Source organism: Podarcis bocagei (genome assembly GCF_964188305.1).
Source record: "Podarcis bocagei genome assembly, chromosome: 8".
NCBI lineage: Eukaryota > Metazoa > Chordata > Lepidosauria > Squamata > Lacertidae > Podarcis > Podarcis bocagei.
The window spans coordinates 24,102,604-24,157,618 of record NC_138133.1 but is presented as its reverse complement, the minus strand read 5'-3'; the positions used below and the strand labels follow the sequence as shown (position 1 = coordinate 24,157,618).

At 43.2% G+C, this 55,015-nt stretch overlaps 1 protein-coding gene across 1 annotated transcript; it reads left to right on the top strand.

The window, feature by feature from the left end:
• The first annotated feature begins 32,012 nt into the window (after window positions 1-32,012).
• Window positions 32,013-54,806, top strand: VPS4B (vacuolar protein sorting 4 homolog B). The gene is made up of 11 exons (XM_081206504.1): window positions 32,013-32,283; window positions 34,905-35,016; window positions 35,498-35,648; window positions 37,064-37,131; window positions 38,221-38,340; window positions 39,177-39,333; window positions 41,538-41,686; window positions 41,911-41,992; window positions 43,845-44,064; window positions 49,572-49,709; window positions 52,737-54,806. The coding sequence occupies exons 1-11, from the start codon at window positions 32,260-32,262 to the stop codon at window positions 52,836-52,838; spliced, it is 1,323 nt and encodes a 440-aa protein (XP_081062630.1). The 5' UTR covers window positions 32,013-32,259; the 3' UTR covers window positions 52,839-54,806.
• The last annotated feature ends 209 nt before the right edge of the window (window positions 54,807-55,015 follow it).

The following is a 55,015-nucleotide window of genomic DNA, read 5'->3' as shown; positions in this document are numbered from 1 at the left end:
ATTGGATTGTGGCCTTAGCGTCTATTTTCTTTTTTTAATGCTTTTTTATTAATTTTTCCACAAACAACAAATAAAACAATCTTTTACAATCAACATTTTGTGTCATCTTATTTACCGTATTTTTCGCCCCATAGGACGCACCTAGTTTTGGGGGGGGAAATAAAGGGGGGTAATTTATTTTTCCCCAGGCGCGGGGCTGGGGGGGGGATGCCCGAGCTTCCCCCGACCCCAGCCCCCAGAACAGGCTGCTATCCACAAGCCTAGGGAGTCCGGCGGGAAGTCACACCGGTCTCCTCAGGCTTGCGGATATCTGTCCCCCGAGCTTGTGGGGCTGGCTTCTCCCCACCGCCAGCCTCCAAACCAGGTCGGGGAATAGCAGGATGGCGGCGCTCCGCCTCCCCGCTGTCCCCCGAGCTTGTGGGGCTGCCCAATATCTGCACGAAGCCCGGGGTGCGCTGTGCAGCACGCCCCAGACTTCAGGATGCAGGCTGCTATCCGCAAGCCTTGGGAACCTGACGGGAACTCCCGCGGAGCTCCCAAGGCTTGCATTCACCTCATAGGACGCACACACATTTCCCCTTCATTTTTGGAGGGGGAAAAGTGCGTCCTATAGGGCGAAAAATACGGTACATTGCGTATCTTCACGCCGCGACTTCCTTCCCTGCGTCAGTTTTCTTAAAACATATCTTCTCTTGTAGATTCTTATTGACCTTCTATACACATCACAGGATTTATGTTAACCCTGCTGTAGTTTTTAAACTTCTGCAGTTATTTCTTATATATACCACAAATTTACCCCACTCTTCTTCGAACTTTGTACCTTTTTGGTCTCGAATTCTATATGTCATTTTAGCTAATTCTGTGTACTCAGAAAATTTGGCCTGCCATTCTATTATTGTTGGGGTCTCCTGTAATTTCCATATTTGGGCCACGAGTATTCTGGCTGCTGAAGTAGCATATTGAAATACCGTATTTTTCGCTCTATAACACGCACCCAACCATAACACGCACGTAGTTTTTAGAGGAGGAAAATCCGTAGGCATGCCACCCATAGGCATTCCCTCTATAACACGCACAGACATTTCCCCTTACTTTCTAGGAGGAAAAAAGTGAGTGTTATGGTGCAAAAAATACGGTAATTTATGGTCTTCCTTTTTTACTTCCTTCCCTATTATCCCTAATAAAAAGATTTCCGTTTTTTTCGGAAATGTGTACTTGAAAAGTTTTTTCAATTCATTATATATTAGGTCCCAAAACTTTTTCATCTTTTCGCAATCCCACCACATGTGGTAGAGATCCCCATCTTTTAATTTACATTTCCAACAGGTTTTATTGTTCAATTTATACATTTTGGCCAGTTTGACCGGGGTAATATACCACCGGTACATCATTTTTCCCAAATTCTCTCTTAAGGTTGAGCATGCTGTAAATTTCATCCCTTCGTTCCATAGTTTTGTCCATTTATCGTATTCAATATTATAGCCAAAATCAACAGCCCACTTTATCATAACTTCTTTAACCATCTCATCCTTGGTATCCTTAGTGTCTATTTTCATAGGTGGTGCATTACTCATGTGGTGACTCTACCATATCACCATCTAGGACAAGGTGATTTGAAAGCATTCCCTTGTGGAAATTATGACTCACATGGAAACTTACCATGATAGAAAGAGGGCTGGGCTAGGAATGGAGAAGGAATTTTGTACAGTTCCAGGAGCGTCAACTCCTTGGGGCCCAACCCAGCTCCTCCCAATGCCATGATATCATGTCACACATGACATCACACACACGACGTTTCCCCCAGTCTCGCTCACAAGTTGGGACCTCTGTTCAGTGCTCATTTGAAGCTAGACCAAAATTGGAGTTTCCAAAACAAGAACCGAAATGCAGCTATCCTTCAGAATCTGCACTTCTCAAAATTTTGCAGTGTCGCTCTGCAGCCAATTGATGTGTACAGAAATGAATATGATGAGGTAAAGTGTCCATCAAAATGCAAATATTAGTGGAAAATCACATACAAAAAGGTATTGTATTATGGAAAATTGCTTGTGTTATTAGGCTAATTGCATATAAACATTTATATTAGGAAAAAATTACACTCAAATGCAGATGAATCTTCATAATAACATGGGCTGCTGTTGTTGTTTTTACAAACTGATGTAGAAATCTGGAGGACTCAACAGAAGATTGGAAAAATGAGAAGCTGAGAGAAACCAAAGTTGACAGATTCACCCATCTCTATGTCGGTCTGGAAGCATTTGCTCTGATGTGGTAAATTTTGACATAGTGCCTGCTTTTTGCAGGGGAATATTCTTAAGTGACTTCTCCTGCGAACACCACTGAGTTACAGGCCTCACCGGTGGAACAACTTGTACTTCTGAATCAGCCATACAGTTTTCCAACGAGACAAAGAAGTGTGTCGGAAGCCAACAGAGAGTGATCAACAGCAGGAGGAAAAGAGCTGGAGAAAACTACATTCAGAAAAGCCCAGTTTGTTCCAATGGTACACCAAATTTGCCCAGCCTTAACCTTCCCATGGGAAGCAAGCCGTGTGAGGAGGGCTAGGACTTGTGCCGTGGGAACAGTGACGCTCTGCAGTAGACCTAGAAGCGCAATTTTAATATTGATTCACAATGAAGCAACATCTGACGATCACTACCCGCTCTTAGGCGCTGGGAAATCTCAGGTGGGGTGGAGTCAAGGAAAAACTGAAACATGAGTTGAGGAAACTGCTGCTGTACAAGCTCATACCACATTCTTTCTTCCCTACAGAGGAGAAATGTTAAGTCAGCATCTAACCAATTGCCCATGGCATAGCGGTATCCTTGAAGTACAGTTAGCTTGCAACCCGCCCACATATGATTGAAATGTCTAGGTGAGACATTACCCTTATTAAACTTTCTGTCTGGAGCTTTCTTAAGAAATCCAGGTTGTTCATGTTTAAGCACTGCTGATGACTCCAAAGACGTTGTGGGTTGTTAACGTGCATTGTTAAAAAGATTAATGAAATAAGGAAATGTGCATATTTATACAAATACCTGGGTGAACAAAGCACGGGTAGTAGGACAGGGAGCTATCTGTCCTCAACTTTTTAAAGTCAGCTTAAGAGTTTTCCACATGCTAGGAAGCAACAAGTCATCCTCCACTTGTGTGTAATATGTGGTCAGTTTGACTGTAATATGTGGCAAGATAAATGTGGCATATATCTGTTGCATCACATCTCAATATGCCATTAGGTCATATTGCGGCAAGGGCGGGGAACCTGTGGCATTCCTGATGTTATTAAGCTCCGATTTCCATCATCTCCAATCAGCATGGACAATGGTCAGGGATATTGGGAGTTGTAGTCCTTGATAATATCAAGCTTAACTGTCAACGGGTTGCACCCTGAGAAAACCTCTCAGTTTTTGTCCATGTGGTTTGATTTCAAACTACATAGGCCAGGCATTTCCAAAGTCCGTTTTGGGGGCCTAATCCGGCCCCTGTGGCAGTTTATTTATTGGGGTCAAATCCTTAAAAAAGCTCATCAACTTTGGGGTAAAATTGTAAACAAAAGTCGGCCCTCACACATGTTCACTTCATCAAATCTGGCCCTCTTTGTAAAAAGTTTGGGCACCCCTAACATAGGCAAAGGAAAATCCTTCACTTGACAACATGGTGTTATTGATAGATGGGCAACTGTGTCCACTGGTCAGATAGGCCCAAGGCAGTTGGGTGAGGTAAATAACTCACCCAGTAGCCAGATCCAGTTAGGTTGATGGCTGAGTGGGGAGTAGCTAGTCTGACACTCCGACCACTAAACCACACTGAGGGTGACAGAAGGATTCCAATCCATTTTCTGGGAAATGTTTGGATTTAAAATTATTTGACAATCAAAACAAATGGGGGGGGCAGGGATTTATAGCTGGAAAATCCTATAACCTTAATATCACAGCAGCCACAAAGGGACAGAGACAGAATTTCCTTAACACTCCAAAGTAAACACCGTCTACTTAATACCATTTCCTGTAACAGTTGCAGAGACAGAGATAGAGAACCAATGACTTGTAGCTTTCATATCAAACACAGATGTGAGGCGGGCCTCTGCCATTTGCAAGTCAGAAAGCTGAGCACAGCCTACAAGGTACACACTGTGGATTGCCTGGTGCTATGGCAACCTGTCTCTTTTTGCAACCCCAGGAAGGCAGTAACCAAAGCAAAAGGTTTATTAAGTCCCTCATACGGCTGGTGGGCTGGACTTGCCTTGATGGGTCACAAATTGTACAACACCCTCCACCCAACACTCCCAGGACTCTTGGCTGTAGATCTGCCTCAGCACTCTTCCTTTATTCTTACCAAGGCAATGTTAAAAGCCCTGGACCATATACAGGAACCCTGTGGCTTTACCCGCCCCCCTTCCCATGACAACATCAAACAAATTTTTTAAAAGGTTTACACTGGCTTGGAAAGAGGTTACACCACAGCCTTCTCCTGTGCGGTCCAGGGCTTCTCATGTGATCTTGCCAGCACAGGCCATGAGGAAATATGAACACCTTGCATTTAAATGCATTCATTACACTCATATAGTGACACTATTGGGCCCTTACTACTCGACACAAGTCTTAGACCTCAAAAGACTGTGGAGAAGGCAGCACTCTTTGAAAGCAGAGCAAGGTTACCATAACTTCCGTCATAGAAGTTCAGTATGCTGATGACAATGTAGTGTGTGCGCACTCAGAGGATGACCTCCAAACCATCCTAAGTATCTTTGCAGAAGCTTACAGAAAGCTTGGTTTATCACTCAACGTCCAAAAAACCAAAGTGCTGTACCAAAAAGCACAAAACAACCACTCTGCAGCACCACCAATCCAACTCAATGGTGAAATGTTGGAAAGTGTCGATCACTTCGCCTACCTGGGCAGTTATTTTTCCACAAGGGCTCTGTGAATGCAGCTTTCTCCCAATTGAAGTGCAGAGTGTTTGAGGACTGGAACATTTACAGGGAAACCAAAACGCTTGTTTACAAAGCTATTGTACTATCAACCTTACTGTATGCTTGTGAACGTGGACCACTTATAAATGCCATCTCCAACTCAAAAAATTCCATCAATGGTGTCTCCGGAGGGGGGATTACATATAACGTGGGAAGACAGGCAAACTAATGCCAGTGTACTGGAAGAAGCAATGATCACCAGCGTCAAAGAATTGATTCTTCAACATCAACTTTGTTGGACTGGTTATGTTGTTCAGATGCCTGATTATCATCTTCCAAAGCAACTACTCTATTCTGAACTTAAAAATGGAAAGCATAATGCTGGTGGTCAACAAAAGAGGTTTAAAGACTCTCTCAAGGCAAATCTTTAAAAAGTAGTATAAACACCGACAACTGGGAAACACTGCAAGTGCTCCAACTGGAGAACAGCTTTTGCCACAGATATCATGGACTTTGAAGACGGTCGAACTCAGGATGAAAGGGAGAAACATGCTAAAAGGAAGGCACATTTGGCAAACCCTCACCACAATCAACTCTGATCTGGAAACCTATGTCCTCACTGTGGAAGGACATGTTGATCCAGAATTGTCCTCCACAGTCACTTACGGACCTACTGTTAAGACTATGTTCATGGAAGACAATCTTACTCAGCTATGAGTGATGCCAAAGAAGAGAAGAAAAAGTTCTCCCCTTGCTTTTGGAGGCCTTTAAATACTAGTTACTGGGAATTGCAGGTGTGGGGAGTTCTGTTTTACTCATGTCAGGATGCTGTCAGTGGCTCCCGGATGGTTGCCCAGGAAAGTATAAAGACAAGGAAAAGTTTCCTACAGTCCGTTTTTATTTCAAACTACAGAAAGAGGCTATAGAACCCAGCCTCTTGGATAATGGCATTGTCTCGAGTGACTCTCCACCCCCCCCATCTCTCCCACTTCCTCATTCTTCATCCTCATCACCTCCTCTACGGGTGCTGCTAAGTGCCCTCTGCCTTCAAGCTCTTTGCTCTCCTACTTTTAAGGCTTGCCGGGTTCTGGGAGATGGTAGGTCTGGAGTGCTTTCTAATGACAATGTGTCAGTCAGCTGCTGCTCCAGCTTTGCCTTCTCCTCTCCCATAATTCCCCATCTCTTCCCCTCATCTACCTCTGAGCTATGACCTCCTGCAAACTCCTGTTGTAAATCTATATTGTCTTCCTCTTCCTCCTCCCTGGAAGGGACAGGATGGGGAGGCAGTCTCCGCCATTCCTCCTCTGCCCAGTCCCTGACATCTTGGGCCTATTTGTGGGCTTCTCATAGGCATCTGGTGGCCACTGTGATGACAATGGTGCTAGACTACGTGGTTCTTTGGTCTGATCCAACATGGCTGTTCTTATGTTCTGGCAGTGCTCCTGAACATCCTGCTTTTCATCCATGAACAAAGCTCAGAGCAGCATACATGAGGTTCTCTAGTGGTCTCCCATCCAGAAAAAGGCTAGATCCAGATACGTTTTAGCAAAGCTGCTACATCAAGCCCATGCCTTGGCATCAGAGTCCTAAATGTTCATAGTTCTATCAACTGTAACTGAGCTGAACAGTTTCTGGAGCTCCTTGAAAACAAGGAGAATAGGATAATTTTGCCTTCAGAAAACCCACAAACTGCTGGTGAAGCACATAGGGACACAGGCACAGTTTTGGCTGCCACTTGTTGGGTGCTGTGACAGGGTGGGGTAGAACATGTACAAGCACTCTTGGTGACTCACTCCATCTCTTAACCCAACTATATCAAGGTGGAAGATCTAGCATACCTTTTGTGAAGGTTTTCAGACAGACTCTTGGGTTGAGAAATAAGTTTGTGATGTAAAGAGGACCCAAATCCGGGGGTGGGTGGATGTCTACGTCTGCATCACAACCTTTACCAACACGGTGGCTTTTAGATGCTGTTAGATGATGACTCCCATCAAGCTTATGGGAGATGCATTCCAGCGCCACACTGGCAAAAGGCTGCTCTGCTGCCAGATTTTAGCTATACAAAGCAACAGCCCAGCTATGCAGTTCCTGTGGAAGGTTAGTTTTGAGTTCTTTATGGGCTGGGGATTCATTTTTAAAAGTAAAGGAGAATAAAAGTTGAAGAGGAAAACAGTTATTCTTCCCCCTCTCTTGTGACTGAAGTTCAAATTCAGAGACACAGAATCATAGAATCTTAGAACTGGAAGGGACCCTGAGAATCGTCGAGTCCAGTTCCCCTGCAATGCAGGAATCTCAGCTAAGGCATCCATGACAGATAGCCATCCAACCTCTGCTTAAAAACTTCCAAGGAAGGAGAGTCCACAAACTCCCGAGGGAGACCATTCCACTGTCGAATAGCTCTTACTGTCAGAAAGGTTCTTCCTGTTGTTTATTTGGAATCTCCTTTCTTGTAACTTGAAGCCATTGCTTCGAATCCTACCCTCCAGAGCAGGAGAAAACAAGCTTGTTCCCTCTTCCATGCGGCAGCCCTTGAGAAATCTGAAGATGGCTATCACATCTGTTTTCCAGGCTAAGATACCCAGCTCCTTCAACCACCACCACCCATACACTCACACAACCAGAAATCCATGGGTCCCACTCAGCCTCAGACTCCCACCAGCTACCTCTCCCCATGATAGCAGCTCTTTGGGAAAGAGGGAAGATAAGAGGGAAGGGAACTCTAGGCATATGGGAGATGCCCTGTTGGTGCACGCCCAGGAATCCTCCTCTCCTCTGCCCTCTACCTCAAGGGGGTGGCGAGGACCACAGCTCAGCAACAGAGTGGCTGCTTTGCATTCAAAACATCTCCAGGTAGGGCTGGAAGAAAGCCCTCTCCGAAATCCTGGAGTTTCTCTACCAGTCAATGTAGACCAGACTGACCTAGATGGACCAATTGTCAGCTTCCTATGCACACCCTCTCAAGCTTTATATTACATCTATTTGGTTGAACAATGTGAGATCATCACATGGGCTATTTATTTACAGCGTCCTATTTATAGAGTCACATCGGAAGGCAGTAAACCCAGCCAGGCTGAAAGCGAATGTTGGTTCTAGCATTCTCTTAGCTGGAGCAAGCATTAGTCATTTGATTAACTGCATAATGAAAGCTGAGTGGGTGATCCACACCCATGTGGAAAATTCTGCCTGGAAAAGAGTCTCTTCTAGCAACCTCCGATCATGAAACACACGCCGTGCACAAAAGGTGCATTCAACCTACAATACAGTTGTCTGGGTAAGGAAGCTTATCGTTCTTGTGTGACAACAGAAGGCCTGACTTTTTTTAAAAAAAAAAAATTGTTTAGAAATCTCTCTGTCATCAGGAAACAAATGAACGATACAGTTCTGGGTCTTTATCTTGTTACAGCAGGAAGAGTCACAAATGTTCTTGCAACCAGGCAAGGAAGCTGCAGTAACCTAATAAAACTTTTTTATCTGCCTGGGACTGAACGAATTGAGCTCAGACTGAAAATGAGACTCACATCTTACATGTGTGAGTTTCTCCTACACTTGTTCAACTTCTACAATTTCCCCCCCACACACACACACACCTTCTTCCTTCTCTTCTTGCTTCAGTTCCAAAGAATTCGAGGCACTTCCTAGATAGAGGCAATTAAAAAAAACAACTGTCTACACATTGAACACTCACCTCTCTGTGCAGAAAGTCCACTCACGGAAATGGCGGAAAGGAAAGAAAAAAGGTTGAAAGAGGCAGAGTAAAAAGAACTGGTGTTGCTGGTGACACCGCAGAGCAGCAAGAATGTTTCAGCTCACCTGAACTCCGACGCCACTCCCTCTTTTGTGATTGTGCTTTCTCTCTCTCTTAATCATCCCTCTTGGCAATTTATACATGATAGAAAAAATGGATTCAGGCTGAGCTTGCCAACTACAAAGCTTCACAGGGCTATAACATGCTTCGGCAGGAAGCGGCCACCTTATGAAGATTCCTCTCTGAGGTGAATTTCACACAGGAGGTCTGGCACTGAGGGAGACACTCATGTGTGCCATCCCAAACCACACAAATTAAGAGCTGCCTAGAAGAATTATTCCACATTTTTATCCGGGTCCATTTTGGGAATAATTTTACAATCATATAAGCTGTCAGTGACATGCATTTTGAGAGTTTGTCGTCTCTGGTTAAAAGATTCCTTAAATGTAATTTGAGTCAACGGTAGTCAATCAGCAGGACTTTGCTTAAACCTAAATGATTCTGGGTAGTGTTTCGCGATGGAGGGGGGTTCAATTCTGCTTGCAAAAAAGCACCCTCATTAGCATTTCTTCCAACGAACATGTAAACCAAAACCCAATTATCTTTCGAAGTTTTCAGTTCTCTTAATTTTGAACGCCGTTCTCCTTCCAATGTGTATACACACATGTACTGGTGAAAATAGCAAGACATTCATTATACTAGGGATAAAATTGCTTACAAAATTGTTTACATTAGTCAAAGTTGCATAAGAAAATGTGCATACAGTGGTACCTCAGGTTAAGCACTTAATTCGTTCCGGAGGTCTGTTCTCAACCTGAAACTGTTCTTAACCTGAAGCACCACTTTAGCTAATGGGGCCTCCTGCTGCCGCTGCGCCGCCAGAGCACGATTTCTGTTCTCACCCTGAAGCAAAGTTCTTAACCTGAAGCACTATTTCTGGGTTAGCGGAGTCTGTAACCTGAAGCGTAGGTAACCTGAAGCAGTGGTGTAGCGTGGGGGGTGCAGGGGGGGCCAGCCGCACCGGGCGCAACATCTGGGGGTTAGGGTTAGGGGGCGCAAATCCACGGGTTAGGGGGCACAAATTACTTGCCTTGCTCCGGGTGCTGACAACCCACGCTACGCCACTGACCTGAAGCGTATGTAACCTGAGGTACCAATGTACTGAGAAACTTTCACATTAAGATGCTGGTGGACTTGCATGAGGGTTTTTTTTAAGGAGAAAAGAAGATGGCAGGTTGGTGCAGAAATTTGGGGAACTGAATTTAAGACTGGATAAATGAGAAACTCAGAGAAACTAGAATCGACAGAGTCATAGCATTTCTGTGTAGCGTTTTATGGAACATCGACTTAGGGGTAGGAGATTCTCTGAGGCTTGGTTCTCCTTGGTCTGATTCGTTTTAACAACTATGGTACTGGTACTTGTGTTGTCTCTTACATAGCCAATAGCAGCTTCAAGAAAGTAGATCATCATCCAGCAAACAGCATGAGCTAAGGAATAAAATGTCCTCCCTCCGTTCTGTGGCCTGAACCCACCTTCATGGCTGCTCTCAGCAAAAGACACCAGAAAATATGATCATGAATCTCCTGTGTTGTGTCTAGTATGGTGGAGAAATTCCATTTAGTTCACATTTCAAAGCAAACCTATCTAATTCTCACTGCCCAAACCAGAAACACAATTATCCTTTGGAATTCATACCTGGTGCAGATTTTGTGATATGGTTCTCCAGCCCCCAAATGTGTTTTAAAATGTGTATATTAAGGGGGACAGTGCGTATTAAAACACACATATACTGTATTCTTGTGAAAATTATGTACACAAACGCATTATATTATGGAAAAAGTAATGTGTATGTTGGGCAAAACTGCACGCAAAATTGTATGTGTTAGGAGAAATGCAACACTGAAATATTGCAGCATTTGAGGAGCTTCAGTAATAGTTGCAAGTTAGACATAAGAGTTAAGATATATTAAGAAAAAGTGTGTATTGGCAATAAATAATATGAAATTGAAACAAGGAATAGATGGGAGGTCGGGTCTATAGTGTTAAGACCAACTTATGTTTTAATGTTTGTTAATAATTTTTTGTGTTTATTGTTATTCCTGTGAGTAATTCTGTATCTGTGTTTTCTCTTCTTTTTTTCTCTTGCTGTATCAATAAAAAAAATATATTGCAGAAGTTTGGTGAGAACTTTAAAATAAGAGGAATAAACTGATGCAGAAATGGACTTCTGACTGGAAAACTGAGAAACCGAAACTGACAGGTTTGCCTATATTTTAAAAAAATTGGGGGGGGGAGAGAATAGAAAAAAAGGGTTACAAACAAAACACGGCCACAGAACATGATGTGCCAAATCTTTAAAAAGCAAAGCAAATGATGGCGTTTCTGGGACTGAATATCCAAAGGTGCTAGACACAAAAATGTGTCACATTCCAATGTAACAAATTGTTCAGCTGGAGAGCTGGCACTGCATAAAACCTGTAGCCCTATAATCAGCATGTTCAGCTATAATCTTCAACTAAAGCTCTGTCACGCCCTATACAGAGCTGAAGTGGTTTGTTCAAACATGTTGTGAAATCATTCTCTTCTTCCAAAACTTGCTTTAGCAAAATCCCCAGAGTGTTCTGGATATTATACGGTATTCATTCAACGGGGCTGTCCTAAAATAGCACAGCATTTATTTACACCATACCTATATAGCTGTGTCTTCACTCCAACGTACACGCTATTTCCAAACATACAAGGCATTCTGAATTCAACCTAAGCCACCTGCAACTAATCCTTGGACAGCTGCTGGACCAGGGACAAGACTGGTGCTGATTTATTATCAAGTACAACAGCTCAAGCCTGGATCCGTCACGACTGCTCTTTGCTTCTTAGACTTAGCATCATATGCAAAAACATACAATCCTAACCCCATTTTTGTGGAGTAGATCTCGTTGAATTGAATAGGACTTACTTCTGCATAAATAGGTTTAGGGATGTGCTGTTAGGGCAGGCAGCTGGATATTAATGGACACGTGATTATGCCTCCAGAGATTTCTGGATCTTCTTATTGGCATTCAGAATTAGATCTATTCGCAGAACAAGACTCTACATGAGACCGAAATAAGAAGCTACAAGGTATTGCAATAAAGCACGCGTACATATTTTCCCTTGACTCGCAAATCAGTACAGTGGTACCTCGGGTTAAGTACTTAATTCATTCCGGAGGTCCATTCTTAACCTGAAGCACCACTTTAGCTAATGGGGCCTCCTGCTGCCGCCGCGCCGCCGGAGCACGATTTCTGTTCTCATCCTGAAGCAAAGTTCTTAACCCGAGGTACTATTTCTGGGTTAGCGGAGTCTGTAACCTGAAACATATGTAACCTGAAGCGTATGTAACCCGAGGTACCGCCGTACTAATATCAAAATCTTTGGCAATGTAAATAGTCTCTTACAAAATGATAAAATGTGTAACTTCTGTGACAGCAGCAGTGATAAATTCTAGCCATACATTTTTGGTTGTTATGAGGGGAGTAGAAGTAACTACAACAAATGCTTCTAATTTGAATCTTGAATATATCTGAGAAGTCATTGAATTTTTCCACAGCGCTTGCTCCTTTGCTACTGAATCATTTGCCTGACTTGCGACAGATAGCAAAGACTGGCTGCAATCTTATACAGAGCTGATTCTAAAGTGCTTAGGTGTAATTTTGCACAAGGTTAGGTAATATGTCACCTTGTTAGAAAAGTCCTGCTTGGGTGACTGTAGAATGAGATCCTGGCTACACAACAGGGACAGGGAACCTGTGGCCCTCCAGATATTGCTAGACTGCAACTTCCATCATTCTTGACAATAAGTCATGTTCGGTTTATGAGGGGAGTTCGGTGGGAGTTGGAGTTGTTATATTGAGGGCCTTCTCGGTAGTGGTACCCACCCTGTGGAATGCCCTCCAATCAGATGTCAAGGAGATAAGTAACCTTTAGAAGACATCTGAAGACAGCCCTATATATGGAAGTTTTTAATGTTTAATGTTTTATTATGTTTTTATATATGCTGGAAGCCACCCAGAATGGCTGGGGCAACCCAGTCAGTCGGGTGGGGTAATGATAAAGTTGTTATTGTTGTTGTTGTTGTTGTTGTTGTTGTTATTGGAGTCTAATACCACTTTTCCCATTCCTGGTATGTGGAATTGAATGCACTGTGCCCATTGACATCATTGGACATGGGCAAGCCATAGATCTTGGCTTGTAAGGTGACCTAGAAATTAGTTGTGCCTTCCTTCCTTTACAAAACTCATTGACTCTGATTGACTCCCGTCCTGGCTTCCAGGTGGATTTTGACTGGGAGCTGTGTATAAACTGATCAAACACCTAGTCCTATGCATTCTGCAACCGGGTGAAGGATACTGTATCTGAATACCAGATGAGGAGAGCATTGTTGCACTCACATCCTGCTTCCGGGCTTCCCATTGGCATCTGATTGGTCACTCTGAAAACAGGGTGCTTGGCCTCTGGTGTGTTCTTATGACCCGTATAATCAGAGCCGTCATTATGGAAAATGGAAAACTGTCTCTTTTAGTCAGTCCAAAGGACCATTTCCATTTTTTCTTGCTTAGGTCAGACTGTCTCACAGATTAACACTTTGCAAATGGTCAGCTAAAATTACACCTTCCAGTAGCCTTTGATTTTGTTGATTATATGGTGCTGGTGGTACGAATGCACGGCTTGAAAAGTATTAAAAGTATTGCTTTAGTATGATTTATGTGGTTTTAAATATGGTAAGCAGCTGCCTGTGAAATATGAGCCATTTACAATAGTAATAATCTTCCCGGCTTGTATGGCTACCTTTGTGAGTATTGGCAGTACGATGGTTGCGGGGCGAAGGAGAAAATTACTAGGATTAAAAAGATACTTATGCATCAGAATGTCAACCGGAGTGATCCTCCAAGCACCTCTCCACTCTGTGATAATGACACCCATTTGTCTAGTGGCACAAACATGCAGCTTGCTTATTATTAAACTGATCTTATTTACATGATGACATGTCCATTTTTGCACTGTAAACAGCACACCAGCTTATTACACAGCAAAAAAATAAATAAACTACTGCAGGCTTCACAGCCTACAGTAAATATATGTATTTAAGCCACTAGTAATGGTTACTTTTAATGCAGGAAAATCGCTCGATGTTGTTGGGTGATTTAGGGATATAAATAATAACGATCAGGTAAACTTGGTTCTCCAGGAGCAACGAGGTATGAATTGCAACTTCAGCACAACATCTCCAACCCTTGTGTTTCAGTGGTGTCCAAAGCATGCTCTGCCAATTACTCAGGCATATCTTCTGGGCAGGATGGGTGCATTGGCAGAGTTGTCGTCTGGTAGCATAGGAGCTTGTAGCTCATTTGCATATCCTCCCAAAAGCCTCTGCTGAAGACAGCAGAGATCACTGTTTAAGATGACTGGGGCCTGGGTTTCTTGCCGCTTTGGACTATCAGCACCAGAGAGACAAAACTGCTGAGGTCTGATGACCTAGCAGTTGGTCTGCATACCCTCCAAATAGCCTCTACTGAAGAAGCTAACATAGGCTGGCCACTTACACGAAACCAACCAGGAGGAAATGCATACCAAAAAAAAGTAAGGACACCAATTTGTGTAAAATCTGCACATAAAATTTGTGCAAATAGATGTGAATTTACGATTTAAATTTATGATTTAAGTAGAAACGCAATGCAATGTGACCTATATACCCTCACAGTCCGCTGTCCACGTGCTGATTGTTATTTTTGAGTAGAGCAGTAGAAGTATTCATAGGTGACCTTATAAGGTTGTCCCATGTTAAAACTCATTATGGTGTCACTTCCTGTTTTTTATTAAAAGAAGAACTGGGTCACCTGATGATTTTTTTAAAAGATTTTTATTTATACTCTTCAAATTTATATAGTTCATTAGTTTCACAATCAATTTGACACTTCAAAATTTGATTTCCTTCCCCCTCTTTCAGCGGTTCCTTAAATTTATTTCTTAATCTCTTCTGCATATCCAAATTCATTTAACTTGCTCATTTAATTATCCCCTGTAAATATATACTCTTACAAAACTGCAAGTTATTACACTAATCCTGCTAATGTTTCATATTGTTGTTTCTTCAAATATTTCGTAAAAGGTTCCCATTCATCTTTAAAGTCACAGTTATTCTTGTCAAGCAGTTTGTGTGTCAGTTTTGCCAATTCCGCATAATCCATCAGTTTTTCTTGCCACAGTTCTTTCATTGGGGTTTCTTCATTCTTCCATCCTTGTGCTATTAAGACTCTTGCTGCCGTTGTCGCATACATAAAAGTGTTTTTAAATTTCTTTGGCAGGTCTTTCCCCATAATCCCTAACAGGAAAGCTTCGGGTTTTTTCCACAAATGTAAAATGAAACATTGTCTTTAGCTCATTATATATCATTTCCCAAAACGCTTTGATTTTACTGCAATCCCACCACATATGGTAAAAAGTCCCTCCTTTTTCCTTGCATTTCCAACATAAGTTTGAGCCTGTTTGGAACATTTTCCCTAATTGTACTGGTGTTATGTACCATCTGTACATCATTTTCATGTAATTTTCTTTCAGTAAAGAACAGTCTGTAAATTTTAAGTCAATTTTCCATAACCTTTCCCAGTCTTTCAACATAATATTGTGTCCTACATCTTGTGCCCATTTAATCATAACTGCTTTCACCTCTTCAACTTTAGTCCCCATTCTAACAGGATATTGTATGCACCTTTCAACAGTTTTACTTTCCCTTCTATTACTTCTTTTTGATACATAAATAAATTTCTATACAATTTAGGTAGTTCTGTCCCTATAATTCCTAAGTGACTGGGTCACTTGCATACCCCTAACAAAGTTTTTCACTGTTCACCTGCTCCTCAGTCAGTCAGTTTCCCATAAAGAAAGTAGTGGGTGAGAGAGCAAAGGGGGCAGGACCTGGCCGTGAGGCCACTGGCATGGCTGCGAGGGGCACCAAGCGGTTACAGGCACTGAAAAGCGGCCATTACAGTCGCTTGGCTCCAGCTTGCTTTGTTTGAGCACTGCATCTGTGTCCCTGCCCCAGATTTTGAGTAGGAGGTGGGGGACTGGTGTAAAATATGTCCCTATTTTTATCTGATAGATGTAGGAGGGCATGCAGATGTTTATCATCAACTGCTGCCTGGTCCTTTCAGCTGAAGACCCCAATAACTGAACCTGGAGCCTTCTGCATTCTAACTCTGCTGTCAGGGATTGGCCAGATGGAGAGGAGAGGTGGGAAGCACCAGCTGGGGACCCCCAAGGGAACCGCCAGGGACGAAGGGGATTGGTGGTTAGGTATAATGAGGAGTCAGAGGGAGAAGAGGGAGCAGACTGGGAGGAGAAGGCATCAGAAGCTGAAAAGGCAACAGGGTTTAGTGAGCAGAAAGACGCTGAGGCAGAGAGCAGTGCTGATTCAGAGCTGGAGAGGAGGGGAGCCAGGAGACGGAGATGAGGTCGGCTGCTGAAGAATCTAGGGCAGGGGTCAGCAAACTTTTTCAACAGGGGTCTGGTCCACTGTCCCTCAGACCCTGTGGAGGGTCAGACTCTATTGGGGAGGGGGGAATAAACGAACTCCTATTCCCCACAAGTAACTCAGAGATGCATTTTAAATAAAAGCACACATTCTACTCACGTAAAAACACCAGGCAGGCCCCACAAATAACACAGAGATGCATTTTAAATAAAAGGACACATTCTACTCATGTAAAAACACACTGATTCCTGGACCATCCATGGGCCAGATTTAGAAGGCGATTGGGCCAGATCCAGACCCCGGGCCTTAGTTTGCCCACCCATGATCTAGGGAGTCTCCCCCTCCTGGGAGTCTCCCAGAACACATAGAGAAATAAAAAGAGCAGAGGAGAATTGGGTTGTGCACAGACACAGTCTCCAACTGCTTGGAAAAAATACCCTGGGGAGCAGAAGACTTAGGCAGCTGTGAGAAGGCAGAGACCTTCAGTCCTTGCAGCTGCCTCATTGAGGCAAGACCTACAGGGAAGACTTGCTGGGACAACCAGGCCTGAGCTGTTTTTGTTTCTTTGAAGTTAACTTCATTGACACCTGTGTTTTTTATTGCTGAATTATGCCTGACTCTGGCTCCTGACATCGACATTCCACCACTGAGCTTCAATCTCTTCCCTAAACAGAGCCTGTCCTTATCTGTGTCAGAGTTCAGCCACTATGGGGAAAGGATGAGGGCATAGGTGCCATCTCACACCAAAGATTGCGGATGCTTCAACTTTGCCCATTGACTTTGTGGGGGCCCAGCCCCACAAATATATTATTGTGGGAACCGAAACACCCTGGAGTTGGCTCCAGTGGATGGGGGCATGTATGTCAAGGGCAGGAACCCATTTCCAACCCAAGGGCCATATTCCACTATGGACAACCTTCTGAGGGCCACGTGTATATGGTGACTGGGACCAAAAGCAAACATGGACAGAGAAACGTTACATTTGTACAGCAAGCTAGTTTCTGCACACACACACACACACACACACACACACACACACACACACAATCTATCCTCCATCCAGACAAGGACCTTTAATAACGTAAAGGTCAAAACCGACATTTTGATGCATTCAAAACAGAATGGCAGTACATTTTCAGGTTTTAAATGAATTGCTAAAAATGAATAACAGATAACTCATTTATACTTGCCATCAGAATGTAGGTGAGGCTAAGTTCATGCCACAACTTGCTTCTTCCCTTAGAAGTTGGCAACGCGGTTGCAAGCAATGAATACAACATTCTGCCTTTCAAAGTTTTCGCTGAAGGGACACGCCCTGCATTCCCACATGCATGTCTGTTTAATCATGCCCTGCGCAGCTTTCCAGATTTGAATGAACTAATAAGCCCAGTCCACAAATGGACACGAGCCACGGAAATGGCCACACCTTCAGTGTCAAGAGAGCCAAATACATCACAGCTTCCCAAGGGTGCCCTCACAAAACCATCCTCATCCGTGATTTGTTCACTTTGGGCAGAGCAGCCAGATGATATCGTTTCCAAATTGTTAACTTCCAGTGTTTCATTTCATGGCACCATCGAATGAAAAACATCCTCTTTGCAGAGCCAGCCCTTCATCCTGAGCCCAACTGGAATAACAGCTCCCCCTTGAATACCTTCCCTCGGAATTGCCCTATGCCAGGTTTTCCCCTGGAAAGGGAGGGATGGGTCTTTGCTCAGTAACTGCTTTGCATACGGAAAGTCCCAGGCAGTAGTGGAGGAACCCTCTCCATCACCCAGGGGGGTACACACAACATCCCGATCGAACTACACACGCGTGACAGCCCATACGGACACTGTGTGAGCGGCAGCCGTACGAAAGCCTATCATAGATTCCTGTATATTTTATAAAAACTAAACCATCCAATATTCCATTAATGCATCCATCAAACCTTATTTACACTGTTGAATATATCTTAATGCTGCGAATGTTTGTACTCAATTTCCCCCCATATATTCAATAAACGTTTTCCAATCTTCTCTAAACATATATTCTTCTTGTTCTCTAATTCTGTATGTTAAATCTGCAAGCTGCACATATTCAGTCAGCTTAAGTTGCATTCTTCTTTAGTTGGGACCTCGCTCGTTTTCCATTTTTGGGCTAACGAAACATGGGCCACAGTAGTGGCATACATAAATAACCTTTTTCGACACCTAGGAATTTCAGTCTGAATTTTCCCCAATAGAAAGGACTCTGGTTTTTTGGAAAAGTACTTTTAAACATTTTTTTTTCAATTCATCATATATTATTTCCCAATAGTCTTTTACCCTTTTACAAGTCCACCACATGTGAAAGAACATTCCCTCCACCTCTTTGCATCTCCAGCTCGTGTCTGATTCAATCTTTTACATCTTTGCAAGCCTACTCAGAGTTATATTCAAGTAGTTCTCCTTCAAAGAATAGCATGCTGTAAACTTCAAATCACTTTTCCAGAGTTTTCCCCCAGAGGTTAAAATCTATATTGTGTCCGTGGTGGGGTGCTTTCTACCAGCTTGGGTTAGTATGCCAGCTGAGATCCTAATCAGAGGATTGAACCTTGCGCTAGCGTTATTCACACACTACTGACTCCCAGGCTCTATGCACAGAGAAAATTGCCTCCCCTCTTCTTATGCTAGGAAACACCTCTGCTGGGGGGAAAAACCATCCCACAAGCATCACCACTGCACTGGATTTCACCAAGAACAAATCACCAGTGCTCTGTCATCACACGGAAAACCTACCCTGTAAAAGATGGCCCTTTTAAAATATGATGCTCCTCAGGTAAACAGGGAGCCTGAAACATTATGTTTTCTTTAAAAGGGAGGGAAAGAGAGATAATAAAGGAAGCCGGTGTTACACAATGAAACAATGAATGACAAAGATCCTAAATCTGCAGATGAGCAGAGGAATTATGACACTGAATGAAGTCTTTTAACAAATGCCGGTGAGTCAACAAAGTGCACTCACACTGCCTTCATCAGCCGTAGTTGTGATACTTTGCAAAGGTGCATGGTTCATTCAGTGATATTAAAATAGTTGTCAAACCTGTTTCTCTAGGGAACCGAGATTTGTAGTTTTACAAGAGCGTTGAAAGCCCCAACGCTTTCACATAATTGCAGCCCCGTAACTCCAGGGGGTGAGGGAGACAAGTTACTTAAATCAGCTTAGGTTTGGAGTGCAGATGCAGCCAAAGGTGCTTTTCATAAGTGATGCTAAGAACTCTTATTAGCCTGGAACGTATAATCTCCTATGAATATTATTGTGCAACTTAGACAAAAAAAGAAAGCCCTATTAGAACCGAAAATGCAGACTAGCCCATGCTGATTTTATTTTTTGCTTTTAGCTTGTATTGCAAACTGCATAAAGAGAAGAAGCATTTTAAGTGTCACTTTTGAAATCAGCACAATAATGCAATCCCCAAAGCCTCTGTGTGAATAATTGTAGGACTTTAAACGTGCAACGTGATGTGAAAGGATTTTTGGGACTGTTGGAATTTGGTATACAATGGTACCTTGGGTTATGAACTTAATTCGTTCCGGAAGTCCGTTCTTAACCTGAAACCGTTCTTAACCTGAGGTGCGCTTTCGCTAATGGGGCCTCCTGCTGCCACCACGGCGCCACCGCGTGATTTCCATTCTCATCCTGGGCAACCTGTTTTCAAGTTCTCAACCTGAGGTACTACTTCCGGGTTAGCGTAGTTTGCAACCCAAAGCATTTGTAACCCGAAGCATTTGTAACCAAGGTACCACGGTATCTGGTCTGGTAAGACTGCAGGTTGAAAAAAATTAAGAAACTTAAGGAATCAGTAAGGGGCAAATTGGTTGTTTGCTTTCTATCTGTCACCCTCTACTGATCCAAGTAATTTACTGCAGGTGTTATTGCTTCATTCCTAACAGGGACTAACAGTGCAATCAGAAGCAAGTCTTATTAAGTTAAATGGGACTTAGTCCTAGATAAGCAAATAGGACAGCACACTTACCTGACAGAAAAGCTGCACTAACTCAACAGAACTTACTTCTGAATAAACACTGTATATTTATTACCATTCATTTAAAATGGAAAAAACATAAGAAGCCATTTTTTTTAAAAAAAAAATCAACCCCTCCCATGCCATCTTGCCCAGACTTCTGTTTCCAACAGACACTGCCTAGAATTCTGGGTGCTGTCGTTTGTTAACAGTTGCAGGGAATTGTAACTCTTTGAGGGATAAACTACAGTGCTCAGAATATTTTGAGGGAAAGAAAGCACTTCAAATGTGCTTTAATAGTGTGCCTTCTTCTTCTTCTTTGGCAATCACTCGTAGCCGAGTAAGATTGTCTTCCATAAACACGGTTTCAACCGTGGGTCCGTAAGTGACTGCAGAGTTCTGGATCCACACAACCTTCCACACATCCTTCCACAGTGGGGGACATAGGTTTCCGGATGAGAGTTGATGACGGTGAGGGTTTGCCAAGCATGCCTTCCTCTTAGCACGTTTCTCCCTTTCATCCTGAGTTCGAGCATCTTCAAAACCCATGACACCTTTGGTAAAGGCTGTTCTCCAATTGGAGCGCTCACAGGCCAGCGTTTCCCAGTTGTCGGTGTTTATACTACATTTCTTTAGATTTGCCTTGAGAGAGTCTTTAAAACTCTTTTGTTGACCACCAGCATTACGCTTTCCATTTTTAAGTTTGGAATAGAGTAGCTGCTTTGGAAGACGATAATCCGGCATCTGCACAACATGACCAGTCCAATGAAGTTGATGTGGGAGAATCATCGCTTTGACACTGGTTGTTGGTACTAGGACACTAGTGTGAACATAGCCAGAGTCATCTAAGCCAGGGGGCACTCCTCATCTTGTGGCAATAAATTCTACAGGCTACCTGTGCAATGTTCACATTTTCAAGGTAATAAAAAAAATGGTGGCAAAACAGAAATACAATACTGACAATATGGCTTTATAACATTTTCAGTTGCAGAGATATTTGTCTTTACGTAGCCATAAGCTAGATGGCTTAGGGCAGGCATAGGCAAACTCCGCCCTCCAGATGTTTTGGGACTAAAACTCCCATCATCCCTAGCTAACAGGACCAGTGGTCAGGGATGGTGGGAATTGTAGTCCCAGAACATCTGGAGGGATGAGTTTGCCTATGCCTGGTTTAGGGACTAACAGTTACAACTCGCAAGTTTTATTACAGGCTTCTCAAAGGACACGTTGTTTCAGGGTGGATTTTAAAGGAAAACCCTTTTTTTCTACATGGTAACAGCCAGTGGAGTCGCATGGGTTTCCAGCAAGTGTTGCACCCCCTAACACGACGCTGTGCACCCCCCCCACCTCCTTGGAGAAGGTTCCTTCTTTCACACTGAAGATGTAGCTTCCTTCTTCTCCCCAAGGAGGTTTTCTGGAGGACGGGGTCTCCCAAGCCCTGCCCCTGAGCAAATGGGCAACTGGAACAGTAGCGCAGGTAGCCATATTCAAGGAAGAGGGACCAACTCAAAGATTTTTGCCCCACATACTCCACCTCAAACCTAGAACCAGAAATGCTTCACATCCAATAAGTGTGAGAAAGGACGTGGGTGGCGCTGTGGGTTAAACCACAGAGCCTAGGACTTGCCGATCAGAAGGTTGGTGGTTTGAATCCCCGCGATGGGGTGAGCTCCCGTTGCTCAGTCCCTGCTCCTGCCAACCTAGCAGTTCGAAAGCACGTCAAAGTGCAAGCAGATAAATAGGTACCGCTCCGGCGGGAAGGTAAACATACCGTGTGCTGCTCTGGTTCGCCAGAAGCGGCTTAGTCATGCTGGCCACATGACCCGGAAGCTGTACACCGGCTCCCTCGGCCAATAAAGCGAGATGAGCGTCGCAACCCCAGAGTCAGCCACGACTGGACCTACTGGTCAGGGGTCCCTTTACCTTTACATTTTTAATAAGTGTAAGAGAGGGGTGGTGGTGTAGAGAGCAATTCACTTTGCTTGATTTTTGCTCATACATTTAACAAGCAGTTCAGAGAGGCAGTACATTATTCGATTTCACTTTTGAGCTGCTCCCATGCCTACTCGCCAAATGAGGGAGTTTAGAAAGCAATTGCGGGAGCAGGGCAATGTGGGGAATCTGTACAGGCATCTCCTGAAAAGGAAAATACCAGGAAAATTGTGGCACATGCAGAGTCAGTGCACACACAGCATTGAGGGTTCACAGCGAATGTTTTTTTTTTCTTCCCCTTCTGTATTTGAAGATGATTGAAAACACAAGCCAAAAACACAGGAATTGTTATTCTCCTTCTGGGCACAAGATGGCATCATTACTTCACTGGAAAGCCAAAGAAGGTCATATGAACTCCCTATGCAAAGTGATTAGCGCCTGTCCCAGGCCAATGCCAGCAGAGGTACTCTCTTCCCCATACTGTATTTCACATGCAAACCTCAAGGCCACAGGCAGCTTGAGGGATCGCTTAGCTTGCACACCCCACCTCTTCCATCTTCCCTTGCACGAGGACATTCATAATCTTGGTGACCCTTCACTAAAAACTAATCCTCTCAATAAGATTACATATTTATATTCAAAGTTTTCCTCGGGCTAGTTTTTAGTTTAACTTACTAAAAAGATATACAGTGGTACCTCAGGGTGCATACACTTCAGGTTACATACGCTTCAGGTTACAGACTCCGCTAACCCAGAAATAGTACCTCGGGTTAAGTGCTTTGCTTCAGGATGAGAACAGAAATCGTGCAGCGGTGGCTGCAGGAGGCCCCATTAGCTAAAGTGGTGCTTCAGGTTAAGAACAGTTTTAGGTTAAGAATGGGTTAAGTACTCAATTCGTTCCGGAGGAAGCAAAGTTCTTAACTCGAGGTGCTATTTCTGGGTTAGCGGAGTCTGTAACCTGAAGCGTATGTAACCTGAAGCGTATGCAACCTGAGGTACCACTGTACCGCATATGCAGGATTTCTTCGACTGTCAAATATATGAATTCCATTAGGAAGTTGAACTAAGCTTTGGGCAGGAGTATTCAATATGGGGCCCTCCAGACTACAATTCCCAAAATTCCTGGCCAGAGTTGTAGTCAAACAACATCTAGAAGGCACCACAGCATCTATGCCTCTCCAAAGGTATTGCTGCCACCATCTTTATGACCAGGTGCTGGGATAGGCAACAGAGGTTTACCAGCTCTTTTAGAGACCCTGGCCATACTGTGTGAGAGATAGCTCAGTTGGTAGAGCATGAGGCATTTTAACCTCAGGGTTGTGGGTTCGAGCCGCACGTTGGGCAAAAGATTGCAGGGGGTTGGGCTAGATGGCTCTCATGGTCCTTTCCATTGATTTTTTTCCCTTTAAAAAAATGTTTAGGGGTACTCTCATTTTCCTACTCATATTGAAATAACTGCCCCTCAATGAGGCCAAACTTAGATTCACAAAATGTCTACCCCCTGCGTCCCCCCAAGAAAAAAAAGCCCTGGTTCTTTCCAACTATACCAGTCTAGGATTCTATTAACATACAAATGCAATTTTAAACCAACAAATAATGGACCAGAACCTTATTTCCCCAATCTTTGATAGGTGGGTAGGGCCCATCTCTGTCTCCCTCCTTCCTGGCTTCCAACACCGCTGCAGTAATCCAGCAGCTCTGAGAGCCCAGTTTGTCATTATTATTATTATTATTATTATTATTATTATTATTATTATTATTTGAATTTATATAGCACCCTATACCTGGAGGCCTCAGGGCAGTTCACATTAAAAAAAAAAACCTATATCATGATGTAGTTCAAAGTACCACTGTTGAATTGCAGTGTGGTGGCATCCACACTGAGGCCTTTTTTTCTAACTCCCTGGATTTACAGCACCAAATCCTAGGATAATTTTTCAGTTTCCACTTCAGTAGAATTTTTCATCACTCAAATATTTAGTCCGTTGTCTCTGGAAAAAACTATTCATAGACAATGGCTCTCAACTGAGATGTTCCAAGGCACGAAACTAACATTAGTTGAATCATTATAGTACCTTACGTAACACACCTGTGAAAAACTTCCTTGAGTCTTTTAATCACAGGGCATGAGACTGCCACTCGTGCATTTTACAACTGACTTCAAAGCACTGGAGTAGAGAAATATTTAGGGATTTAGTGACAGGCACGTTCTGCAGAAGGCGGCGATGACCAACTCAGATAAACACTGTTGTTGTCAAGCGCTCGGAATGGAAGACAAGACGGTGCAACAGGTCGATGTTGTTTACATCCAAAATGAGGCAGCATTCACACGAAATGAAGTGTCTCGAGGAAATAGTTATTTAACTCATGTTGCTCGTCATAGATAAGAATCACAGGTGATGTTAACAAAGGAAGAAGTATGTCTACAGGTAAACCTTGTTTTAGGCACGACTGATATATGCACAATCTTGAACATGTGCTTAGGCCGAACCTGAAAATGACCTGGAAACATCATAAAAGATGTCGCTAAAAGGGCAGAATGGAGGTGGGGCAGAGCGGGGGGGGGCAGAAAGAGGTGTTTTAATTGCACACTATTTCACGCAAGTGTGCTATGACCCAGAATTCAACCCCCGCGCAAATTGAGGGTTGTGTGTACTTTTTTTTTTAAATGCCTCTGTACATATTTCATAAGCACCAAATGAGCAATACACCAATACTGCAACACATGTGCTATGGGGCTTTTACATCAACACCATAGCATCAGCCATTGCCTTCCTTCTGCCTTGGATATGGAATTAGTGTATGGAGCATAGGCATATATTGGTACGATTCCCTTCAGCCCCACTGCAGAGCATTTTTGGAACCATCCTAAACCTATGTCGTTGTTGTTGTTTAGTCGTTTAGTCATGTCCGACTCTTCGTGACCCCATGGACCAGAGCACGCCAGGCACTTCTGTCTTCCACTGCCTCCCGCAGTTTGGTCAAATTCATGCTGGTAGCTTCGCGAACACTGTCCAACCATCTCGTCCTCTATCGTCCCCTTCTCCTTGTGCCCTCCATCTTTCCCAGGGAGTCTTCTCTTCTCATGAGGTGGCCAAAGTATTGGAGCCTCAGCTTCAGGATCTGTCCTTCCAGTGAGCACTCAGGGCTGATTTCCTTCAGAATGGAGAGGTTTGATCTTCTTGCAGTCCATGGGACTCTCAAGAGTCTCCTCCAGCACCCTAAACCTGTAGCCTAACCCCCAAAAAATATCCGTTAGGTGCTCTTCCACTGTGCCCAGTTACATGGCGGTGCTGTTGCTAAACACCAGGCCAACATGTGATGAGGTGATGAGGATACATGATTTAATCCTGGATGAGAGTTCCAATCTGGCATGCTGCCCTTATCAGGTATAACTTGTGGAAATAATGTGTGTGATCCTGCAGCTGCTGGTAAGAACATCTTGCCAAAGATTATACAGATTTTCTAAGCCTGAGTAAGAAGGGAAGCAACTGAGGTGACCATGACACATTCCTTATGATGATTAAGGAAAGTGATTATACAGTACTGCAATAAAAAACAGTTGAACTGCTTACCACATCTGACATATACTTACTGGGTTTTTTACAAGTCTATAATTGGGCTGCCTGGCCTGAGTCATTTCCTCTACATACGGAAAGGCAGTAACCAATTCTCTTGCATTTCATGGGACCCAGCTCTAGCAATGTAAAATTCTGTTATTGTTTTCCCCTAAAACAGAGCTGATTGAATTCAAGTTCCTGTATTTGCCACTCCAAGCAGCAAATACGGTATACTATGAACGAATAAGGCCTCTGGATAAGGGACTTTGTCACTTAATGAGCTTTTAGAATACCTGTAAATTATATTCGTCATCATTGGCAGCAGCATCCCTGGCGGCCCACAATACAGCAGACGTTAATTGACTTCTGAGGTCACTGCAACATTTTGAGCATGATAACTATTAAATCGCTGGGCATTAAATAGGAGGCTACTTCAGAAACGGGATGCGGGTGGCACTGTGGGTTAAACCACAGAGCCTAGGACTTGCCGATCAGAAGGTTGGCGGTTCGAATTCTCGTGGCAGGGTGAGCTCCCGTTGCTCGATCCCTGCTCCTGCCAACCTAGCAGTTCGAAAGCACGTCAAAGTGCAAGTAGATAAATAGGTACCACTCCGGCGGGAAGGTAAACGGTGTTTCCGTGCACTGCTCTGGTTCGCCAGAAGCGGCTTAGTCATGCTGACCACATGACCCAGAGGCTGTACACCGGCTCCCTCGGCCACTAAAGCGAGATGAGCGCCACAACCCCAGAGTCGGTCACAACTGGACCTAATGGTCAGGGGTCCCTTTACCTTTACTTCAGAAATACATGCGGAACTCATAACATAATGTTACAGCGTAGGGGGCTCCCTCCTCAGGATGGTGGTGAACGCATTCTATTCTCACCCCCCAACATGCACACACACGAGAGAGAGAGAGAGAGAGAGAGAGAGAGAGAGAGAGAGACAGAGAGAGAGACAGAGACAGACAGAAAGATAGACACTGTCAGGAGGTGCCATCAACAGCTCACAGGTTATATGCCTAGTGAAATGAGAGACGCAGAGATAGTTTTTTCAGTCCTTTTATTTTAATCCACACAGAAACACGGGAAAACTTGGAATGTACAACCTCATGTTTGAGCCACGTTGCTCAGATTGCCATTCCACCCCCCGGCACTTACTTTGTGGTACTCAGACTCCTCCAGTTGCCAATGGTGGCTATTAAGGGAATCTCTCTGTCTCTGTTTGGCTTTCTGCTCTGAGACTAGAAGGGCACGTCCGGTGTGGGGGGAGGGAGAGGACTACAGCATATTCTCCAGAGACAGTGTATCACTTGGCTGCTGCACTGTTTCTAACGCATCTGACTCCTGTCTCTGTTACTGCTATCTTACTCCTTTTTAAATATATTGTCAATATTTGGACTTCGGCACAGCTGCTAACCTTTGAACTCAATTGTTACTTGGGAGGAGCTTGGAGACACAGCCCCACTATTTCCGATGAAGAAGCCTAGAGCACCCTCAAGGCTGGAACCTAACCATTTGGGGCAGGTGCAGGGGAAGAGACAAGTGCAGCATTTTTGACTGGGTCTGTGGACAGAGCTTAGTGGTGTTTAGCAAGGCTAGGAGCAACCGTAGCACTTCCTGATAGGTCTGTGGGTGTAACCCAAAACAAACAGTGACTGCATTCCCACTTTTGTTTATTGTGGGCTCAGGCGCTTCCAGTGTTGGGTTTTTTATCTGTGTTCACAAGATGTTATCCAAAATGCATGTACTGTGCATTCTGTACTTTGTTGTGAAATGCTACTTTTTGGGGAGCTGTGGTCTAAACTACTGAGCCTCTTGGACTTGCTGATCAGAAGGTCGCCGGTTCAAATTCCCGTGACAGGGTGAGCTCCAGTTGCTCTATCCCAGCTCCTGCCAAGCTAGCCGTTCGAAAGCATGCCAGCGCAAATAGATAAATAGGTACCACTGCGGTGGGAAGATAAACAGTGTTTCCATGCGTTCTGGTTTCCGTCACGGTGTTCTGTTGAGCCAGAAGTGGTTTAGTCATTCATGCTAGCCACATGACCCAGAAAGCTGTCTGTGCTGTCTGGCTCCCTCGGCCTGAAAGCAAGATGAGCACCGCAACCCCATAGTCACCTTTAATTGGGCTTAACCGTCCAGGGGTCCTTTACCTTTTACTGTTTGATGCATTGATTCTCAAAGCAGCTTCACATTGATTGGCTGGAGACAAAATAGGAACAGCTTAAGGATTCCCATGCATGGGTAAAAACACTCTTACCCTGTCAACACCCTGGTGTATACAAAAGCAGAAATGAATCTGACACAAATTGATGTGAACAGCTGAGGTGGGGAGAAGCACCTTGAAACTGGAAACTGGAAAATGCAATAGCTTCACTGCGCTCTTATGGTGGTTATCTGAGCACACCCGCGGTTTCAAAGAAAGAGCTGATAGCCCCCCACCTTTGAAACTCCCTCCCAGGGAGATACATACGGTCTTGTTACCGCTGGCTGAAAGAAATGACGACCAAAAAACAACTCTGGAGACATTTTTATTCTAGTTTGTATTTGGTTGAATTTGTGCAGTACTTAGGAAACAACAATCAGGTAAGGTTGTTGTTCCAGGTAAGGATATATAGGACTGCAGCCTTAATTGTGAAGATGGCAATTGGCTGTGCAAATGTATGTGCAGTTCTCAAAGGGTAGTTCTCAAAGGGTGTGTAGCGCCACCAGTGCTGGATTTATGTATAGGCTAAGTAGGCTGAAGCTTAGGGCCTCTAAATCTAGGGAGCCTCATCAGCCCGCCCACTCCCCAGCAGGCAGTCTCCCCTCTCCCAAAATTGCAAACCCAAGGCTTCATGCAAGGGCAGGGCAACTCGAGCCTCTAAGTCTAGGGAGCCTCACCAGCCTGCCCTCTCCCCAGTGCCAGTATCCCCTCTCCCAAAATTGTAAACCCAAGACTTCATGCAAGGGCAGGGCAATTCAGGCCTCTAGATCTAGGGGGCCTCACCAGCCTGCCCTCTCCCCAGTGCCACAGTCTCCCCTCTCCCAAAATTGTAAACCCAAGACTTCATGCAAGGGCAGGGCGACTCAAGCCCAGCAACTATGAGACTCAGGGCTAGCCAGTGGGGCCCAATTTGAAGCAGTGGGGGGGGGCAACTTGTAGAGCTCCAGTTCACAGCCAAAGTCTGCAAAATCTTATAGATATAAATAAAATCCATCTACTGTAGATTGCCCTGGTGCGGAGGCCCCCTTAGGAGCAGCCCACGGGGCCCAATTTGGCCAAATTGCTCCAATTGCCTTAAGGTCAGCCCTGATGAGACTGTGCAGGGATTGGACTGACAAGCCCTACACCTTCTAGGTCCCTGGTGTCACCATTCAGAGTACAGACTCAAGGACTTGTTATGGAAATAAAGGGAGGGGAAGAAGAAGAGTTTGGATTTGATATCCCGCCTTTCACTCCCCTTCAGGAGTCTCAAAGCGGCTAACATTCTCCTTTCCCTTCCTCCCCCACAACAAACACTCTGTGAGGTGAGTGGGGCTGAGAGACTTCACAGAAGTGTGACTGGCCCAAGGTCACCCAGCAGCTGCATGTGGAGGAGCGGAGACACGAACCCGGTTTCCCAGATTACGTGACTACCGCTCTTAACCACTACACCACACTGGAAATCAGTTTTGTCACCTCTTCTCCCCCAAACCCTGAGACAATGAGCCCAGCCACCTTTTATTCACAGTCGCATAAGCACTACACTACAGTATGGCCATAAACCTGTACGTTCAACCGCTGAAATATACACCCAATATGTAGCAATGGAGATTTATGTTACTGTTTTATGAATGAACACTGTGTTTTATGAATGGCCTCTGTATTTTGTGAATTACCTAAGAGCCACCAATAGGGAGCTCTAGAATCTGACAGCTAACCAATTGGGTACTACCCAACAGCGACCCCTATTGCTGAAAGCAGGTAACCAGCAGGGAATGCTTCAGCTCAGCCTTTGCACTGTTGACTGAACACCCCCTGCTGTGCAGATAATAGAGAAAGCTCGTAAATTATATCCCTTCTGGCATCCTGGCCAACTCTATTATGGTGGTGTAAACCCTGGTGCACCAGAAGCTCAGAATAGCAGCAAATAAAATCCGCTCATACGTCAGCGACTGATAAGACTTGTCAACCAGTTCTTCCAAAGTCTTCCTAAATTATAAGGCTCCAAAATACAGGCCAAAAGAGAGCAGGTCTGGGAAGAGAGAGGCATATACAATGGGCACCATCAGTGAAAAGGCCCTGCTCCGTATAGCTCCTGTCCTGTCATTTGATAGGGTGTCCACTTGCCCTCCTTCTTAACATTGAATGCTTTCTATTGGAGTCTCCAGGTCCAGTACAAAGGCCATAAGAAGGGAGAGCAGGGTGTGGCAGGAGAGGCTGGCAAGTGCTGCAGGAAGATTCAAGGGCAATCAAAGATACATTTAAGCATTGCAGGATAGCCTTAGTCTAGTGTTTATATATATATATATATATATATATATATATATATATATATATGCTTTCGTAGATTCAACCGCAGGTTTTCGTAGATTCAACCGCATATATATGCAGGTTTTGGTGTCTTCGGGTATCTTCCCGTGTAAGAGTTGGGGTGTCTAGGCGACGTTTCGACGAGGTCTCACTCGTCATCTTCAGGCTGGTGCTTTCGGCTTCTTGTTACTAGAACAGAGCAGGATCTCAGTGTTTGAGTTCCTATAAATACTGTTGAGGGGGTGTGGTGTATAGCCTCCAACGTTCTGGGCAGAGAGGAAGTTCCCAGGTTATTGTGCCTTTTCTTCTTTTGTTCATTAATTACTTGAGGGATATCTTGAGTGATTTATTGAGTGAAGCCAAGCCAGAGCACAACTAAGTGCAGTACAGCCATCTTCTCAGAAAAACTCTTTACAAGCTCAAGAGGTCAAGACACGAAAGCTTTAGCAACTAATCCACACCTAATGACCCTCCTAAGTGGTACTCAGAATATCACTCAAGAAATCACTCAAGATATCCCTCAAGTAATTAATGAACAAAAGAAGAAAAGGCACAATAACCTGGGAACTTCCTCTCTGCCCAGAACATTGGAGGCTATACACCACACCCCCTCAACAGTATTTATAGGAACTCAAACACTGAGATCCTGCTCTGTTCTAGTAACAAGAAGCCGAAAGCACCAGCCTGAAGATGACGAGTGAGACCTCGTCGAAACGTCGCCTAGACACCCCAACTCTTACACGGGAAGATACCCGAAGACACCAAAACCTGCATTCCTGTACCCGTGAAAATCTACGAAAGCATATATATATATATATATATATATATATATATATACCCAGAAGCAGTATCTACGCCTCTTCAAGAATACCAGCTATTCTTCTACAGTTCTCAATATCTCTTTGTGAACTGAGATTTTCAACCAACAAATATGAAAGACTGGAAATGTTTCTTTGTGTTGATGAGTTTGTCTTAAATTAGACCTATTGTATATATGGGATTACCCAGCAAAAGCTCACACCTCTCATTGAGTTTGTATATTTACTTAATGTACACATATTAAGAGGCTCATTCTTATTAAGCTACATTGCTTAAGGCTTCCTGGATGCCCTGTGATCATATTTTAAAGTGGTTGCGTTCTACGTCATAAACCAAGCACTGCTAGCTGATGTTTATTTTTTCCCCCAATGTATTTCTTTATCAATTAAAAAAAATAATCCAAATTTTAATTCTGAAAGCGTGGCCCCAAAAATTTTTTTTTGAGAACCACTGGCTTAGCATTACAGATAGGTAGCCGTGTTGGTCTGCCATAGTCAAAATAAAAAAATTCCTTCCAGTAGCACCTTAAAGACCAACTAAGTTAGTTTTTGGTATGAGCTTTCGTGTGCATGCACACTTCTTCAGATACACTGAAACAGAAGTTGCCAGACCCTTCTATATAGTGAGAAGGTGGGGAGGGGTATTACTCAGAAGGGTGGTGGGAATGGGAGATTGGCAGATAGCTGAGTGGCTTAGCATTATCAGACCTAGATGCGTGTTAAAATTAAAATTAACGTGCTCATTGGGTTGGATCCCAAACAAAGTACAGTATCTGCCTTGTCATCACCAGGGTGGGGGGGACGAAAAAAAACTCTCCACTGTTGCGGACCAGCAACAGTTAAAACTATCGGCAACACAAGCCTAACCACGCCCACTCGAAGCAGGGAAGGCCCGCTGAAGTTCAAGTGTAACAGGCGTGGTGACGCTTGCCAGCACTACGACACCGCGCCGCGCATGCGTAGCAACGACTCCACCTGCCTCAACTTCCTCCTTTCGGCTTGGCGCCGTTCCTCGTCCTATTGGCCGTCGCGGGCGCACAGCCGTGACGTCGACAGGGCGTTGCGGAAGCGGAAGAGCCTTTCGCTTCCTTTCTCCCACCGGCTGTGGGATTCGCTTGCGGAAGTAGCGTGAGGGGTTTTTTTAATCGTCGTTTGGCGGCGGCGGGCTGTGTTTTCCCCTCAGGCTTCCTTGCGTAGCCGGTATACAGGCGAGAGGGGGGAGAAAAGCGCGAGTTGTCAACGTAACTTTGTCCTCTCTATCTCCGGCTCCCCAGGAAAAAACCGTCCCCGTCAGCCCCCGCCCATCATGGCGGCCACATCCAACCTGCAGGTGAGCACCTGGCGCGGGGGTTGTTGGGCGCGTGACGGGGAGCTGCGCCGGAATTCCGAAGTGTGTAGGGAATGCGAGGCAGGGAGGGCGAGGGAAGGAGTCCTTCCGTGAGGCGGCTCACCTTGACTCGGGCTACATGGGCGGTTACCTCTTAACTGACAGAAGTCCCTGTCGCTCGAAAGGTTCTCGTAATGTCGAGGTTCCCACGAGAAAGAGAGACTCCGTGTTTCCCTCCCTCTTAAGCAGCACGACGTGGGAACGAGCAGCAGGGGGAGGCGCCTCGCCTCACCTGACCTGCCAGCGCCCCGGAAGCGTCTCTCTGTCTCTCGGAGCTGTCAGGATGGTGGCAGGCTGCTGAGCTGCTACTGCTTCGGCTTTGGCTTCACACAGCGAGTCGTGGAATTGAAAGGGACCCTGAGGATCATCTAGGCCAGAGCTTTCCAAAACTAATCGCGATCATTATTATTTTTAAAAAGACCTGCATCATTTTGCAACACAGCAGTTCGGTTTGGCTAGCAAACCTGAGGTGAAACTAACTCCCTTTCTGGGAAGCACTTGAGCGACGTGCCTGCATGCTGCAGCCGGCACACTTAACATATTACAGCACACAGTTTGGAAAGCTCTGATCTAGTCCAACCCCCTGCAGTGCAAGAATGTGCAGCTGTCCTCATACAAGGATCAAACCAGCAGTACAGTCATACATGTGCAGACGCTCAAAATGACGTCATGCACAGAAGCGCCGAAACGTGACCCACGCCGATGTGCGGACACGGGTTACGTTTGCTTCTAGATGCAAACGGGGCTCTGGAATGGATCCTGTTTACATCTAGAGGTACCACTGTATTGGCATTGTCGGCGCCACACTGTAACCCTGCTGAGCTATCCAGACAACACCTTGGAAGAAGCACTGGGGTGCCTCTGGGCATGTGCAGAATGCATTTCTGTTGCTGCGGAGGCAGCGCTGCGTTCTTAATCTATTTTGATAGTTTCTCTACTTAGACAATCCTGGAATTGTAGTGTTGGAAGGGGCTGCGAGGGTCATCTTGCCCAGCTCCTTGCAATGCAGGAATTTGTCACCCAACGTGGGGCTCAAACCCACAACCCTGAGATAAAGAGTCTCATGCTCTACCGAGCTCAAGATGGCATGCGTTCTTCTCCCTCTCTCTTTTATTCTCACAAGAACCCTGTGAGGTAGGTTAGAAGAATCACTGCTTAACCATGGTTTTAAGGCCTTGGTTATACAATCAAAACTAGCTGGACAAATAATTTTTATCTGACTGGCAGAGCAATGCAATCCCATTTGTGTCCATCTCCATGTGTGTTGCATTGAACAGACATGACTATCTGCTGGCCCTGCCACCCTTGCTATGAAATGGTGTTGGTGTGACTCCCCTGGCACAGAGCTCCCCCTGCTACTTACTGACCGTGTGGGTAGAAGTGATGTCGGTGAAGAGCTTTGAGCATCACTTCTCAAACACCTGACAACTAGTTGAATGGTTGGCATTTGAGAAATACTGTGCACAGAGCTTAGGAAGCTTTTTGAACTATGTCCTCCACCTCAGTGGGTCAACTGTGGTAAGTGGCAATCACCTGATGCCAGATGGTTGGCCCCATGCACTACAGATAAGAAGAAGAAGAAGAAGAAGAGTTTGGATTTGATATCCCGCCTTTCACTCCCTTTAAGGAGTCTCAAAGCGGCTAACATTCTCCTTTCCCTTCCTCCCCCACAACAAACACTCTGTGAGGTGAGTGGGGCTGAGAGACTTCAAAGAAGTGTGACTGGCCCAAGATAAATCTCTGCAGATGAATATCTACAGATAAATATCTGGACTACTTGACTAAAAAGGTTCCCAAATCCCTGATGTAACCTCTGCCACCTGCCCCCTTACATAGTTTGCACATAATTTGTAGGTTTCATTTATATTGTGCAATATCTCATACACTGCAGGAACAAGAGAGTAAATAAATTTCCATTTTGTCTTATTTGCACGGATGTTTTGTTGACATTTTCTTGCATACAACTTGAAAGAGCAGATACGTGATGGATTGACTTTCAGGCTCTTAAATTTTTGTTTACTAATGTAGTTTCTCAGTTTCATTTGTTGGAAAGTAAGATAGAAATAAGATAAATGTTTTTGGATGTAAGTAAATGGTTAAATGCTTAAGCACTTATTCAGGGTTTCTTACAATCCCCATAATGGATGAATGCAATATTAATATTCGGTAGAGAAATAAATAAATGGGTAACAAAGTTTCTATTTTAATCTATTGTTTTAATTGGGAACAATTATAACAAATCACAGTCCTTGGCTTAGAGTTGATATAAAGTTGGAATCATTGTTTTTCTCGAAACAAACCATAATTTGAAGACTTATTCTTGGCCTACCTATCAGGGAAAAGTGAAACGGAAGTGAGGTTCACAATGCAGTATTAACCATGGCTTACCGTAGCATTCTAATCCAGCCAGTATAAAGCCTCTTGACTATTTGAAAATGAAGGTGTCATTTCAGCATATAATGCAGTCCTATTGTTTACTTGCATTCCCAGTTTACAAACACTTAGGGTTAACTTATTTAATTGTTCTAACCTTAATCATGTTTCTTTCCTTTCCTTTTAAACAGAAAGCAATAGACCTTGCTAGCAAGGCAGCACAAGAAGATAAAGCAGGAAACTATGAGGAAGCCCTCCGCTTGTATCAACATGCTGTACAGTATTTTCTTCACGTTGTCAAATGTAAGAATTACTGCGCTAAGTATAAGTAGCTGAGATTTTCATGTTTTTAAACATTCCTTCACATTCTTGGAAATTACGCCAGTAGGTTCCGAATTACATGCCATGATCTTGCTAATGACATTTTGATCATAAATTAAATCAGTTAATTGGGACTCAGAAAAGGAAATGGAGATCTTTTGGAAGACTGACCAGTCAGTCTTATATAAATGGAAGGCTAATGGCCAGTAATGATGCATTTGGAAACTGAACCTCTGCACTAAGAAAACTGAGTACAAAACTAGTCATACTAATTGCCTCAGAAGATAATGCATTCTGTGTACTAAAATAAAAAGGAGCCCCTGGAGAGGGTAATTGTGACTGTAACATTTTTTGTTATTTATAGGGAGGGAGGGGATGTCTAATTATGGTTTGTTGTTTTGCTTCAAGACAGGTACACTGTAACTTCGATTATAACGCAAAACAAAATACTTTTCATTCTCAGATGAAGCACAGGGTGACAAAGCAAAACAAAGCATCAGAGCAAAGTGTACTGAGTATCTAGACCGAGCAGAAAAGCTGAAAGAGTATTTGAAAAAGAAAGAAAAAGCTCCCCTCAAACCAGTCAAAGAATCTGGTCCAACTGATGAAAAAGGGTATGTCAGTTTCATGTACTACAACATTCTCCAAGTTTGCTTGTTTAGTATTTAATGCTTTCAGTGGTGGTGGAACAGTGCGTGGAAAACACCATATTTCAAGACCTGTGGCCCTACTGGTGATTTTATGACTTGGTTATCGCACATTCTATATTAGATACTAAAAGTAGTAGAGTTTTAAGCATCCATTCTTTCTTGGGATGAAACAGGAATATCAGGAAGAAAATTGTATTCAAATAGGTATCATTCAGTCCACTTCACTCACTACTTCCCCATTTTGAGGGCGGTGAAGCACAAGCCTCATACTGGGTAGGGAGCTCCCTCAGGGACATAACTTTCAATGACTGTGTGGTCCTTTCCTGCAGCAGCAGTTTCTGTGCTGTAACCACAGACTTCCTTACTGAAAAGGAAGTGCATGGAAAAATTAAAGGACTTGCCTTCCACAGCATGTTGGCGATCAGGGGTTCCAAGGACTATTGTATGCTGACACGTCCTATATTTCTTTTGCTCTAAGTTCTCTTTCATAAAACTATTTTACAGCAAGATTCTATCTTGTGCGGGTGTTATGTTCGTGGGATGGCACTTATATGGAAAAATGTGTATACTCAAGCCATCATCTTGGAATTGTCCCTTCATGAACATCGTTACCCTATCCAGAGCCATGTGCTGAGTGGGCCTTACCAGACTCTGGGATGCTGTCATGAGATCTTGTGGGGCCATCCAAGTTCCCATGAGGTCTCATGAGACCCTCCTGGAGCCCAGTAAGCAAGTCTTAGAGCTTGAAAGCTCTTTCTGCAAAACAAGCTTTTTAAGCTGTCTGCCTTCCATGCATTTAACTTGTGTGAAATTCAGCCAGCTGACATTCAGTCACATAAAGTTGAAACCGCAGATGTTAAATGTGCCTAAGTTATACAGTGGTAACTCGGGTTACAAACATCTGAGGTTACAAACACTTCGGGTTACAGACACTGCTAACCCAGAAATGGTGCTTCAGGTTAAGAACTTTGCCCCAGGATGAGAACAGAAATCATGTGCTGGCAGCGGGAGGCCCCATTAGCTAAAGTGGTACCTCAGGTTAAGAACAGTTTCAGGTTAAGAACGGACCTCCGGAACGAATTAAGTTCGCAACCAGAGGTACCACTATAATTGTATTACTTTTGAGTAATGGGAAATTACCATGAGCTACAGTCGGGCTAATAAGCTGCATAAGAAAACTTTTTTTTGTAACATCCACCTACAAAAACACAACTATTCCCTTAATCTTTTGACAATTATATGCTTCCAAGTTTTTTGAAGTCCGAGTTTGCATGTTATGAGGATGGGTTTGCAAATAATGTCATTTAAAGCAGCAACAACTTGGCTGGAAGAGCCTGTCTTTTAGCTGTGCATTATTTTTTTCCTTATACCCAAATTAGGAATGATAGTGATGGGGAAGGAGAATCGGATGATCCTGAGAAAAAGAAGTTGCAGAATCAACTCCAAGGTAGCTTTACATCAAGCGCTTAATATCTCAAATAAAGTCTTTTAATCAAATGAACAGGGCAGAATTTGCAAGATGGATAACTTGAAACATCTAATTAATATCAGCCTAATAACTGGACAAACGTTACAGTTTAAAAGGGGGAGTGTAAATGTACCCCCTTTTCCCCTCCTAGCTGATTGCAGCCATTTTGTTCTCTTTCCCTCTGCTTCTCTGGTGTAATTGTCTTTCCTCTCTCCCTGCTTGATCCCAGACACTCAGGATTCTCTTGCAGAAGATACATAACTACATAGCTAATCAGATTGACTACTTAGCATTGTCACTGATGGTAAATGATACGGGCATGATGCTCCAGGGCCGAGGGAGGTATCCCTGCTTTGCAGAGGCAATCCGTTCACATTCCCTTCCTTCTGTTATGCTGCAAGGACAGTGTCAGTACCAGTCTTTTTGGCCTGTAAGGGACGATAGTGCTACCCATGCAGTACAGTTTGGTGAAGATATGGAGCTCAGCTCTGTATGGTTACATTCCCTTGCACTGCACAATGTGCAGATACTTTCTTCTCTGTTCATTCCTCCCTCTTCCCAAAAGATCACCTGAAGGTCATGAGAGAGAGACTTTATGACCTGGCCACCCCAATCAAAATCATTCCTCAGATCAAAGAAAACGTAAAAATTCAGATACCTTCAATTGTAGTCTGTTAAGTGAAATACTATAGTGCTGTTTTGTCCTAGGTTGAGAATAGGATAGTTTTGTCAGTGCCAGGATGTAAACTTAAGTTTTCCAAGTACTGGAGCCTTTGAAGAAGCTCTTCTGTAAACGTTAGGCTAGAAATGATCAGTGCTCTACTTCAGTGGTGATACTGTTCTTTTTTGAAACTGGAAAAGAATGAGCCATTTAAAATGATTTGATAATTTGAGGATCTCGCAGTGGAAATAGTTTTAAAATATTTTAGTTGGACTATGATGCTTCTAGCTGCTGCCAATGTCTCACGTTAAATCGTTGTTCGATTTTATTCTGTTTATTTTTATTAATTGTCCATATATTGTAAGCTGCCCTGTGAGGATTTCAGTCTTAATAAATCAATTTCATAGGTGCTATTGTCATGGAGCGACCAAATGTCAAATGGAATGACGTTGCTGGGCTAGAAGGAGCGAAAGAAGCTCTCAAAGAAGCAGTAATATTGCCTATTAAATTTCCTCATCTTTTCACAGGTATTTCTTTATATATTGTCTTTCAGTTACAAAACCCTAAAATGTTTAGGCTGTAGGGCAAAGTACCCTGCTTGAACATCTGTGTACATGGGTGTCCTAATCCTTCAGCTGATCAGGAATAGTTGCTGCTGTCATACCAGTCTGAGCTGCTAGGGGGCACTTTACGCCACATTTGGGCATTCCTAGTCTGTTTGCATATTTGTGCTTCCCTAAGCAGGGAATCTGAGTTGATAGATGGGAGTCCTAGAATGAAACAGAATGTAACATTTTCAACATACATGTAAAAAGGGTGCACCAGAATTAGAAGAAGAGTTTGGATTTGATATGCCGCTTTATCACTACCCTAAGGAGTCTCAAAGTGGCTAACAATCTCCTTTCCCTTCCTCCCCCACAACAAACACTCTGTGAGGTGAGTGGAGCTGAGAGACTTCAGAGAAGTGTTACTAGCCCAAGGTCACCCAGCAGCTGCAGGTGGAGGAGCGGGGAAGCGAACCCGGTTCACCAGATTACGAGTCCACCACTCTTAACCACTACACCACACTGGCTCAATTAGTACCTTGTATTGATTTTTTCCTGGTACAATCCTGTGTGTAGCTGTTGGCAGGAATCTAATAATTTCCTGCTGACAATATCATATTTTATTCTGATAATTCCAGAAACATACATATGGAAGTAATTTATAAATTATAATAAAAGCAAGAAGTACCTCTCTTAATTATGTCACAAGTGATTATTTGCAGGGGTTGGGTGTTATTTTGTACCATAATCAATTCCAAATTGATGCTTTTTCTAATTACTTTCCCCCCCATATTATATATATACTTTATGTTTCTTAGGGAAGAGAACTCCCTGGAGGGGCATCCTTCTGTTTGGACCCCCAGGAACAGGAAAATCCTACTTGGCAAAAGCTGTTGCAACAGAAGCTAACAATTCTACATTCTTCTCCGTATCTTCTTCTGACCTTGTCTCGAAATGGTTGGGGGAGAGTGAAAAGTAAGTATTAAAGCTGTAAAGGGTGGAAGCTGCCAGTTTTTCAGGGATCATGAACCCCCATGCCAAGCCTTGATAAGTGTCAGTCCAGTGCAGGAAGTTCATTTCTGTTCAAGTGACCCCTTTGCTCTTGTATGAGAACCAAGGGATAAGGTAACTGTAATTTGAGTATTATAATATATGCTTTTCCTGTGTTATATAAAATATATTGTCTACAAAACCTCCTGTAAAAAAAAAAGCCTTTAACATTTTTCTAGGACGCTGCAATAGATGAATGTGGCTACCTATCAACAATCTCACAGGTTTCAAATTCTGTGTTTAATCCCCCCATGAAACGAAAAATTATGCAACATGGAAAAAGTGTGTTTCTGCTCTGCTTGGAGAAACAGACTGAAGGGAAATGCATAAGAATGGGGAAATACATGGAAGGAACAGTTTGATTGGTCCTTTGAACGAGAGCTGTGTGGTTCTATAGGAAGTTCCACCCTCTGCTTCCTAGTTTTTAAATTGCTCACTGGCACTTCTTGATACACTTACGTCTCTGTGGTGTGTCTGGACCCAGTATGTCTGACTGGTTTGGAAAATGCAATATCGCTCCTGGGCTATTCATACGTAGTTCACGTATGAGACTTGGATATTAAAAGATACCTTCATGTAATAAAGTGGGAGGGGGTCCTATTTTGTGGGGTTGGGAGAATAAGAAAGAAAAGAGGAAGAATTGGGGATTGAGGTATGTACCAAGACAAAATTGCTTCAGGCATAGTTGCCCATTCTAAGTGAATGAAGCCAGTTAAATTTCAGACAGATAGATGCAGAGGTTTCTTTTAGATGCCTTTCGGTTTTTTAAAGGGGATAACTACAGTGGTGCCTCGCAAGACGGAAAACTCGCTAGACGAAAGAGTTTTCCGTTTTGGAGGTGCTTCACAAAACGAATTTCCTATGGGCTTGCTTTGCAAGACGACGATGTCTTGCGAGTTCCTGCTGGTTTTTTTCCTCCCCCCCCCCTTTTCTAAGCCGCTAAGCTGCTTATCAGCTGATCCGATCAGCAGATAAGCCGCTAATAGCACTAATCCTTCAATGGGCTTGCTTCGCAAGACGAAAAAACCGCTAGACGAAGAGAATCACAGAACAGATTCTTTTCGTCTTGCGAGGCACCACTGTATAACATTTTAACTTCTTAGTGTTACATTTGCAGGGCATTGCCTCTTCTGAATGGCGGAAGCCTGTCACATTTCAGATAGAAAAGTTCAGAGGTTTTATTCAAAATGAGCCTTTAATATTTGAGGGTGAAGGAGTTTGCTTCTGCACCCCAACTTGGTGGTGCAATTTGTATGAAAATGGAATACATTGTAGAAGCACCTGTATGCTAAATAACCTGCAAAATTTCAGGATAAGTGCAGGAGTTAGGGAACTGTCAGGAATATCAGTTGAGGGTTTGTTTGCTTTTTCCTGCTCAATTGACATGAACTGAGATTATTCCCAAAGCACTGTTGTTGGAAATAAAGGTGGGACCTGGTCATTTGCTTGTTGGAAGCTAGCAATGTCAGTCAGAAAACTAAGCTCCCTTCCCCTGCCTGACATTTTCTTTTTAGGGAGAGCTTGGGAGGAGGAAACTCAACCATTTTTAACAGACAATCTGGGATTGCATGCATCAAATCTATGAGATAGATCTGAGTTTGCTTTTCAGGAAGATCTTCACCTTGGACAAAGCCTGAATAGCTATGCGGCAGCCCAATTTGGTTCTAGATTTGATCTTTGCCCAAAGCAGATGCATAGTGACAGTGAGGGACTGCAATAGCATTCAGGCATGTAGGCATTCAGACTAACTCTCAGCTACATCATCTTTAAAGTGTAATAATCTGCTCTGCAATGTTTCATGTTTCTCTATACTATGACATCTAGAAATGTTGTTCTTCAGCTGTATTGCAAAGAGTCCTGAAATTATAGTTACTGAGCAGTTGGATAATGGTTCTGATCAATGGAGAGATGACCAAGAACTAATAACTTTGCTGTTTAATTTCTCAAACTTTGTATGAAGCAACTGGATAAAAGGCTATTCTTATATGAAGTATATACACTTAGTTATAAAGGTTCTAGTATCTCATCATCTATGGAAGATTAACGGCTAAGAACTTTACTGAATTTCGGAAAACAGGTGAAATACTGCCGAGTTGCTGTCCTGTAATGTAACTTAAATTGTTCCACAGGCTAGTGAAGAATCTGTTCCAGCTTGCCAGAGAAAACAAACCTTCAATTATCTTCATTGATGAAATAGATTCTCTCTGTGGCTCCAGAAGTGAAAATGAGAGCGAAGCTGCCAGACGAATTAAAACAGAGTTCTTAGTTCAGATGCAAGGTGAGATAATTTTCTTGGCATGGCTACTTAAAGTAATATGATGGCTTATATAACATGATTGTCTGTGGCCTAGCATTCATTAGCTGACTTAGGAAAATCTGTGGAGATAAAAGTTTATGGTGTCTAAAATATTCTAAGTTCAGTGTTTCTCATTCTCCATGCTATACATTGCTTAGAGGTTGTTATTATTATAGTCACTGATTAAATTCACCTGTTCTGATTAGGAGTTGGAACAGACAATGAAGGAATTTTGGTTCTGGGAGCTACTAACATACCTTGGGTTCTAGATTCTGCCATCAGAAGAAGGTAAGGTATAATAACATAAATAAATTCATTATTGTCCTGGTCCAAGTGACACTGCTTACAGCTTAGTCAGGGTTGCAGAATTACTTGTCCACCTGTGGTATAGTAACACCTCTCTTCTGGTGCTGACAAAGCACTGCAGCCCAAGCATGTAGCAGTAGCAGCAATGAACACCACTTGCCTCAGTATCAGAATATAGTGGGTGACAGAAAGCACAGGACAGTTTTGCTCCACTTTGCAGGCATAAAATACTGTATTTTTCGCTCCATAAGACGCACTTTTTTCCTCCTAAAAAGTAAGGAGAAATGTGAGTGCGTCTTATGGGGTGACTGGTGCTGCGCAGAGAGGGAGAACTGCACAGCGTCCCTTCAGCGAAGCGGGAGCAGGAACAGAGCCCCTTCTGTTCCTTCTCCAGCTTCGCTGAAGGGGCGCTGCACAGTTCTCCCTCTCTGCGCAGCGCCTCTCCTGGCTTCTGCCTTAGCCCTGCGCAGCCTCTTTGGGCAGGGGGAGCCTTCATCCCGCTGCCCTGAAGAGGCTTGGCGCGGTTATCCCAGAAGCCAGAACAGCCACACGGTATCCCAGAAGCCAGATCCCTCTTGCTGTTCTGGCTTCTGGAATTCAGAATAATTTTTTCTTGTTTTCCTCCTCCCAAAACTAGGTGCGCCTTATGGTCTGGTGCGTCTTATGGAGCAAAAAATACGGTACTTCAGTTAACCTACGATGGCACTAGTTGTTTATGTCGGTGCAGTGACACGGTTTTATAGGATTGTGCGGCCACATATTAAATGCATTGGGGCGGTTCACACCCCATGTTAAGCCAAGGTGTGACTTGGCCCAAGTGTGTGGGCTCCAGGTGATGAAATTGCAGCCTTTTGCTCTCCCCCCCCCCCCGGTCATTCTACTGCTGTGCTGAGCTTAGCCATGGCTTTGCCTACTGCGCTGTCTGAACCCAGGCTCATGGTTTAGTTCTCTCCAGGCTAACTGTGAACTGTAATTAAGGATTGCCCTACCTTATGGTTCATCCAGGAGAGCTACAGCATGAACCTGGATTCAGGTGACTCGCTAAATCAAGCCATGACTTCATGCCAAAGCGGTACAAACAGAGAGATGCAAAATGGCCACAATCTCTTTCCTGGAAGCCTGCACATTGATACTAAGGCATGGTTCGGCTTAGTGTGATGTGGAAACCAGTCTGCTGTAAACAAAAAGTTTCCTCATCCTGCTCACAGAAGTAATTATATGAAATATGTTGGCTATGATTTAGTGCATAAGCAGTTCTATAAATATGGTGTACAGTGTACTTTTATGGAATTTAAAAACACAAGTTTCTGAATTTTATTCAAACAACCAGTAACTTTTAGTTATTTTATTATTTCTCTAGACTGCAGAAAATAATTTTGTCATGAGCATGAAAAAGAAATGGACAGCTCAAAAGGACCTGGATTCTAATACTTGCTTTTAAAACTCTCAGTCTGGATGCTGTTAATGTTTCACATCTTACGTTTCATGGCTGGATTTATCAAAAACTGTAGTATAAAGATAGGGTTATAGTCAACTGTGTTTTACAGAGTAGACCCATTTAAATTAATTTCCTTTCTTCAGGAAACCCATTGTTTCCTCTTTTTTCCTACCTAGCTGTGCTAGAAAAACAAACTTGAATTTGCATGAAATCTGTTATGGGCAGTGGTATTTTTCTAGGAAAAGAAGTGCCAGAACTTACCATAAATGCCCCTTTTATAATGGCTGTGGTGCCCACCTGAGAGGTGCCATAACTCTGTTCTGGTGAGGTCTGTCTGGAAAAAAGCCTTGGTTATGGGTATGGATGAGTATCACTGTTTGTGATTTTTCTAATAAGGTTTGAGAAGCGCATTTACATCCCCTTACCTGAGGATCATGCAAGAGCTGCAATGTTCAAACTTCACCTTGGGACCACTCAGAACACCTTGACTGAATCAGATTATCGAGATCTGGGGAAGCGAACCGATGGCTACTCAGGCGCCGACATAAGCGTAATAGTACGAGACGCCCTGATGCAGCCTGTTAGGAAAGTTCAGTCGGCCACACACTTTAAAAAAGTGAGTAACTGGAACTTCTAAATTCTTCTTCTGCATGCTCATCAGAGGTCAGCAGATGATTGTTTTCAGGACTCAACTGCAGGGTTTTGTCCCAGGTCACGTGTGGTGTCTCTGTAATGCAGCCCAAAGTTAAGGGGAAGCCTCCTGCACCTCTCAACTTGCAGCTGGGGAAGAAAGGGCAGAGAACAAAACACAACTCCGAACAGTTCATAACCAGGTGCCTACTTTGGTGCCTGCAGGTGCTCTGGCAAACCAGCGCATCTCTCCGTTCCATTCACAAGCCAACAAGGAGACAATGCGGCACAGGTCTATCAGCTTGCTCTGCCTTTCCACCTGACAGATTCTCTGAGCCCCCATTATGTAGAGGGAAGCCCATACATCTGTGCCTTCCTTCTCCAGTGGTGAGCTGAAAACAGGAGGTATAAGCATGTTACTGCTCTGTGTTTGTACACACAGTTGGCAAGTGCAGAGCCAAAACAAATCCCAGGCTTCAGCAGAACTCTTGTGCCTCCTTGATCAAACAGGAAAATGACCACACCTGCAGGCAAGTTGTCAAAGAGAGAGCCAACACCATATCTTGGTTCTTGCTATTCCCTACCAGTGTCTTTACAGTCATCCTTAAATACTATGGTTTTAAGATTTTACTTGATGGTTGCAGTGCAGGTACTGTATATGAGGAAAGTGTCGTCCCTGTCTATTTGTCTGTATCCTCTCCTATTTCATAAGCTGTATTTATATTTTAAAAGTGATCCTTGCTTTGCATAAAACTTCTATCCCAATTTTTCCAGAAGTCCTAGGATACCTTTTAAAACAACAACAGTGCTTACACACAAATGTCCTTTCCTATTATAGTTCATCACATTTGGTTTAAAAGGGCTGCAAGTCATGACATGATACCAGATTCTGCCTGAAATTCTATATGCTTGAGAATGTAGACAACCAGCTGTCTGTCCCAGAAAGGAGAATCATGAATATTGGTACTAAGCACTGTGCAGAGAAAGGGGCTCCTTTTTTTTTTAAAGTGATGTTATCTTGGGCAAATGCTTTCTAAAATATGGCTTGTTTGTTTAAAAATATATAAACATGTTTTCCGTATTTGGATTATATACACTGTCTTTTCATCAAAAAATTCTGAAAGTTATAAAGGCGGGCAGCAGAAAAAGAACATTACTAGCAGGTCTTCTTGGCAAAGCATCAGAAGCTTATATGCAGTTGAGTTCTGATTGCCAAGTAAAGTTACTGTTTTCTAGTGGCGCTGTGGGTTAAACCACAGAGCCTAGGACTTGCCAATCAGAAGGTTGGCGGTTCGAATCCCCGCGATGGGGTGAGCTCCTGTTGCTCGGTCCCAGCTCCTGCCAACCTAGCAGTTCGAAAGCACGTCAAAGTACAAGTAGATAAATAGGTACCGCTCCAGCGGGAAGGTAAACGGCATTTCCGTGTGCTACTCTGGTTCGCCAGAAGTGGCTTAGTCATTCTGGCCACATGACCCGGAAGCTGTACGCTGGCTCCCTCGGCCAATAAAGCGAGATGAGCACCGCAACCCCAGAGTCAGTCACGACTGGACCTAATGGTCAGGGGTCTCTCTACCTTTACCTTATAGCTCTCCGCAGAATGGATTTGGTAGTTGTTCAAATGTATCCTGAGAATGCCCCATCACAACAACGTAACAAGCAGGACAGGATGTGCTGGTTATGATACTAAACCAAGTTTATTTCTCTCATGTGCTACATAGCATTAATGCTTTTCTTCCTGCCTGGTATGACTTGGTCTGCCAGAAAATCCACAGAACATTGCTAGCCAAGCTTTTGGGGGAAGTACAGTGGTACCTCAGGTTAGATACGCTTCAGGTTACAGACTCTGCTAACCCAGAAATATTACCTTGGGTTAAGAACTTTGCTTCCTCAAGATGGCGGCCCGTGCAGATGCTGCGGCTGAGAGCTCCCTGGAGGGGAGTCAGGGTTTGTTAGGACACATGATTCATAGTCGATACGAAATGCTGTTGTACAGGGACAGAAGTAGCAGCAGATACAAATGTACAAACTGTGCTGTGTGGGAGCAGCTACGGGCGTGCGAGATTCCAGAAATCGTAAATCATCGGGGTTGGAGGAGGAGGAGGAGAAGAAGAGAGCGGAAGCAGAAGAGAGGCTGTAGAGGACAAGGTCAAATGAAAGAGAGAATAAAGATAAGGAAGATAAGAAAACAACGATGTAAACTACCTCTTCCAAGTATCTTTTACGCTAATGTGAGATCATTGGCAAATAAACTTGATGAATGGAGGCTTCGTGTAGGAGTGGAGGAAGATATCCAGGATTGTTGTGTGCTGATACTCACAGAGACATGGTTAAATTCAGCTATTCCAGACACAGCTGTTGAATTACAAGGTTTTACAACGTACCGGTGGGACAGGACACAGGATTCTGGCAAGAAACAAGGTGTGTGTGGGGGGGGTATTTTTGTAAATCAAAACTGGTGTACGGACTCTGTCAAGTTGGATACCTACTGTTCTCCGGATGTGGAATTTCTGACAATTAAATGCAGACCTTTCTATCTTCCCCGGGAATTTCCAACAGTGGTGTTAACAGCAGTGTACATAGCACCAACTGCAAATGCATGCAGGGCCATGAGTAGTATGCATGAAAACATCAATGCTAAATTGAGTAGATACCCGGAGGCGGTGCACATTATTGCGGGGGACTTCAATCACACAGATGTGAGGGTAGTACTCCCAAAATTCCATCAGCACATTGAGTGTGCAACAAGGGAGAAAATACTCTTGACAAGGTGTATACGAACATTAGACGGGCATACGAGGTCAAGACCTTGGCACACCTCGGTGGTTCAGATCATGTGTCCCTGCTTCTGACACCAGTATACACACCCCTCAGGAAACAAGGCCAGATACAAACACGGATGGTTACAGTGTGGCCTGAGGGAGCCTCTCAGCAACTGCAGGACAGTTTCCAGGAGACCGACTGGAATATCTTCACCCATCATGATCTAGAAACTTATACATCAACAGTCCTGGATTATATTAGATTCTGCACAGCAAATGTCACCAGGGAAAAGTATGTTAAGTTGTATCCGAATAGGAAGCCCTGAATGACAGGAGAGGTTAGGAGATTATTGAAGACCAGAAATTCTGCTTTTAGAACTGGGGACCGGGTATTGTATGGCATAGAAAGAGCTAACTTGAAGAGGGGTATCAGGAAAGCAAAAGCGGAGTACAGAAGAAAACTTAAGGACCATCTGAGAAATCATGATACTAGACAAATGTGGCAGGGAGTCCAACATCTGACTGGTTATAAATCAAGGAATTCATCAGTGGTAGAGAGTACTGCTTCCTTGGTGGGAGAGTTGAATACCTTCTTTGCCCGATTTGAGGTGACACCAACAGTGACTCCAACAGGGATGCCAGAGCTATTGGCGTCACTACCTACAGGAAATGCTGCCAGGGTGGAAGAGGGAGAAGTGAGGCGAATATTAAAGGAGGTAAACACGAGGAAGGCTATGGGCCCGGATGGGGTGGCTGGCAGGGTGCTAAGAGATTGTTCGGACCAACTGGCAGGAATATTTACGAAGATTTTTAACCAGTCTCTGGCCCAAGCCACTGTTCCACCCTGTCTGAAATCCGCTACCATTATACCCCTGCCAAAAACATCAAAGATAGACAGTCTGAATGATTTTCGCCCTGTGGCGTTGACACCCATTATAATGAAATGTTTCGAAAAACTGGTAAGGAAGCGCACCTTATCTTGTCTGCCAGTGCGACTTGACCCTTACCAGTTTGCGTACAAGGCAAAGAGATCCACAGAGGATGCTGTGGCAATGGCTTTACATGCTGTCCTGACTCATTTGGAGAAGCAAGGGAACTACGCGAGACTGTTATTTGTAGACTTTAGTTCTGCATTTAATACTATTCTTCCGCATAGATTGGTGCCCAAATTATTAGACCTGGGACTTCCACCATGTTTGTGCAGGTGGATATTAGACTTTATATCAAACCGTTCCCAAAGGGTCAGGTTGGGTTCCCACGTCTCTGCGGATCTCATCACGAATACGGGGATGCCGCAGGGGTGCGTGTTGAGCCCGCTTTTATATACGCTCTATACAGCTGACTGTGCCCCCAAATACTCCAGTAATAAGATCATTAAGTTCGCAGATGATACAACGGAGGTTGGTTTAATTACTGCTGGAGAGGGGGAGGCGGCCTATAGGAAGGAAGTTGAGCAGTTGGGGGAGTGGTGCAGGAAAAACAACTTACTCCTTAACTTAAAGAAAACAAAAGAGATCATTGTGGACTTTAGGAAATGTAAATTGAATATTCAGCCACCTATTATTGAGGGGAAGTGCGTGGAACAGGTCTCGGTGTTTCGATTTCTGGGAATGGAGTTGAGAGACGACCTAACCTGGGGAGAGAACAGCAAAGACCTGGTGAAGAGAGCATAGCAGAGGTTATATTTTCTGAGAATCCTCCGGAAAAACAATCTCTCAAAGGACCTGTTGATGGCATTTTACCATTGCACTGTGGAGAGCGTACTAACTTATGGTCTGTGTGTGTGGTTTGGGAGCTGCATGGCCAGGGAAAAAACAATGCTATCCAGGGTTGTAAAGACTGCAGAGAGAATTATTGGGTGCACTCTTCCCACCTTAGATCAAATATATGCTGCCAGGTGCCATAAGAAAGCGGCAGAGATAGCACATGATAGTACGCACCCCGGAAATGATCGCTTTCAGCTTCTGCCTTCTGGAAGAAGGTATAGGGTTATAAAGGCCAGGACTAGCCGCCTGAGAAACAGTTTCTACGCTAATGCAATTCTGGTTCTAAACGCAGCATAAGGGGTCTCTGTAGTATAGTGTATTTTAAAATGGGGTTTTAGAGTTTTTAGGGGGTTTTGAATGTTTTAGGTAGTTTTTATGTAGTTTTGCGGTAGTTTTATGTAGTTTTATGTAGTTTTTCAATTTCATTGTTCCACAAGGGACAATGACAATAAAGATATCGTTATCGTAATCAGGATGAGAACAGAAATCGTGCTCTGGCGGCGCAGCGACAGCAAGAGGCCCCATTAGCTAAAGTGGTGCTTCAGGTTAAGAACAGTTTCAGGTTAAGAACAGAGCTCCAGAACGAATTAAGTTCTTAACCCGAGGTACCACTGTATGGCAATAGCCAAGTCTAAAGAAGTACATAGTGCTACTCTTAAGGCACACTATAAGTACAGGTGCAACCCAGCCTTTCCATAGATGTGGGTTTGGGTCTAAAACTTGGCGAAGTAAACAGGGAAAATAAGCTTAATTATGCCACATAATTACATCTGTGGGTTCTCTTGCTCTTTCAAGCTTGCTATAAAGTCACAGGATGCCACTTATGTTCTAGATTCACAAAACAAAACATCCTTGTTCACTTGTTTCCTGTTGAAGATAAACAGCTATGCCTTTAACCATTGACCTTGTTTGACAGAACCTCCAAATGCATTTACTCCTGCAACTGAGAAATTTTGCTTCTTCCAAAGGTGAAAGGACCATCACTGTCTGATCCAAACGTTCAAGTAGATCTGTTCACTCCATGTTCTCCGGGAGAACCAAGTGCCATTGAAATGACGTGGATGGATGTGCCAGGGGATAAACTACTGGAGCCTGTTGTTTCAATGGTTAGTCTTTGTTTTGCTATGGATGTTTTTGCTTTGGACTAGCGCTGCCAGAGGTCACAGCCTTATAATTAAACCAGTGTCCTAATTCCTGGGCTTACTGAATACCTGATATAATTCCGATGGCTTAGTGATGAGTGTGCTCAATTGCTCACAAGAGAGAGATGTCCCTTCTTCCTGCAACTTCTCTCCAATCAAAAAAGCTTCTCCCTGTTGTGCTTTGCCATCCTAGAAGGTATTGTGAAAGAATTGTCTGAGTGCCCGTGCATGCATTCCTGTCCTAACCTTCCTGCACTAGCTTTATGTGGACCCCTTCTTGCTTTGTGCATCAAATGCTTAGGATGTGGTTGTTCCTCATAAAGATGATAAAGGTGAAGGGTTTCAGTATCTCCTCACTGCCTTGCATTAAATACTTGGAAAATGACACTCAATATAAGTTGTGTAGAATTATATATAAATGGTTTGCTGCTTTCCTCTGAAGTTCAACCACCACTATTACAAAAAAATACCTACTATTGTCATAAAAGTTCCAGACTGGATGTGGTTTATGCAGAGTGACAAAGTTGAGTATATTGATTGAAGAAGGTGGTAAGTGCGCTAGAATGGGAGATGTGAACTATTTATTAGATATTTTATAAAATTATTGAATTCAGTATACAAAACAACTGCATATAATTTTATATTTGATCAACTCTGCTGCCTCCGCCCCCTTGTCAGTGTAAGTCCGTGAAGAAGTACATCCCAAAATCAGTTCAACTGCTTTATTTTACATAATTAGAATCAACAAAACCGAAAAACTACAGCTCCCCACTCTGGATCTTTTTTCGCCGTTGAAATAAATATCAGTTCCCACACAATAACAGCAGACATTTCTATAAATAAATTTGAAGTTTAGTTTAAGCCCCAATACCCCTTCCACCACATTATTAAGGGTATTATTCATTTGTGATCGTACAAAATTAAAACCGCTTGCACACAAATAATATTGTCTAAGGTTGAAAGGAAATATCTAATTTGGGTGTGCCCAGTGGATTTGTGCCTCCTTCCTGTATCCTAAAACTGACATTGAAAGTATCCTCCTCCAGTTTCAAAAACAGTTTGCCATGAGATATAATTAACAAACTTTACCCTATGAAAATACAGGATGAAAAACAATTAGTCATTAGTTGTGGCTCTTGACTGCAATATTTTGTTGTCAAGTTATTCTTAAGTGATATGGAGTAGCAACATCACAATAACAATCAAACATTTAATGTTAGGACAGCCACCTTATTGACCTGGTTTTCCATTAACGGTAAGCCAAACAATGGCTTCCTACAAACAAGCAAGCATGCTGGTTTTATTGTTATCATTCCTTTCTTTGCTGCGAATTATTTTGTATTGTGAATTTTATTGTTACCAATCTTTTACTGCCATTTTTGTCTGGAAACGTAAGGAACAAATGGTAATCTGCTGAACTGCAAATGAGTTAAAAAAGAAAAGGCTCTAAAAGTTGCTTGCTGCTTCTAAGTATCTGTGAAGTTTTTGCATTTTCTTTCAACTCTAACATAAAAGTTACATCCCGTATGGGGCTCACTGACAAAAATCCATGTGCCCAACAAGTTTTGTAATTTCTCTTGAGTCTTTCTTTCTCAAAAGAGGAAGGCTTGCAAGTATTTTTGAATAATGACTTCATTACTGCTTCCCACAACCTGTCCAGTGGTCAAGGGAAATGAAAGCTTGTTTATGCCCATAACACATAATTTGCTCTCATTTTCCTTCCTAAAACTTTGCTCAGCGGGCAGGCATATGGAGGTTATTGTTTCTGGGATTATACCCTTTAACAAGTCTAAACTTGCTGGTGGTACCTTTTTTTGGCAAAATCTCATGGTTCCGCCTGGTACTTTAGTCATCCAATAGTAATGAATTCCTCTAACAAATCTGTGTATGTTGTGTTTGTTATGTCCGTTTAAAAAATAACAAAGAACATCCTTAGGAGATAAATTTAAAAATACGGTGAATGGGGGTCAGGGTGAACACTTTAACCTACATTGTTGCCTACCTTTGAGGCTTCAAGATTCATTGGGTATAAATAGTTATATCACTTGGAGGATCAAAACTTAATAACTTGCCCTGTACTTTAATGTGGGTTCCTAACAATTACAGGCTTCAAAAGGCAAATGCATGCTGATTCTGCAGGTGAGTGATGGTGGAATTGTCGTGATTCTGTCATGTCAAGAATTGGTGCGGCCTAGTAGCTATGGGACAGAGCTGGGATCTGGCTTGCCGCAGCCATGAATTTGTTAGGTCAGCACATACCCTTAGCCCTTTTGCAATATGAGGACAATACTGATCTGTTTTATATGATTGCTCTAATGGTTGTTATATACATTAAATTCTTTGAATAATGAAGTTGTTAAATACTGAATGGATTTACTGAATAACAATCTGTTCTCATATCTGTTCCCAACCCTTGGATTGTGCGAGGAAGTGTTCATTCACTTTCTTACCATTATGCTGTCATTTCGCGAGGCCCAGAAGTCATTCTACAAAAACTTTTCATAAACACTTATTCAGGATTAGATTAGATTAGATTAGATTAGATTAGATTAGATTGTCAATTTATTTACCTTCCTTCATCCAAGGATCACAGGGTGATTTACATTAAACATGCTTCTGAGTAAACATGCGTAGGATCGTGTTGTCAAGCAGTAATGACATGCATGGGTCTAACTACCTGTAATTTAATGTAGGTGTGGTGACATAGATTTCCTGGTCTCAAGTATCATGGTTGCTTAATAATATTGGTAAGCTTCCATCTTTGTCACATGAATGATTGGTAAAATATATGTAGAAATGTGTTGGCTCTTCTGTATCTTCATGGCTGCTTCTGTATCTTCATGGCTGCTTCTTATATTTCCCCCCTCTATTGTGTAATTGAGCTGTGAAGTTGGCAAATGTATGTTGGCGACTTTTCTTTTTAATTGCACGTCGTTTGTTTACACGGAGAAATATTTGGCTCTTGACTGTTTGCTTTTCTCTATATGGCAGGCGGATATGCTGAGGTCATTAGCCAACACAAAGCCCACGGTGAATGAACATGACCTGGAAAAACTAAAGAAGTTCACAGAAGATTTTGGACAGGAAGGCTAATCCAAAGACCATTGAGACCCTAAATTTCTTTATTTGGAATTCTTGCCTCTTTATTGCCAATAAATGAATTGCGCCTTCCTTCCTTTCCATATGAACTGATGAGCCATTTGCAAGGACCCTTGAGCTTTTATATTATCACTTTCCAGAAATATCTATTAAATGTCTTCTTCTGAGAGCATGATACTGGGATCTTGTGGCAAAGAAGAAGGAAAACATGGTGAAAACACTTTAACATGTAACAGCCCCTTTAGCTATTGCAGTTTTTTAAGTTTGGATTTCAGGTAATTTATACTAGTCCTAGTTTATCAATATTATAAAACTCCTATAGACCAAAAACAGGGATGGGGTATTTGTGACATTCCAAATGTCATAGAACTCTCAGCTTTCACCAGACCTGGCCAATATTGGCAATGGTCAGGAATGATTGAAGTTGTGGTTCAACTATATCTGAGGGTTACAGGTTCCCCACCCCAGCCTAAAAAACAAAACAAGTTGGGCAGAAGACACATTGATTGCCTGGTGTTTTCAGTGTCAGTCAATTTTGTCTGCAAAGAAATTCTCCATTTGGAATTATGCAGCATTTGGTAATATATGTAGTTACATGGGAGTTGATTATAAAGAATAGCGAAAGAAATTGGGGTTGGGAAGTGAGAAAGAAGAACTTGCATTTTTTAAAAGGCCAGTACTTAACCGAGCGTAATGTTGAACTGGTACTTTGTCTTTTGTTTTCTGCTGTGTGGTATTCAGACATTGCCTTAAAAGCAGCAAGCATTGTTTTTAACACCAATAGACACCTGTCACTGTGCAACCTACCAGAAAATAGCTTAAAAAATAAATATATATTTTGGAGGAACGTTCCCTCCCCTCCTCCTGTTTTCATGGAACATTTCTGTTGGGTAAGAATCCATGGACAACCCTGCAGACCAAATTTTAGCAAGCCATTCATTGAGGGAAGGATAATTCTGGACTCATTTGCAAAGGGAACAGCGTAGCAAACCTCTCTGAGGTGCCAAGGGAAGTTGGTCTTGTTCAGAGTCTACCTACAAATGTCTAGCTTATTAGTTCAATAACTAAATATACTGGGAATGGGTTGACATTTCTTTAAACACAGTATAGGGGTAGTGCATATGGGTTCCCCGCTTCCCAAGGCCTTTGCTAAGAATTATTCATCTTAGAGAAGTGCCTGAATGTAACTTACAATACTGCGGTCACAGCACTGAGTTGTGCCTTGTAAGTTTGCCCCTGTTGTAGACAAGTGATAATCAATAATGTAACACATTGCATTATTGTTAATAGAATTGTACCTTGTAGATGCTTTGGGCTTTACAAGATTTCTGAGTTTATAAAGTACTGTATGATTACTCTCATGAGATCTGGTTTTGTTTTTCTGTACATATTCTGTGTTCTTTCTGAAATCATAGGACTGGTGGAAATTTGCTTATGAATGAAGTAAAAAGTTGCAATACAACACTAGCTTATGTTTCTTTAGTTTTTTTCCCTTTTGGGCAGCTTTATATGTTAAAATATTTGTTACATTAATTTTTGCATATGCTCAGAAATACAATTCAAATGCTGTTCTGAAATCTACTCAAAGGCATTTTTGAGAACACATCTTTGAAACTGCACTTTACTTTTTATAGTTCTATATTGCAGTGCTTCATTTTTCATTTATTGACAAACATTTTTCAGAGCACTGAACTCTTTACTGTCATATGCATTGTGTAGACCCAGCATTTTCCATACCTACTTTCTTACCGCTTGCTTATACTGCCTGCTGCATTATATCTGCTTTCAAAATCAAGTGGACTTGAGACTTGGTTTTGACATGTTGAGCTTCACCTTGTGTTCATGTTATGATGTGTGCACTCTTAGAACATTTGGCACTTATATCATGGAGACCATAGGTCATGAGTCAAAGCTCTTCTGTAATGGTTTAAAATCCAAAATAAAATAATGTTCATGTTCTGATTCCATTTGCTTGAATAACTATTTGTTAGGGGTTTTGCAGCAATTACCAATTTCTGCAACATTTTAGTTAGGTAATTCCCAAAAGATGGTTTACGGACCCCTGACCCTTAGGTCCAGTCGCGGGCGACTCTGGGGTTGTGGCACTCATCTCACTCTATAGGCCAAGGGAGCCGACTTTTGTCCGCAGACAGCTTCTGGGTCATGTGGCC

Coding starts and splice junctions, on each gene's coding strand:
- VPS4B (XM_081206504.1), top strand. CDS start 32,260: ATGGCGGCCACATCCAACCTGCAG. Junction 44,065..49,571: donor CGGCCACACACTTTAAAAAA/GTGAGTAACTGG, acceptor CTTCTTCCAAAG/GTGAAAGGACCATCACTGTC. Junction 49,710..52,736: donor TGGAGCCTGTTGTTTCAATG/GTTAGTCTTTGT, acceptor TCTATATGGCAG/GCGGATATGCTGAGGTCATT.